General features: G+C 47.3%; 1 protein-coding gene across 1 annotated transcript; it reads left to right on the top strand.

Annotated features, from left to right (window-relative positions):
- The first annotated feature begins 472 nt into the window (after positions 1-472).
- On the top strand, positions 473-27,460 carry PATZ1 (POZ/BTB and AT hook containing zinc finger 1). The gene is made up of 5 exons (XM_074206399.1): positions 473-1,848; positions 4,027-4,090; positions 17,139-17,310; positions 24,142-24,279; positions 25,965-27,460. The coding sequence occupies exons 1-5, from the start codon at positions 473-475 to the stop codon at positions 26,381-26,383; spliced, it is 2,169 nt and encodes a 722-aa protein (XP_074062500.1). The 3' UTR covers positions 26,384-27,460.
- The last annotated feature ends 33,488 nt before the right edge of the window (positions 27,461-60,948 follow it).

Here is a 60,948-nt window from a genome sequence, read left to right as displayed (position 1 = left end):
GCGGCGGCGGCGGCGGCGGCGGCAGGAGCGGGGAGGCCGCGGGCGGCTCGGCCCGGCCCGGCCCGGGGCCCCTCGGCGGCGGCCCCAGCGCCAGCGGCGGCGGCGGCGGCGGCGCGGCCCGGGCGGCGCGCGCCCCCAGCGGGCCCGGGAAAAGCAGCGCGCGCTCTCGCGGCGGCCGCGCGCCGGCGCCCCCTGGCGGCGGGAGGGGGCGGCGCCGCGCCCAGCCCGGGCCAGCTCGGCGGCGGCGGCGGCGGCGGCACCAGCGGGTCCTCCGGGAGCCCCGGCCCCGCGCGGCGGCGGCGGCAGCAGCAGGCGGAGGCGGCGGGGCCGCGGCCCGGCATGCGGGCGGCACAGGCGGCCGGCCGGCTGTAGACGCGCCGCCGCCGCCCGCGCAGGCCCCGCAGCCCGCCCCGCGCCGCCCAGGCGCCGCCGCCGGCAGCAGCGCGCGCCCGCCGGGCCGGGCCCCGCAGCCATGGAGCGCGTCAGCGAGGCGGCGGGGGCCTGCGGCGGGGCCGGGCCCGGCGCCCCGGGGCCCGCGGCCGGCTGCTACACCTACCAGGTGAGCCGCCACAGCGCCGACATGCTGCACAGCCTCAACCAGCAGCGCAAGAACGGCGGCCGCTTCTGCGACGTGCTGCTGCGCGTGGGCGACGAGAGCTTCCCCGCGCACCGCGCCGTGCTGGCGGCCTGCAGCGAGTACTTCGAGTCGGTCTTCAGCGCCCAGCTGGCCGAGGGCGCCGGCGGCGGCGGCGGCGGCGGAGGCGCGGCCGGGGGCCCCGAGGCCGGGCCGCAGGAGGCGGCGGGCGGCGGCGCGGGCCCGGGCGCGGGGCCCAGCCGCGAGCTGGAGATGCACACCATCAGCTCCAAGGTGTTCGGGGACATCCTGGACTTCGCCTACACGTCGCGCATCGTGGTGCGCCTCGAGAGCTTCCCCGAGCTCATGACGGCCGCCAAGTTCCTGCTGATGCGCTCCGTCATCGAGATCTGCCAGGAGGTCATCAAGCAGTCCAACGTGCAGATCCTGGTGCCCCCGGCCCGCGCCGACGTCATGCTGTTCCGGCCGCCCGGCGCCGCCGACCTGGGCTTCCCCCTGGACATGACCAACGGCGGCGGCGGCGGCGGCGGCGGCGGCGGCGGAGGCGGAGGCCTGGGCCCCGGGGCCGGCGGCGGCCTGCAGCCCGAGGACGAGGCGGCCCGCGCCGCCGCCGCCGCCGGGGCCCTGGCCGGCCCGGCCGCGCTGCCCGCGCTGCCCGGCGTGGCCGAGCGCCTGCCGGCCGCCGCCGGGCCCCTGTCGCCGCAGCTGCTGGCCTCGCCCTTCCAGGCCGCGGCGGGCGGCGGAGGCGGCGCGGCGCCCCCCGGGGGCAAGCGGGGCCGCGGGCGGCCGCGGAAGGCCAACCTGCTGGACTCGATGATGTTCGGCGCCCCCGGCGGCCTGCGGGACGCGGGCATCCTGCCCTGCGGCCTGTGCGGCAAGGTCTTCACCGACGCGGGCCGCCTGCGGCAGCACGAGGCGCAGCACGGCGTCACCAGCCTGCAGCTGGGCTACCTCGACCTGCCGCCGCCGCGCGGCGCCGAGAACGGGCTGCCGCCGCCCGAGGACCCCGACGGGCCCCGCAAGCGCAGCCGCACGCGCAAGCAGGTGGCCTGCGAGATCTGCGGCAAGATCTTCCGCGACGTGTACCACCTCAACCGCCACAAGCTCTCGCACTCGGGCGAGAAGCCCTACTCCTGCCCGGTCTGCGGCCTGCGCTTCAAGCGCAAGGACCGCATGTCCTACCACGTGCGCTCGCACGACGGCTCCGTGGGCAAGCCCTACATCTGCCAGAGCTGCGGCAAGGGCTTCTCCAGGTGAGGACGGGCCCGAGAGCGTGCCCCCGCCCGAGAGGGTGCCCCCCGCCCGAGAGCGTGCCCCGGCCCGAGAGGGTGCTGCCCCTGCTCGAGTGGGTGCCCCCCCGCCCGAGAGGGTGCCCCCCCTCCCGAGAGGGTGCTCACCCCTGCCTGAGAGGGTGCTGCCCCTGCTCGAGTGGGTGCCCCCCCGCCCGAGTGGGTGCCCCCCCGCCCGAGAGCGTGCCCCCGCCCAAGAGGGTGCTGCCCCTGCTCGAGTGGGTGCCCACCCCTGCCTGAGAGGGTGCTGCCCCACCCGAGAGGGTGCCCACCCCTGCCTGAGAGGGTGCTGCCCCGCCCGAGTGGGTGCCTCCCCTGCCCGAGAGGGTGCTGCCCCCACCCGGGGCATCCCCTAAGGCCCCTGGACACCCCTGGTGTGCAGCTGGGGTTGGGGTTCTTCTGGGGCGGAGAGGCCACGGGTGGGGGATGTTGGCCTTGGGGAGTGTGTGTGTGGGGGGTAGGACAGGGCTTGGTTTGGAGGGTCCCTCATTTCCCCTCAAGTCCCTCAGGGCTTCCCCAGCCTTCATTTGCTCCAGAGCATCTCCCTGTTTCCTCCTCGTGTCTACCCCACCCACAAATGCAGATGTCATGCTATCTGCAGGTGTGTGCTCACAACACACACATACACACATGTCACAGTCTCACAGGCAGCTGCCTGCACAGCACACTTGTGCACGTGTCATATACATCCGTACTACCACGTTTACACACGCATAGTACAGAAGCTTCCTGTCATGCCCACATGAGAGATGCCTCACATACATACACCTCTACATAGACACATGTAGCATGTGGCATATGACAACACACATGATGGCCATCCCACTCTCATCGCCACACACATGCCTGACAGGTCGACACACATCACACACAGACACGCACTTCATGGTGCTGAGACACACACATGGCATACACACAAGGAGGGGTGCCACACCCACATACCTGCCTGCATCTGCCCAAATCACACGCAGACCACATATGTGTCACGATATTCACATCACAGAACACTACACACACACATGATAGACCCACACACAAACTTCCACACACAGCTCACACAGGACATATATATCACAACCTTCTCATGCACCTGTGTGGCACATGCACACACCCACGAGGTAGATGCCATGTACATACATAGACACAGAGCACATACACACATATTCCCCCTTCTGTACACACACACACACACATACACACACACACACACACACACTCCCCTCCACATCCCCCCATCCACACACTCTCCTTCCTTCTCTGCTAGGATTTGGAAGCTGAGACCCCCCCAAAGCTGAGCTTAGCCCTCACATTGAAAACCCTGGCCTGGTTTTCCAGGCTCTGCCACCCCCCACACACACTCCCTCCCGTGCACTCCCCCTCCTCTGCTAGCATTTGGAAGCTGAGACCCCACAAACCTTGGCCTGGCTTTCCAGGCTCTCCTTCCCCCCCATGGCCTCCCACTGACATAGCCTCTTGGGCCAGACACTTGGACAGAGGAGCTCTGGTGGTGGGGTTTTCTTCCTTGGTGCTGAATATTTAGCACCTATTTCAGCAGCTTTAAGGTGGGGAGGGGGCTGTGTTTGAGAGCCATGGGGGGGCTGAGGGGCCTCACCAAGGGGGAGCAGGAAACGGGGCCGCTGCTCCCTGGACCTCGGGAGAACCTGTCTTACCAGTTGTGAGGCCCCCCGTCCACCCGCCTCACCAAACATCGGGTTTAATAACTCAGCTGGGCCACCAACGCCCCCCCAGTCTGGTCAGCCATTCTTCAGGGAGTGAGTTCTGGCCCACATTTGGGGATTGGCTGGGGACTGAAGAGCAGGGGGAGGGGAGGCCTGAGTTACCAAGCAAATTTGCTTTGGGGCAACAAAGATATTTTCCTCCCACTGGGAAAAATTAAAGCAAGTTAGCTCTGCCTCCTCTCCTTCAAAGCCGTCCTCCGGCCCAGCAGCCCCTGGGTTTCTGACGGGGCGGGGGCAGCAAAGCCCATCTTCCCCTTGGCCCCTGGAGAAGATCAGCTTGTGTCTGGCCCTGGTGCCTGGCTGGGCTGTACTTTGTGGGAGGTGCTGTAGGCCATCTCTGCTCCTCTGCCCTCCTCCCCAAGGGCCCCCTTTGAAAGTCTTCGTTTTGCCCTTTCTCTTCCAGGCCGGATCATCTAAACGGACACATCAAGCAGGTGCACACGTCCGAGAGGCCTCACAAATGTCAGGTAGGGCCGCTGTTGGAGAGGCTTTACGGGCTGGGACCGAGGGTTGAGGCCGGTGTCACTCTTCTGGGGTGTCCGGCCCTGTGGAAAACTGGGGCGAAGCCTGGGCCGCGAGTCGGGAGCGAGCCGTTCTGTGCGTGTGCGCTGGGTGGGGGGAGCTGGAGGGCGCAGCCGTCCAGCTGGCAGATGCTTTGCACGCCTCTCTCCTCTCCCTCGTTGACCTCTCTCTCACTGCCGTGACCTTTAAGGCTCCGCCTCCCCCAGCCCTGCCCCAGCTGCTTAGTCCTGGGGCCCACCCCAGTTCTCTCTGCTGCTTGATCCCCCTTTCCTAGTGTCGCTGGTCTCTCTCACGGTAAACTGCTCCCCCGTGTCAGACCCCTGCCTGCTCTTGGCTCATGGGATTCCAAATGCAGCTAACTCTTCAGTCACCCATGGCATGAGGGATGGCTCAGATGGGTGGGTTCCCAAAGGCTGGCTTGAGTCGCCCCAGTTCCGTGTCACCGAGTCGGTGCGACCTCTTCCCCTTCCCCCACCTCATCCCCCAAGGGCTCTCTTGTCCCCATGTCCAGTTCCTACTGAGTGAATCTGGGCAGTAAAAGGGAGGGCCAGCAAGGTCTGAGAGAGTCTGAATGACCTACCTTTGAGAGCCTCTAGACCTGGGCTGATTGAGAGTTGACTGTATCCTGGCAGAGAGCCCTTCTCTTCCATCTCCTCCTTCGAGCCCTGGGCATCTTTGCTTGCCTTTCTCAAGAGGTGTCTCTTCAGCCATAAGTCTCTTTTCTAAAGCGCTTTCAGGTTGGTAGGACGTACATCCCCCCCACAACCTTGACAGGTAGGTTGCTGGAGTGTTGTTGTCTTCGTTTTACAGTTGAAGAGACTGAGGCCCAGAGATGGGAAGTGACTTGACTGTGGTCGCTGGTTAGTAAAGCGTCCGAGCGAGACTCGGACACCCTCAGTTACTGTGCCTCTCAGGAGTGTGGCCGGACCTGGGGACCGGCTTGAGATGTCCTAGGTCAGTCCAGATGCTTTTATTGGGAGCCTGTCTTCCTCTGGGGAACGTTGAACCCACAGGCAGTTCAACTTCTTCGTGAGAATTTCCTTCTCCCCTTTATCCTGTGGACTCATTGCCTTCCTTCCCCTGGGTGGTCACTCTCAAAGGATTGAGGAGAAAAAATAAAGACTACGTGGTAATTCCACCACGTACTTTTTATCCATCTTCTTGCATGGCTTTCTTCAGAAAGTTGGAAGTCATTCAGGCCGTCTTCTGGTCTAGCGCCCCCTAGTGGGAGCCTGGCTTGGGCAGGATGAGGACTTTGTAAACTCTCTCTTTTGGAGGGCTGAGCCACGACAGACCTGAGAGGCCCTCAAATTCACCCCCTTCACTTTAGGCCCGGAGAGTCTCCGATCTAGAGGTGGGAAAATCCTTTGGGGCCGACCTGGCCGCCAATGAGGTCATTGGCCCCAGGGTCACAGGTAGGGAGGCAGGACCTTTCTGCCAAGTGGAATGTTCTTTGACTGAAGCTTGATTCCTAACGAGGCCCCTTCAGGGGAGCAGTTTTGGTCTTCTCTGAGGGTGAGGATGAGGTGTGAAGACAGGAGATACTTGCCGCCCAAAGTGGAATCTGCAGATCCTGCGGCTTCCCTCCCCCACTCCAGCCCCCAGCTCACTAGGGCTCTGTAGCTGTGCCTCCTGAGGGGGGCTTGGGGCTCCTGGCCCAAGTAGGATTTACCCAGAGGGCAATGGGGCAATGCGCCTGGCGGCCAGGGGGTAACCTGCGCTTTCTGCCCTTTTCCAGGTGTGGGGAGGGAGCAGCAGCGGCCTGCCGCCCCTGGAAACTCTGCCTAGCGACCTGGCCTCATGGGACTTTGCCCAGCCTGCTTTGTGGAGGTCGGCCCACCCTGTTCCTGATACCGCCTTTTCCCTTTCTTTAAAAAAATCCTTCCAGGCCCTTGATAATCTGGGCCCATCACACTCCGGCAGCCACCTCTTCTGCTCCGCCCCACCTGGGTACTTGAGGCAAGGCTGGACCACCCCAGAGGCCAATCGGGCATTTACCCAGTGGCCTGTGGGGTAACCTGCCTCCTCCCAGGGGCATATTTCCTAGGGTGGGGAGAGGAAGCCCCTTGGAAAGTCAGCCTGGCTCCTGGTATCTGCCTGGCTATTCCAGGAGTGCTGACCCACCCAGCCCGAGAGCTGCCTCAGTTCTCCCTCCTTTGCCTCTTCCAGGGTGGGCCCCATCTTGGGGCTTTTGATTTGTGGGGAGGCTCCCCATTAGGACCCCGGAGGAGATTCCTCCTTTCCAATGTCAGGGAGAGGCTTCTGGGCCCAGAACATGGACTTGTGCTTTAGGCCTGCCCATTGGCACTGCCTCTCCCTCCTCCTTGGGACTTTTGGCCAGTTTTGTTGGGGACTGATGGTCCTCTTAGCCTCAGGCCCTATGTCTTCGTTCCCTGGGCAGTGCTGGCTGCTCTGGAGGTCACCACCCCCACAGGACCAACTCCAGGAGGCAGCCACCCAAGACATCCGTCTGTGTGTCCCCGAACCCGCTAGCGATCTCCTTCGTCCTTCTGCTGCCAGTCCCAGGGCTGTCCCTCCCTGACTTTCTCCCAGTCAAGTGGTCCTGGGACATCCCTCCCCTCAGGTGGTTTCCCCCTTTCATCTCTGACTTAGAGGTAGATCCTTGGGTTCTTGAGGTTTATTTGGGCAGTAAGTAGAGGACCAGGCTTCAGATGGTGGCCGACGTAAGGCAGAAGCTTAGGATTTGTACTCTGCCTCCTATTCCCAATGGGTTTCAGGAGAACGGATTCTACCCCCCGATAAAGTTTTCATTCTAACAATGACGCCTTTGTGTGTTTTGTGTCTGGTCTTGTGGGGAGTGCATCGATGGGCCTTGGTCTCCCCCCCCCCCACCTTACACCAAAGACGCCGACGCACACACGGTCTCCCCCCCAGCTCCTTGGCTGGACCGAGCTCCCCGGTGGCTTTCAAATGCCCGTTTCTTACATCTTCCCCCTCTTGGAATGGCTTAGATCTTCATTCCCGGTGTGCCGAGGGTCCGATCAGGTCTAGAGTTTGACTGAAGCCGCAGATTGATGTTTGGGGCTTAGCGTCGATGGGGGTCATTCTGTGTTGAGTTTGACGTGGCCTTGTCATAGAACTGACGTCATGGCTCCAGCATCTGCCTCCAGAGGCCCAGGATCCGAGATTGAGAGCCGGAGCCACAGGGCCCAGGCGACCAGACTGGGAGGGTGGCCTGCTCACAGCTGTGTCCTCCGGTGGAAATTCTGGAAAACCTCCCTGTTGCGGGTCTGGTGGAAAGATAGTTCTACCTGGATCAGGAAGACCTGAGTACTTGTGTGTAGACTTCCAGCTCTATTGCCTTGAGCAAGTCCCCTGATCGGGCAGCCTTGGGGGCCTCGTCTGCCCTCCTTCACCTGGCAGGGTTGTTGGGACCTAGTGTCTGTGGAGGGATGTTTGCCGAGGCAGGAACTTGGAGCCCAGAGAGTAAGCAGAGACAGGGAGGGAGCCCAGAGAGCAAGCAGAGACAGGGAGAGGGAGAGAGATGAGGGGGGAGAGGAAAAGAGACAGGGAGAGAGAAGAGTCAGAGGGATAGAGCGAGGAAGGGTGAAAGAGATGAAGAAGAGGGAAGGGAAAGCGTGGAGACAGGGAGAGAGGGAGCAGAGATAGAGGAAGGTAAAGAGATGAAGGGGCGAGAGATGAGGGGGAGAGAGAAGACTCAGAGAGACAGGCAGAGAGGAAGGGAGAGGGAAAGAAGAGACAGAGGGAAGGGAAGCACAGAGAGGAAGAGACAGGGAGAGAGGAGGTAGAGGACGAGAAGGAAGAGGGGAAGAGAGCCAAGGGAGGGACAGCAGATGCTCAGGGGCTCCTGGGGCTATTCAGTAACTGTGCCAGGCCTGATCTGACCTGCAGAGCCAGTCCCATGCCTCTGCTGCTCTCAGTGCAATTCTGTACGTTGGCGAGCCTGGCTTACACCAGGGCTTTATTTAAAAGAACTCATTGACGCAGGCATATGAAACCAAATCCAGGAGGCTAAGCTTTGGATCTGGCCCTGACCCATCTCATCTGTATGATTGCCCAACTCTCCGCACGGGCGTGAATAGAGACCTGCCAGGCCTGGGGTAGCAGGGCATAGTCCTGCCGTTGCCTCGGTCATCTTAGCACTTAAAAGGAGGAGCCTTGCCTCTGTTGGATTGAGGCTCAGGAGGATCATCTTCCCTCTCTGAGATTCTGTTTCCTCCTCTGTAAAACCAAAGGGTTCCATGGACCCTTTGGGCCAGTTGACTGGGGAGAATGCTCTCCTGCAGGTGGGCACTTCCATTTCCTTCACTCTCTCCTAGGGTAAGGGCAGGGAAAGGGGTCCTGTAGACTTAGCTGCCGTCTTGGACTCTCAGGGGCCACCCTGCCTGGAGAAGACCTGGGCCCATTCACCCAGGCTTGGAGGATGAGGGGGGGATTGGAGTGATGTGGGGGGCCTTTGGGAAAATTCAAGATTGGGACAGAGCTGTCCACTGGTGGAATGCGGGGAGCTTGCCTGGGTAGAGGCTGGACCCCCCACTTGTTAGCTGTAGGACTAGACAAGCCAAGACCCCTTTCTCAGCCTCCTTATTTCCTCATCTGTAAAATGGGTGCTATTTGTCCAGCATGTTAAAAACTTTAAAGAGCTCCAAAAGGGCAACTGGGTGGCGCAGTGTACAAAGCACCAGCCCAGGAATCAGGAGGATCCGAGTTCAAATCCAGCCTCGGATACTTGATAATGATCTAGTTGTGTGACCTCGGGCAAGTCGCTTGACCCATTCCCTTACAAAAATCAAAAACAAAAAGAGCTCTAGGAATGCTAGCAATGGTTGATGGGAGTGCTTATGGGATGGTCACTGAGGTCCCTTCCAGCTCTCGTCTACCCTGCTTCTGGATATTGGGACTAGAGAAGGTCACCTGAGGCCCCTGATCCCTCTTCTCCTAGCCTCAGTTCTCCCTGCTTCTGGTCCCACAGCTCCTCTGCCATGTTGGTGGCTTTGACCTTGAGGGGATCCAGCCCAGGCCAGGGCAGGGCTTTAGGGATACCTGGGCAGGCCATATGGAGAGGGAGTCATAGGCAGTGAAGGTGGGCTGCAGCTTGGTGCTTGCCGTCTCCCCCCGCTGCAGGTGGGTCTGTCTTGTACTCATGCCTGGCCCAGGTCAGGAATCCTAAGACCAGGACCTCCAGTTCAAGCACAACTGACATTCTTAGAGTTCTCTTTTTGCCTCTAAAGCCCATTCTCTTCCCTTCCTGAGAGCCCAGGTCAGGGCCTTTTCTCCTGACCTCCTTAGAGACCAGTTTTCCCAGGACTTCTTTGGAGTGGAACTCTGTTCCTGTGCCTCTCCTTCTCCCTTCCTCTGTCCCATCAGCTTCCTTTTCTCTTGGATCAAGAAGCCAATGACTTTGTCTTTGAGACATCACTGCTCTCCAGGCCTCTGGATACCTGGAGAGAGACCTATTTTCTTTCCCTAAATGTCATCCTCTGAGTTCCTTCCCAGGACTAGGACTCTGAACCTGTGATCTCTGAGTGCTGAAGACTCACAATCGCTTTCTCAGTGATTTGCTTCCTATCCTGTGTGACGTGGAAGGGAGACTTGAGGGTGGCAGCTGGGGTGCACAAAAGAGCCGTGTTTCTCTATTAGGTCATCCTGGCATTACCTTCAGATTGGGAGGCAGGCAGGCTATGGTTTCCAGGTGTATCTTCTATCCAGGGAAGATGCTGTCTTCTGGGGTCTGAAGGCCTGTCCAGGGAAGAAAGAAGAGATTTGAATTACGTGGCCCTAGAGATGGGAACCAGGAGCTGGGGTGGGTAAGTGGGAAAGAGGGAGATTATAGACTCATTGTCAGGGAAGTCTTCCTAACCCAAAGAGCTGAAACCATGGCAAGATGATCTCTTGGGGACATGCCCTGGTGGGATAGGAATGGGGACCCCTTGGGGAGATCCTGTGATTCTGTGATCTCCCTAGAGAACTCGTTAAGTTGATTTGATTCCAAATTCTATTTTGCTTAGGTGAATATTGAATTTAATTTATCTTCCCTGGGAATACTGAGTGATCAAGGAATAGGTAGGAGAAAAGGGCTTGGCCTGGAGGGACTCGTGAGGAACCAGGTCAGGTGGGGATTAGAATTCTGGCCTGGGTGGGTAATCCACCTTCAGTGGTCCATTTGAGAGTTGACCGTCATCTTGAAATAATCACAAACGATAGGAATAAGCCTGTGGCCTTAAGAGGCTGGTCACCAGCCCGAATGAATGAACGAAGTAGGCTGGGCCTTGGAGGCCCCCCAGTGACTTCTAGCTCTCTTGGAGTTTTCAGGAGGCTGGAGACCCGATTTGGCATTGATTTTCTTGATGTTCTTCCTCATACCCAGTGTCTATCTCTCCTGCCATTAGGTCTAGAAAACGCCAGGGGTGGCTGCCTTCCAGAGGTTTATGGGTGCTGCTCCCCAGAGGGACATGCTTTCATGTTTTCAAATACCTTTTGGAAGGTGACCCAAGAGGCTTTTAGTCCAAAAACATGCACTACCTGGACCCTAGCCAAGTCATTTTCCTGGCATTGGGTAGTAAGTAGGTGGGCCCAAATCCTGCCTCTGACACTTCCTAGTTGGGTGACCTTGGCCAGTTATCCCCCTCCACTGGGCCTGAAGGAGTTAGTCTCCGTGACCCCTAGGATCTCTTCCAACTCTGGATCTGTGATCCCGGGACCCTGGGGTTCTTCTGGAGCACTTCTTGATTGGGGGCCCACTGCCCAGATCCCTTCACCATTCTGGGCCTCCAAGGGCTGCTGCAATGGTCCCAGGTGTATCGGTACGAAAAAGAGCAATTTTTCATTTCCTGGATACTGTCTTTGCTGACTATGTAGTGAGAAGGGTTGAGGTTGGAGATGTGCCTTTCTTAGAGGCAACTCTATGGCTGTCTCTATAATTCAGGGCAAGCTGTTTCCTCTCTTGGGGCCTCTGTTTGTCCTTTTCCCAATGAAGGGATTGGGATTCCAGCTCTGAGGTTGTGTGTGCTGCCTCTGGGAGAGGGTGCTGTTGACTGATGTTTGCACATCCCCTCTGAGGGGCCCTTGGAGTGAAGGGAGGAGTCTGGAGTGCCAAGTTCTGGATTGAGCTCTGAGGAGTTGTGTGATCTTGGCTAACTATCTGAGCTTCAGTTTCCTCAGCTGTAAAATTAGGGTAGCACCTGCTCTGAGGGTTAGGAGAATCTGATAAGTGTTTGGGGACCTAACACCTATGCAAAAGGTGCTAATCTATTTGGGCATCAGTACCCCTTCTTTGTTTTGATCAAATGAGAGATTGAGGTCGGCTTCTCCTCTTATGAATATGACTGATGGGGGGGGTGGCTAGGTGGCACAGCAGATAGAGCACCGTCCCTGGAGTCAGGAGGACCTGGGTTCAAATCCGACCTCAGGCACTTAATAATGACCTAGCTGTGTGACCTTGGGCAAGTCACTTAACCCCATTTGCCTTGCAAAAACCTAAAAAATAATAATATGACTGATGACAGTGATGATGTTTATCCTAATTGATGATGTTGGTCCTTCATTCTTTTTTAAAAATTTTTATTTAAGGCAGTGGGCTTGAGTGACTTGCCCAAGGTCACACAAATAGGTAATTGAGTGTGAGGTCGGATTTGAACCCAGGTCCTCCTGACTCCAGGGCCGGTGCTCTATCTACTTATGCCACCTAGCCATTCTTGAAGACCATGACATCAGGAAGTGGATGCCACAACGAGCTCATCAATTGGATTTGAGTGAGGTGGGACTGTGCTAAGTCCCCAGTCTCATTTTCTCCTCTGGAGCCATCTGGATCCAGTGACCAGATAGGAATCAGAACATCTGGAGATGGCCCAGGGTTAACTAAGGCTACAGCTGTGAATGTAATTCCATAACTAGCTATTTGGGGGGAGGGGTTATAAACTTCTGATCCTGGCATTCAAAATTCCTTGATTTAGTGCCTTTTATTTATCTATCCTTCATTTTATGTATTCATTTCTTTTAAAGTTTTTTTTTTTTTTAGGTTTTTGCAAGGCAAATGGGGTTAAGTGGCTTGCCCAAGGCCACACAGCTAGGTAATTATTATTAAGTGTCTGAGACCTGATTTGAACCCAGATACTCCTGACTCCAAGGCCGGTGCTTTATCCACTATGCCACCTAGCCGCCCCCTTTTTTAAAAATTTGGATTACAAATTATCTTTTTCCCTTTTCCTTCCCTATTTCCTGCCTGTTGAGAAGACAGACAGTATGATAATCAGTAAACATGAAGTCATGCTACTTTAGCCAGTCCACATTAGCCATGTTGCATGAAAAATGGCAAAAAAAATTAAAGTAAGTGTGCTTTGGTCTGCAGTCAGAGTTTATTAGTTCTCTCTCTGGAGGCGAATAGTATTTCTCATATTGGGTCCTTTGGAATTATCTCATCATTGTGTTGATCAGAATAACTAAATCATTTACAGTTGATCAGCATTACAGTGGTGCTGTTGTTCTCCTGCTACCTCTCATTTCACTTTACATCCGTTCAACCAAGTCTACCCAGATTTTTCCTGAAATCATTCTGCTCATAAATTTTTTTTTAAGATTTTATTTATTTTGAGTTTTACAATTTTTCCCCTAATCTTGGTCCCCCCGCCAGAAGGCAGTTTACCAGTCTTTACATTGTTTCCATGGTATACATTGATCCAAATTGAATGTGATGAGAGAGACCGCTCATAAATTTTTACAGAACAATAGTACTCCATCACAATCATATACCAGAACTTGTTCAGCCCTTCCCCAGTTGATGAGCATCTCCTTAATTTCTACTTCTCGTCACTGTAAAAAGAGTTGCTATAAATATTTTTTGTATAAATAGGTCCTTTTCTTTGATTTTTTGGGGGCTATAGACTTAGCAGGAATATTGCTGGGTCAAAGGGTAGGCATACGTTATAGCCCTTGGGGCCTTGTTCCAAATAATTCTCCAGAATGTTTGGATCTGTTTTAGTATCCCAATTTTCCTTCATCCCCTCCCACATCTGTCATTTTTCTTTTCTCCTATGTTAGCCAATATGAGAGGTGCGTGGTGGTATTTCAGAGTTGTTTTAATTTGCATTTCTCTGATGGTGATTTAGAGCATTTTTTCAGGTGTCTATAGATAATTTTGATTTCTTCTGGAAATTGTTCATATCTTTTAACTAATTTTCAATTGGGGAATGGCTCTTATTTTTATAAATTTAACTCAGTTTCCTACATATTTGGGAAATGAGACCTTTATTAGAGAAATTTGCTGCAAATATTTTTTCCCTGGTTACTTGTTTTCCTTCCAATTTTGGGTACGTTGGTTTTGTTTGTGCAAAAGCTTTTAAATTTCATGTCATCAGGTCCATTTTATTTTCTGTAGTCCTCTTCATGACTCATTTGGTTATTCTGGATTTACCTTGCCTTTTCAGTCTGATTTCATATTGCCCTATTTTAGAGGATCATAGCTTTAGAGTTGTCCAGTCTAAGCCCTTCATGTTAGAGAAGTTCATTTACTTGACCTATGCAGGGCCACCAGGCAGCAAGGGGTCTCCAGGTGATTCAAAGCCAGACCCTCTGACTCCTTATCCAGTAGTTTTTCTGTTGTACCCTTTGGCATTTGTCCTTTCCTTCCCCAAACCATTCCCCTGCCTTTGTTCTTGCCATTCTTCCTTCTCCTCTCTACCATGTTGATGCCATCTCTTGTCTTTCAGAGTCTGGCCCAAATAGCAGAAGTCTCCCCTGATCCCCTCCTCAGATTTCTCGGGACCCTGTGCCCAGACCTCGTCCCTTTCAAGGGCAGCTGGGGACACCATGGTACACAGGGCAGGGGATCTGGAGTCGGGAAGACTGGAGTTCAGATGTGCCTTAGACACTCATTAGTATCCCTGGGCAGGTCGCTTTAATCTGTATCTGCCTCCGTTTCCTTCAATGAGGATAATAACATCACTTACTTTGCAGGGTTGTTGTAAGGAACAAATGAGATCATATTTGAGATCATGTGTGCTAGTATGGTAGTTGCGCAGAGTAGGTGCTATATGAATAATCATCCCCATTCCCATCATGTGTTTTTATTTCATTCTCCTGGTGTCACAGTGATTTGTTTTCCTGCCTTTCCTCCTGATTTGATTTTAGGAGCAGACCTATCTCTCTTTGAGTTTCAGGGATCTATCCCAATGTTTTGCATACATTAGGTGTTTAATAATTGCTTGTTGGATGAGTGAGTGAATTATTTGGTAGATGACTTTGGGGAAGGAGGTCTTCCCCAGCTTAGACTCGAATGCCCTGTAAGTATCCAAACCTGTTTCTCCCTCCCCGGTTGTTAATTCTCACGTCATCAAGCTCTCTGGTCCTTTCATGGGCTTCCCTTCTGTTTGAGCTCCATCTGCCATTTTCTTGCTCTCTTCCCCGCTTCCCAGGAGCAGGTTTCCCTTTTGGTGTCGCCCACCATCTGATTTCTGTTTCTGAGCTGAGAGGGTGGCCCTGGGAGCCCAGGTCTACACTGGGCTGATAAGCCACTTCTACTAAAATTCACCTGTATTTAACACAACTGAGCCTCTTATTATGACTGAGAGAGGCTGCTAGATGGCACCATGGGCCTAGAGTCAGGAAGATACGCACTAGCTAGGTGACCCTGGCCAAGTCATTTTACCTAGACCTGCTTCAGTTTCCCCATCCACCAAATGGCAGTAGTACTGGCTCTCCTTCCCTGGGTAATTGTGAGGACTGGATGGGAAGATAATTGGTAAGCACTGTAGGTGCTTCTTCAAGGCCAGGGGAAGTTGGACTCCAGGAGTTTCTGATTCAGATTTTGCCTCAAGATTAGGAAAAACTGACAACTGTTAGCTGGACAAGCACCGGATCTATGACTGAGGGTAGAGGAAGCTCCCCCCAACCCGTACAGACCCAAGGTCACACCACCAGGATGGGTCAGGGATGGGGCCTGGAGCCAGGTCTGCCTTGTTTCCAAGCTGGCTCCCTGCCCCCCATACCACACTCCCTCACACAAGCTGAATAACAAGTCATCATAGCTAGCCAGCTCTTACATAGCACTTTTTTCCCTTTTGTTACATTTGTTAAAAATGTAAACATCTCATTCATTCTTTTATTTATTTTTATTATTGTTGTTATTGTTATTTTTTGTTTTTAGTTTTTGCCAGGCAACGGGGTTACGTGGCTCGCCCAAGGCCACACAGCTAGGTCATTATGAAGTGACTGAGGCCGGATTTGAACCCAGGTACTCCTGACTCCAGGGCCGGTGCTTTATCCGCTGCGCCACCTAGCTGCCCCTCATTTCATTTATTTTTCTAACCATATGCAATGATAATTTTCAACAATCATTTTTTGTGAGGTTGGAGTTTTTTTGTGTTTCTCCCTTCCTCCCTCCCCCTATCAGAAAGCAATCTAATAAGGGCTCTACATGTGTGATTATGCTGAACACAGATCCATATTAATCATTTTACATGTCACTTTAAACAAAGCGCATCCCTGGGGGAATTTTGATGAATTTTTCCAACATCCTTGGGGGATAGATGGGAAAGCTGAGTCTGTGAGTGAAGACTCCAAACATGGTCTGGACTGCCTCAGCCCCCATAACCTGAGGGAGAGGAGGCTCAGGAACTTTTCTCAATGCATCTATGCCTGCCACCTCTCTCTCCTCCACTCAAACTACTGGCCTCCCTGGCTTCCTCTAAGCACCAGCCAAAATCCCACCTCCAGGAAGCTTTCCTTCCCTCCTTAATTGCATGTATTGGTTGGCATGTTGCCTCTTCCGTTAGAATGTCAGCTCCTTGAGGACAGGGACTTAGCCTCTGCTTAGTCATGCCTGTCATTCAGTTGGTGCTTAATAAATTTTGACTAATTAGTTTAGCTTAATTAATATTGCTATGTAAAGTCTTTAAAAAGCTTGCAGGGTGGGGGCGGCTAGGTGGTGCAGTGGACAGAGTACCAGCCCTGGAGTCAGGAGTACCTGAGTTCAAATCTGGCCTCAAACACTTAATAATTACCTAACTGTGTGGTCCTGGGCAAGCCACTTAACCCCATTGCCTGGCAAAAACTAAAACAAACAAACAAACAAACAAAAAAACTTGCAGGGGCAGCTGGGTGTCACAGTAGATAGAGCACCGGCCCTGGAGTCAGGAGTCCCTGGAGTTCAAATCCAGCCTCAGACACTTAATAATTCCCTAGCTGTGTGGCCTTGGGCAAGCCACTTAACCCTATTTGCCTTACAAAAACTTAACCCCCCCCCAACAAAAAAACAAACTTGCAGAGGCAGCTAGGTGGCGCAGTGGATAGAGCACCAGCCTTGGAGTCAGGAGGAGCTGAATTCAAATGTGACCTCAGACAATAATTACCCAGCTGTGTGATCTTGGGGAAATCACTTACATTGCCTTGCAAAACTTAAAAAAAAAAACAAAACTGCTTGCTTTGTGGATGTTCCTTGCCTAGGGTTACTCTGGAGAGACTTGAATACAGGCTTATTGCCAGTAGGAATTATTTCATTTTTTGAATTTGGATGCTCCATGGCTACCTCATTAGCTGGTACAGAGGTGTTTAATACATGCTTCTTTTGAATTTTTTTTTTTTGGCAAGGCAATGGGGTTAAGTGGCTTGTCCAAGGCCACACAGCTATGTAATTATTACCTAGTGTCTGAGGTCAGATTTGAACTCAGGTCCTCCTGATTTCAGGGCTGATGCTCTATCCACTGTGCCACCTAGCTGCCCCAGCGATAAATGCTTCTTGATCTAAATGAATGATGGGTTGATTCCTTGTTATGAGGATGGTTCTGCTCGCTCTCCTACACTGCCTCTTCCTAGAATAAGAAAGAAGTTGTCCTTGTAAGACAAGTGCAGTATTATTGAGTCTTACCAGAATGGTTGACTGACTTTTGGGACAGTCTGTATCATTGAGTCCCTACCAAGCTCTATGTAAGCATTCCCTAAAGTCTGGGAACCGGGAGTCTAGCTTGGGAAGATGAGCTGGGCACTGGCACTCACCCTCATTCTCTTTCCCACTCACAGACCTGTAATGCTTCCTTTGCCACCCGTGACCGCCTGCGCTCCCACCTGGCCTGCCATGAAGACAAGGTGCCCTGCCAGGTGTGTGGGAAGTATTTGCGGGCAGCATATATGGCGGATCACCTGAAGAAACACAGCGAAGGACCAAGCAACTTTTGCAGTATCTGTAATCGAGGTAATCTTTCTGTTGTCTGGCATCCTAGCCGGGGGTGGTAAGCATGGGTGTTTGAATAGGTTCATGTCGCCACCGTCCCGTCTCGTCCCTGGCTTCCCCTGATGCTGCTCTTCCTTCCCACTGAACAACATCTCCAAACCCTGGAGGCATGGCCTGGCTTTTGCTTCCTGCTAACTGCTTGCTCGCCAGGGAACTGGGGTGGGGAGGGAGCGACGTCTCTCCTCAGAGTTGGTTTGAAATGTCTTTTTATGGGGTGTTGGGAACTGAAGGATGAATTCAAAGTTGTAAAGATGCCAGTCCATTTGTATGCTCTAGGTGGCAGGATCTGTGCATTTTGGAGGTACCATTGAAACAGCAAGTTGCCCAGAGAGCAATGTATGCTCTGCAATGCCACGGTCCCCCATTGAAGGGAGACTCTGAGTTTCTTTTAGCCAACTTGCTGGCACTGAAGGACTGAACAGCCAGAGATCTAGGGAGGCTTTGGGATGGCAAAGACTTTGGGGCACAAGTAGATGGAACCCACTGAGTTCTCTGACCAGAACTCCTGCATCCCAGGCATAGTGACTTCTTTGTAGTACAAGAAACTCAATTGAGTCGATTCCATTTCCATCTCTGTAGATGGCCATTTGCCTGGTAGAATTCTGTTAGACACCTGCTCAAATGAGCAAGAACATGTTGGGGGTTGGAGATGGGAGAAGGATTGAGGACGTATGTCTCAGAGGGGCTGGGAGATTCAGTTGCCCAACTGTCTCTCTTGGTTGTTGGGTAGGCCGGGAGAAGAGGGGTCTGTACCCCAGGTATCCTGAAAGTATCCAAAGTGACCGTGTGTTGAAAGCTGCTGAAAGGGCAGTTACTTGTGGTGTCATGGTCAGGGGAGGGATCTATTTGGAGCCCCTGAAGGTTGGGCAGACATAGTTGAACTTGGGATCTTTTCATCACATGGGATGTGTCCAGAGGCTCCTACAGGATTTAACAGTGGAGGGCTTGGAAGGATTGGGTCAGGTGGGAAGAGCGCTGTACTGTGGGGTCAGAACACCTGAGTTCTCGCGTTGGCTCCGCCATGGGGGGGGTGATGATGCCTACCTCACAGGGTTGTCGTGGGGGTCCAAGAATAGGATGGATTTGAGAACTGACTTTGCATATTCAGGGTTCTACACAAAAATATTATTATTATTATTATTATTATTCGTATTATTCTTACTATGGGTGAGGGTGTGGCATCTCTTCCCCGGCCATCTCTGAGGGAAGCCATTTTAGTGAGCCTTGGCACAACTGTCTAAGAAGTTTCCAGGTGTGAAGTGGTGTTCCAATAGCAGCCTTGTGCAGAGGGCTAGGAGGGTTGGGAGCATGGCACCTGATGACTCACAGGCTGAGATCACACTAGCATTGTGAGATGTCGCAGTGGCAGGGCAGTCACAGCATGGGAAAGTGGGAATTCGCCTCTTGAACCTCTAGGGGCTCTACACATCTGCTCCTAAACAGAGAACCTGGGCAGAGCTGGTAGCTAACTCATCATTCCCAGAACATTAGGAAAGTGGGAGTGGCACTAATGGGGAAGAGTGAGCAGGCGGGCCAGCTGGGCTGTATGTGGAGGCCGGATGCAGCTTGGGAGGCAGTGGGTTGAGACGTTGAGCCGGCGGCATTTCCCCCCCCCAGTCAGATGTAACTCTCAGTCGTGCTGAGGCATCCCTGACGAGCCAGTTGTTGACCCGCGGCTCAACCGCGGGCTTCCATTGTCGGGTTCTCAGCTTTTGGTGAACTTGGTGGAACTGATGCCGGTCACCTGGAGCCTCCCAGCTATTGTCTCAGAGACAAGGGGACCCCATGGAACCTCATTAATGGACTCAACCCTGGACAAGGAAGTGAAGATCAGAGAATGGAGACCGCAGAACTGAACCAGAGACTCTAGTAGAACATGGAAAAAAACACAAATAGATGGGAAGCAGACCTGAGTTAAGAGGCAGCTAATGGAAATCATTGACATTTTACAAGATTGATATGGTTTTCTTCCCTCCAGCTGCTAAAGAGGGCGGTGTGGCTGCTGAATCACAAGGTTGAGTCATTGGAATAAATGATTCCGAAACAATGACATTGAAGGTCACATCTTCTAGAAGGGCCACAGTTGGATGCAGGTAGCAGACCCTACCTTGGGCCTCAGCCCTGGGGGCCAGTGGTCCCATTTCTTCAGTGCACCAGAAGAAAAGTCGACTTTAGGCTGATCTCTCCTGGGAAGTCAAAGGGAGAGGATATGGTCCCATTCTTAACCAAAAAAGGAGGAAAAAAAATAATCAAAGCATTTGCTTTATTGTGTAAAGATTAAGAATTGTGCTTCTAGGCTGGTTCCTTGTATAGAAGTAGATACAGAAGCAAGCAGATGAAATTTGGCAGAGAGAGGAAGACGAGGCTCTTTCTGGACATCAGAGACATACAGGGAGACATAGGAGCTTACAATATATTGTTATTTCCTACCTTGCTGGAGAAAATTGGTGTAGGGCCTCACTTAAGAACATCCCCTGACCCTCGCCATTCTAGACAGTCTATAAATGTATTGATTAAGTGTTACGTGTTACATGCTGGGGAGACAAATGACGGCAGAAGACAGCTTTGGTGGTCTTCCAGGGTTCTGCCTTGCTTTGTGAGTGGTATGTCATAGAGACGATTTCCTCAGTATTTGTTCTGGAGATTGTGCACATAGGATCATGTCCATCGGCTCTGTTCATCAGCCAGGGTGAGATACGGAAGATGGCAGTCATCCCCGAGGCCAGACTTCCACCTCCCTGGCTTTGGAGGAGATGCTGCTCACGTTGGGGGTGGGTGGGAGGGGAGAGCTTGGACCAGATGACATCTAGGCCCTTTCGAATGAATTCTGGGAAAACCCCAATATCCCTTTAAGCCTGTGTAGTGAAGCACAAGAGGGGATTGGGGGTGGAAGCGGGTGGGCTGACCCAGTTTGTGCCGGCCAATGCTTCCATATCTTGGATATCAGCAAATGCTACGAATCAGAACTTGATTTATTGTTTTATTGATGGTCTGAACTTTGAAAATAATGATGGAGAACGTGTGAATGGTGTAGATTAAGCTAAGAAGAAGTTTGGTATTGGTTTTTTTTAATCGAGCGCTACTTGTTAAGCATTTCCCAGCAGCAAACCCGCTAGTAAGGTAGAAATCTGATGGACAAAAAAGACCCTGTTGTAGTTGAACACAAGTTTTTGAGAATGACGTGAAGGGGTAGCAATGCCATGATGGAGTGCCCTGTTTGTAAGGATGAGAAGTTCCCTACGAAGAAAGATGGAAGCTGAGTGAATGAAAGGGCCAAGGCTAACCCACTGTCTGTTTTAAAGAGAGGGGTAGGTGTGTGTGTGTGTGTGTGTGTGTGTGTGTGTGTGTGTGTGTGTGTGTGTCACGGCATTGGTGGGCTCTTGGTGAAGGGTGGGTGTCATCACCCAGCATGGCGATCAGGTTCTTTGTTCTGAGCATGTGAATATTGGCATCTCCATTTCACATTCCCCTCATTTTCCCGATTCCTTGGTGGTGAATCTGCATTTACTGGACTGAGGGTGCCAGGATTCTGATGTAAGGCACTTGACTCCCAGGTTGCATTCTGGCCAAAGCTCCAGTTGGGGTCCTCTGCCTTAATTCATCTCTCCACGTCCTTTGTAGCTGTAGGAGAGACCCCTCTAGTACCACATTCTCTTGGAAATTGTATTCACTTGTGTGAGGGTGTTCTTGATATTCATAACTCATGGATTGGAAAAAGAAAGAAAACCAATCTCCTCTGACATGGTTTCACTGGGAGTCCTGTGATTGTTTTTTGTGGAGGGAGGATACTGGGGTTTTCCAATATCTCCCAGCAGCCTCATTGTCACCTAGTTGGGTGTGCTTCCCCTCCTCAGGGGCCAGTCACAAAAATAAGGGACAGAAGAAACCTAGTGGACACAGCTTTGTTCAGGGAAGGAATGAGGTGATCTGTGTGGTCCAATTCATGGGCTTATCCATCACCTTCCCGCCTGCCCCTCGCCTTGCTTACTTGGATCTCAGCACCACTGCCCAAGGGTCCAGTGTCCACAGAGCTGTACCACAGACTCAACTTCCAGTGCCATAACAGGCCATTTATCTAGTGCTTTCCCTACCATGTGCTGGAGATAAGTGGTACAAAGACAAAAAAATCCCATCCTGCCCTTGGAGAGCTTGCCTTCCAGGCATTGCTTCCAGGCTGGTTAATGACCCAAGTCTCCAAAGCATTGAGCACATTTCATTGCAACCTGATTCAGTTTCCCTATTGAGAGTTAAATATTTTCTCAAACAAGGAGCAGAACCAGTGTTAAGCCTCAGTCCAGGCCTTGAAGTGATGGAGCCCTACCTGCCATTCATTCATCTATCCATTTATCCATCCGTCCAACCATCTGTCCATCCATCCATCCATCCATCCATCCTCCATCCATCCGTCCATCCATACGTCCGTCTGTCCATCCATCCATCCATCAATCCATCCATCCATCCATCGACAGATATTTATCAGGCATTGTGTTCCCCAGTGGGGAGATAAGTATGAAGAATGAGACTATTTCCTCAGCAAACAGCAACGGCAAAGACTTTCACCTGCCTCGCCGCTTCCCTTCCTCTTCCATTATCCTCTCCCTCATCCTCTGGGAGTGCCTTTCTGTGGAGGAGATACCGTAGACAAAAGGACCTTCGCTATCATCTCTTTTCTTCCTCCCTTTCATTTCCATTTCTGCACTTTGACTGAGCATCTTACTCTCTTTTCACTCCTGGGTTAGTTGTTATACTCAGAGATGCCTTGCCCTCCAAGAGCTTCCAAGCTAATCCATCAGCACAGCACAGATAAACAGATTATATACGATCTGTAGAGAGATGCTATTAGGGTTCAGAGACCAGGCAGCAGAATAAATAGAATTTTCCTTCAAACCGATCTTTAATGCTTCAGAGTGAGGAAGGCTGCAGTACTGTCCCCTCCTCCCATTCTCATAGGGCCTCCAGGTTGACAAAGAACTGTTCTCACCTAAACCCTGACCTGTGCCCATTTCTCAGTGGAGAAGTCTGAGGCCCAGAGAGGGAAGTTACTTACCTGGTGACACAGCCCAACCTAGCTGTTCCAGTGGGGTTCATCAGGACATGACCATCAAAATTAAAAGCAGATAATTGGCTTTTCCAAGTCTGTATTGGGCCATCCCTCAGAACCCTTTGGTCCCATCCAAGTGAGCTCGATCATTTTTTTTTTTAAATCATGAAAGTACTGAGTGAATACAAACTGAATCATTATTACTGGGTTAAAAGGACACAGTCACTCTACCTGTCTCCATACCCTGTGGCTAAAAATTTTCTTTTAAATCTTCTAAAATGAACAGACATTCATACCATTCTGATTTGGAAAAATACAAAATAAAGCTAAGGACATTCTCCTTAGCTACTGCTCCCTGGCTGCTCCAACTGGTATCATTGGATACTTCTCATCCCATGCCTTAGACACACTGGAGAGAGGAGCTTTCACTTGAGAAATCACAGAAATCCCACTCTGGAATTTACTGCTTTGGTTTCAGCAAATGCATGAAGATGAATAGCAGGGGGAGCATCTTCACACTTTCCAGATCAGGGATGGGGAAGCCTTTTTTTTTTTTTTTTTTGCCAAGAGCTATTTTGATATTTATAACACCATTCACAGACCAAACAAAATGATCAGCTTAAAAATTAATCTGCTATATTTGGTCAGACAGTTAATGAATTCACCCCTAAAAACCTCCTCGAGTTGTTGAGGTTTGAGCTCTACCTGTGGTTACCTTAGCCTATGGGCTAGATCAAATGGCTCCTGGGCCAGTCATTCCTGGGCCAGTCATTCCCCACCCCGTTTCTAGAGATCAGAGTGAATCTCTGAAGCCTTTTGGCTCCGAAAATACTCTATCTCTGGTGTGGACACCTTCAAAGAGATAACCGTGTCCCTTTAATGCAGTTTCCCAATTTTAAATTAAAATTTAATGCAGTTTTCCAATTTTAAAAGTTCTTTGGTAATTCAAAAGCTCTCAGCAGTTAGTCCATAGCTATTTCGTGAGGTTGCAATTTTAAAAAAAGCATCTCACCTCAAATAAACAAAATGAAAATCTCCAGACTATCACAGGGAGGGAGCCCAGGGGAACTTTGCCCTTAAGGTTGAAATCTCCTTTGGTTTCCCTAGATATCAGAGAGGAGCTTTGCTTTGTTTCATTTTCTTTAAAAACTCCCAAACTCCTATTTTGTTGGTTCTTAGAGACACTAAGACAGCAATTAGGCAAAGATCACCCCTCTCAGCCCTGCCTCATTTGGTTCTGATCTAACCTTTGTGGAGGTTCAACCCTCCCCATCTCCCAGGGAGGTTTTATGAGGCTAACTCCAACTGGGCAGAATCTGATGCTTTTCCCCCTTGTTCCCCAGACGGAATCCTGGTTTAGCAGCTGGGCTTGTTCTGATTGTTGATGGTCTCAGCCAGCCTTCAGGTCATGGAGGATGTTATTTCTTTGAGGGACAGAGTGAGCATGGAGACGTTTTGGCATCTGGTCTCTTCTTACACGGAGCATTTATGAAACCCTTGGCTCTGCCCTCCAGGAGTTTACCCATCTTGCCTAGGGCTAAGGCGTAGTCCATAGTCTTGCAGTTGCTTCTAGGGCTCTCCTCGTCCCCGGGATGCCTCTGGTCAGACACCACTGCCCCAGCCTTGCCCACCCAGACGGAGTAGCCGGGGCCCCTGCTAGTGAGAGCCCTGGCAGGTGGCCGGGAGCAGTCGGGGAAACAGAGGTCTCTCGGTGCTGGTGGTAGGATCTCATCTCCTTTTGTCTCGTTTAGGTTTCTCCTCTGCCTCCTACTTAAAGGTCCATGTTAAAACCCACCACGGTGTTCCCCTTCCCCAGGTCTCCAGGCACCAGGAGCCCATCCCGAATGGGGGAGCAGCGTTCCACTGCGTCAGGACCTATGGCATCAAAGGCAAGCGACTCCCTGCTCTGCACGCTGCTTGTCTGCGCAGACCGTGCGGTGGGCGCGGGGCTGGGCCCGGGGAGGAGGGGCGGAGCGGCCCCCGCCATGAGGCCACTGAGGGCGGGCACCGGGCAGCCTCCGGCTGGGCCTGGTGCTCGTCCCTCTGGGGGTTGTGAGTGAGGCTACTTGGGTCCCCCAGCCAGGCCCCACACACCTCCCGGCCCTTGCCTGCACTCTGCTGCCGCCAGCCCTCCCCTGACCCATGGCCCTGCGTCCCTCCTTGCATGATCAATCAGAGGATGTGTCCAGGGTGACTGCTGCAGGGGGTCTGGAAGCATAGAGGCCAAGCGCTTCCTGCCCTCCTGTGGCCGTGAGGTAGGCTCCTGTGAGGTCAGAAAAGGGGGCTGCAGAAGCCTTCTCCTTCCCTAGGGCTTCCTGGATAGCCTTGGGGCACCCAGGGAGAAGGAGAACTGCCCCGTTACTCAGTTCCCAGGCTTGCCCTGGAGAGATGTAGTCTGTTGTGGCTCAGAGGTGAGCCCAGGGGCTCAGGCGGCCAGTCTCTCTCCCCTGCCCCGATCGATGGCATGCTCCGTGCTCCCATCAGGGGGTCGAGAGGTCCACGGCAAGAGCCCTTGGCCTAGGGACTGTAGTCTGCCTTCCACAGCCCCCCTTCTGACTTGGGGCTAGTCAGGAGGGGCCTGGGCCCGGCTGGCCCCAGAGCTGAAGTCTTTAGAAAGAGGCTGAAAGGGCCCGGGGGATGAACCGGGGACTCATGGGCAGTGCTGGTGAGAGGAGTAGTTGGTCTGGCCTTGTCTCTCTCCCAGGCTTCCCTGGGGGGGCCGCAGGCGGGTAGGATCTATCCAGGTCGTGTAGGCAGGCAGGCGTCTCTTATTTGGAACAAGAAGAGCTGGAGTCAGAAGAGGCTGTGTGCCTACTGTAGTGTGGAGAGCCCAGGATTTGGAGCCAGTGGGCCTGGGGGTGGATCTCGTTCTGCTCCTCCCCCGGAAAGTGAGTGAGGAGCTCGGACGAGGTGATCGCCAAGGGCCACTTGGAGCTCTTGATCCTAGGATCCTGGGATGGACCCCAGAGTTCTGGGCTCCCCTTGATCGGGGTAACCAGTGCTTCCTCTTCCTGGGTCCTTGGGGCCATTGGAGACCAAGGTGTGGGCAGGCTGAGCTTGGCAGGTCCCGCAGGATGTTCTTGTCCCGCTAGGAAGTCGTGCTGGTCCAGGGGGACTTAGAACCTCTGGGGGACTCGGTGAATGGTGTTTGTGGATCGATGGCCTTCCTCTGTGTCTTTGAGCTGCGAGGCGGGCAGGTCGGGGCTTGAGGCCTGGCTGACCCAGGCTTGGCTGTTGGCAGGTGGTCAGGGATTGTAGATTTGTCTCCTCCGCTCTCCATCCTCAGGCTGAGGTGGGACTGAGGCAGAGGGCTGTGGGCAGAGAAGGCCCTAGCGAGGAAGGCGGCATCTCTCCGGGGGTCTCTTGATCCCTTCCCTCACAGGTGCCTGGCCCACGGACTGAGCGGTTAGGCCTTCTTCCGGGCCCTTCTGGGGCCAACTGCTGGCCAGCCCCCCTCCCTGAGTCCCCAGATCCCAGCCCATGCTTGCTAGTCTGAGCCTTCCCTCTCCCCCTCCAGGAAGGGGCCTTTCCAAAGCCTGGCCTCATCTGTGTGTTTTGTCTTGTTTGTTTATAGAAGGCCAGAAATGCTCACATCAGGACCCGATTGAGAGCTCTGACTCCTACGGCGACCTCTCGGATGCCAGCGACCTCAAGACCCCCGAGAAACAGAGCGCCAACGGTTCCTTCTCTTGTGACATGGCCGTCCCCAAAAACAAGATGGAGCCTGACGGGGAGAAGAAGTACCCTTGCCCCGAGTGCGGGAGCTTCTTCCGATCCAAGTCCTACTTGAACAAACACATACAGAAGGTGCATGTCCGGGCCCTCGGGGGGCCCCTGGGGGACCTGGGCCCTGCCCTGGGCTCCCCCTTCTCTCCCCAACAGAACATGTCCCTCCTGGAGTCCTTCGGGTTTCAGATCGTGCAGTCTGCGTTCGCTTCGTCACTCGTAGATCCAGAGGTCGACCAGCAGCCCATGGGGCCGGAGGGAAAGTGAGGCAGGCTTGTCCCCACTAAAGCAGCAGCAGTCTGTCGATCCTGGAGAGATGCTGTGGATGAGGAAGGAGATGATGTCATTGGGTTCTGTAGCGGAGAGAGTTTTTTCATTTTTAACTCCCCAGACTCCCCCCTTCCCCTCCCCATCCCCCACCCCCCCATTCCTAAATGGTCTTTAGAGATAGCTTCGCAGACCGAAGCCGTGCAGGGAAGTCTCGGCGGCCGAGGACGAGGGTTAGGACATGGGGCAGCAGAGCCAAACACTACGGACGTCTCCGAGGCCACATGGGGAGTGGCTTCTCCCTCGGCGGAGACTCCCTGAGGGACCCTGCCCCCACGGCGTCCTGGGGCCCTTTCCCCTGTCCTTCCCTCCATCTTTCCCTCCCCCTACCACCCCCTCCTCCTCTCACCTGAGAAACCGCAGTAAGTTTTCACCCACCTGCAAACACTGATCAATTCCCAGCTGTTCGGAAAGAATCCGGAAGCCTGTAGCATCTAGCAGACCATGGTGCCGTGATCCTCCTCAGAGACTCTCAGAGAAGCTGGGGCGGGGGGCTCCGAGATTCCCGAGCCCTCCCGGCCCCTCCTCAGAGGCAGGGAGGCTCCAGCTGCCGAGGACGCCCCACATCCCAAGCCAGTTCTTTTGGTACTTTGACCATTCAACTTGCTGTCGGATTTTAATTCCCTAATTATTATTATTATTGTTATTATTTTTAGGGCCTGTGTAGTGAGTTGCTACTGAAAGCCAGTCCAGGCGGCCTCCGGGGCTCTTTGTAAGCGGCAGTCACATTAGGGTTAGTCATCAGAAGTTTTTAGGCGTATCATAAATAATAACTTGGCTAGTTGATGGTTTTAAGTCTATGGAAGAAATAGTTTTATGCAAAATTTAAAAAAAAATGCCAGTCTGGTTGGTCGGGGTGGTAGAGGTTTGGTTTTTTTAGCTGGGTCCCCCAAAGACGAGAGAAGCCAGGAGTGGGGGGATACCGTGAACCACTCGTATTTGCGTTGAAATAAACCCAGTTTTTCTGAGTGATGTGATTTGATCTGATCAGACTGTATTAAAAAAGTTAGTATGTTACTTACCCGTTTTGTCTGGTTATTGAACCGGGTGTAGTCTGTAACTCGGGCTGAGGCGATGGAGGGCTGCGGTCGGTGAGGAGTGCCGAGTACCTTGGCTCGGAAACCTGCATCTGCTGACTCACGTGGCGTCCGAGGCCGTTCTGGTATCTGCTAGGTGATTCGTGACCCCAGGATCTGGCGATCCTGCCAGCCCTGGAGGGGTGGGGACGTGGGTTCTGGGCAGGGGCTCTTATGAAGAAATCTGTGGGTACATCTCCGAACTTGGTTGGAAAACAGGACGTCTTTCTATCGTCACTGACCTTTGTTTTTCTTTGCAATTCTATGTATTTAAAGCCGTTTTTCTGAGGCCTCATCAGACTGCTGCCCAAAGGGTCTCTGGCCCCCCAAAGTGGAGGGGGAGCCCAGTAGGTAGACAGATTCCCCAGTTCTGAGGAGAGGGATTCAATCTTGACATACTTTGTTCAACAACACTTCCCCTGGGCTTTGAATCCAGCGCCTGCTCCTAAAGACCAAAGGGAGCCCCAATAGTGGGGATACACCCGAAACCCATGACAAGTCCAGGGGAGATGAGAGGTTATTCTCTAGGAGAGACCAGACTTTCCCTTTAGGGGATCCTCCAGCAGGATTCTCTACAGAGCTCTGCCCCCCAAACTCTGTGGCTCTCCAATACCTCTGGTAGGGCATGTCGAGCCCTTGACAACCCCTTGTGCTCCCTCTATAATCCAGCCCCTCTGATCCTTGGGGAGTCTCTTTCTCTGGATGATAACTTTTCCCTGGCTGTCCCCCCCCACCCCAGCCCCTGTTGCTGGAGTGCTTTACTTTTCTCAGATCTCATCCTGTGCAGGACCCTTCCCAGGCCTCCCAGGAGCTAATACTCTCTCCTCTGGTGTGGCCTTCTCTCCACTCTATCTTGTAGCTTCTTTCTTATTCTTTCTTATTCATTCATTCATTCATTCATTTATTTATTGATTGATTTTTTTTTTTTAAGGCAAATGGGGTGAAGTGGCTTGCCCAAGGCCACCCAGCTAGGTCATTATTAAGTGTCTGAGACCAGATTTGAACCCAGGTCCTCCTGACTCCAGGGACTGACTCCACTGCGCCACCTTAGCCGCCCCATCTTGTAGCTTCTTAATTATTTCCATGTCATCTCCCCCATTAGGACGTGCACTCCTGCCAACCCCTCCTCCTCTACTTCCTTGTAGCTCAGGCTGAGGGCAGGTCCCAACAGATGGCACCTGGCCGCGTTGCCAGAGCCTTCTGCCAAGAACACGCTGGAGCTTGGCAGCTGAGAACCCTTCCTGTCCAACAGGCCCCCGGACAAAGGGGCAGCCCTGACATGGCTCTGCCTCTGGCCATCCCAAGTCTTGGTTGAGGCTTGACCTTGTGAGAGGGAGAAGGTGGACCAGGGATGTCCCTCGTGTGGGGAGCTCCCGGGGAGGAAACAGCCTTCACCAAGGCACATCAGCCACTCTCTGCCACCATTGCACTGTCCAGAATCACGGAGCCAGTGTAGGTCAGAGGTGGAACTTGAACTCAGATCCTCTTAATGGAAGTACTTTTTTGAAACCATCCCACACTAATCAAGTCCTACTGAGTCCAGAGCTTCAGGCCAGGTTAGGGCATTGATGCAAAGCTTGGGGAAGGCTCATTGTTATCTGTTGTTGAAGGCAATGGGGTTAAGTGGCTCGCCCAAGGCCACACAGCTAGGTCATTATTAAGTGTCTGAGGTCGGATTTGAACTCAGGTCCTCCTGACTCCAGGGCTGTGCTCTATACGCTGCGCCATCTAGCTGTCCCTGGAAGACTGTATTGGAAATAGTGCTTGCATAGTAGGGAATAAATAATTCCTCCCTCCTATTCTCCACATCCCTTCTCTCCCTCCTTCCCTTTCCTTCCCTCCTTCCCTCTTTCGCTTCCTTCTCTTTCTTTCTTCCCTCCTTCCTTCCCTCCCTCTTCCCTTCTCCCCTTCTTCCTTTCCTCTTTTTCTCTTCTCTCCTTCCTTTCCTTCCCTCTTTTCCTCTCTCCTCCCTTCTCTCCCTCCTCCCCTCTTTCTTTCCTTCCCCCCTCCTTTTTTCCTTCCTTTCTTCCCTCCCTTCCCTCCCCTCCCCTTGCCTCCTTCCCTCCTCAACAGCAGCTTTGCCGGGACAAGGATTTCTTTCTAGCTTTAGCTTGTAGCTAATCCTTGGAGCATGGTGGCCACTCGGCAGATGCCTGGTTGACCCCGGGGACCCTCCATTTCTTATACAAGTTGAAACCAAGACTCCCCAATGGGGGAGGACCAGCAGGGGCATGATCAGGGAAATGTGATGAGATGCCCGGGGGGAATCAGGACGTTGAGGGCTCTGACTGGGTTGGGGGAGCACCTGCCTGTGCCTCTGTTGAGCTCCTGGAGTATCACACTCTGGTCCTCAAATTCTCAAAATGAAACTTTAAATTTATTTTTTAAGTGTAATTGTGTCCCATGAAAATTGGAGAAGAGGGGATATGGCCTGGACCAAAAAATGATTGGATCTGGAAACTTGACCTAAAAGCTGGGAATGGGGCAGCCTCGGGGTGCCTCTGCCTTGCTGGGCAACCTTTCTCTCTGGCCTCAAAATTTCTTCTGCTCTTTGACCTTGAGGCCAGGGGGCTTGTCTCCCAGCCCTGGGAGTCTGTGTTCTGTGTTGTCTTGTTGTCCTGACATTTCTTATTCCAAGATCCCCACCAGCTCAGACCTCTCCTGTTCTAAGGCCCCTCCCAGACATCCCCCCGTCCTGCCCTCCCGCTCAGGGCTGTGTTTCTGTATAACAGAATCCATCCTTAGGCATTGGCAGCAGGTAATGGAGGGTGAGGAATCTGCCGCTTGAATCACGCCAACGTGAACAGCTGCCTCCCTGTCTGTTGGTCCTGCCGCAGTCACTGCTGCAGAGCCTTGCGGAGAAGGGGGCCCAGCCTGGGCTTGTACCCGCTCTGCCTCTTCCTACCATGGTGACCTTTAGCAAGTCCTTTAACCTTAGAACTCAGTTTCCTCTTATGTAAAATAGGGATAGCGTTGGACTTGAGGCCCCACACCTCCCACAGTCCTAAATGGCGACCTCAGAGCAGATCCCCCAGCCAGGCAGAAGCCCAAGGGAAGAGCCTGGGCTCACGGCTTAGATTGTCTTTTCAAAGCTATAATTACTCAGGCCTGGCCCTGATGACAGCCCTAGGGAGCCCAGGTGCCGGGGAGGCGTGTGTGAAAAGGGCCCCTGTCCAATGCAGAGTGGCATTTCTGCCCGTACCCACCCAGGGGAGTTACCCTGATACCATCTCTGCCAGGGACCCCTTGAGGGAGGGAGACAAAAGCCAGGAAGCTGGGGGTGGAAGGCCCAAGCCCAGGATTCGCCCCCACAGGCCTTCTCTGCCCCTCCCTAGCAATGTTAGCCAGGAGGCATCAGGGGTCTCCCATGCCCCAGGCTTGTTGTGAGGACCCAATGAGATAATGACTGCACAGCCCTGTACAAACCTTAAACCTCTATTTAAATGTTGGCAGTTGTTCAATCGTGTCTCATGACCCCTCGAGGTTTTCTTGGCAGAGATACTGGAGAGGTTCCTCATTTCCTTCTCCGGCTCATTTTACAGGATGAGGAAACTGAGGCAAACAGGGTGAAGTGACTTGCCCAGGGTCACACTGCTAGGATGTGTCTGAGGCTGGATTTGAACTCAGGACTTCCTGACTCAGAACAGGCACTCTCTCTCCCCTGTAGTGCCACTTAGTGGCCCTTAAAGTTGATTTTATGTGAATTGAATTGACAGCCGGGTTAGTGATTTCTTTGGCTGCTGATTAATTCCATTGATCTCTGCTAAGCTAAATTAATCGATTTAATTTAGTTTTTTTTACAAGGCAATGGGGTTCAGTGGCTTACCCAAGGCCACACAGCTAGGTCATTATGAAGTGTCTGAGACCAGATTTGAACTCAGGTCCTTCTGACTCCAGAGCCAGTGCTCTATCCACTGTGCCACCTAGCCACCCTGAATTAATTGGTTTAGGAAAAAACCCCCAAAACTGTAGGCTTTCTGCCAAAACAATCATAACCCGAGCAAGGAAGGCACCTTCCAACTTGAAAACCAGGGCAGCATTTTCACCCCACACATCCATGTGTGTGCACACGTCACATGCATGTGCAGGTATGGGTGCATTCTGGCTCACTCAACCACCCCTCCACTTTCATACATGGGCTGTTTGCTTTCTTTCCTGTCTGTTTTGGAAAGGGAGAGGAAGTGAGAAAGGGTAGAAAGAAGAGGCAAGAAAGAAGGAGGGAAGGGAGACTGGAAGCCAATGCCTGCCTCCATTTTCAGATTAAATATTGCGTAAACAGAGTGTCCCCAGAGTCCTAGTGCAGCTCCTAGTTCATTCTTTCGGTATAATAAATATTTAATTTTTAAGATTACAATGTCATTACAACGACATTTCTGAAGAAGTTGGCGGGGCAGGGGAAGACCGAATTCGGATGCCCCTTTGGACACTTATCAGCCGTGTGGTTCTGGACCTCTTGCTTCAGTGAACTCCGCGGACCAAGCCTCGTCAGCTAAATTATAACCAGATTGCCAGGACGGGGGTCCTCCAGGAAGAAGTAGGATGGATAAGACTTCTTTTCCTGCTTTCTCACTTTTTCCTGGTTCTCAGAGGTTGCAAGCCTGGGTGGGGGGAGGGGAGGCTGACGGGACAACAGGGTGGAGCAGCAGTTGGTTCCTTTGGCGACACCTGGCCACTGGGGGCCACTGGAAGCCTCGGGAGGCGGATGAGGATCCCCAGCACGAGTCCTCGCTTTGTTGACTTGCAATTTGCCAGTCTTCTAAAGCCTTATGATCCCTCCTGAGAGGGATTGCCAAAGATTGGCTTGTGAGTCACCAACGGAATGGTTGGCCCCAGAATGCAGTGCTCCTATTCTGCCAGCCTGGGTGCCCACCGCCCTTTGCCACCCCTCTTTAGAAGGGATGAGCTTCCGTGATTGTGGATATATAACGTATGTTAGATGTATATGTGTAACGTTGACTTGGGGAAGGGAGGAGGAAGGAAGGGAGGTAGAAAAATGTGGAACTCAAAGGCTTACAAAAAAGATGACTCTGGAAAGCCATCTTTCCATGTCACTGGAAAAAAAATAGAATAACTTTCAGAAGGGATGGGCTCTGGTGATGTGAGGATGAAGAAAATGGCTCTTGGGATGTGAGCGGGAAGGAAGGTGCCCACGGCTGTCTGGACCAACCGCAGCCTTCATGAGCCCAGTGAAAGGAAATGGCAAACAATTCAGCAAGAGAGCAACTCTCTCAACCAAAGTCTTTCCCTTGGGGCCCTGGGGAAACAGCAGGAGCTGTGTTTCCATCAACATTTCTTTATTCCAATCTGGACATGCCTCACAGGGATACCTTTGCCTTTGTCCTCCTTCCCACTGAGGATTTTGTCCTCTCCCTCCTCTCCATCCTCTGTTGCATTCATAGAAGGGAATCCAGAGAGAAGGGAGCGTACAACACAAAATAATATACAGAAAGGGGTGTAAGGAAAGAAGACTGGATTTGGTTTCAGAGTAAACCTGGATTCAGAGCCTAGTTTTTTTGGAGGGGGGGGGCAAGGCAATGGAGTTAAGTGACTTGACCAAGGTCACACAGCTAGGTAAGTGCCTGAGGCTGGATTTGAACTCAGGACCTCCTGCTTCCGGGGCTGCCGCCCCTAGCTACCCCCATAGCTCAGTTTTGTTGAGTATTTTACTTTGGGCCTCATTTTTCCCATTTGTAAAATGGGGGAGATCATCCCTACCCAACCTCCTTCATAGGGTGATAGAAAGTGCTCAGTTAAAACTTCAGAATGCTATAGATACTGTGTGACCTTGGGCTGGTCACTTCATTTCTTGGAGCCTCAGTTTCTTTATTTGTAAAACTTGAGGGTGGCACCACTGATCTTTTCATCATGAAGCCAAACCCTTTCAACAGCATCCGTTCCCGGATCTTCTGGGTCCCTTCTTCCATGATTCTGTCCATCTTAGTCAAGGCCAGTCCCCCGAGAGCAGGAACTCAGTCAGCTTGCTTCATTTTAATGGCTCACTGCTTTCACACATCCTTGCTTTTTAAGGAGTGATGCCAACCTGACTCCATGGGGAGAAACCTGGAGAAGGGAAGGACACTGACAGGTGCCCTCCTGCTCCTGCCCACCTTCCTGGCACTCAGCATCAAGGCCTCCTGCTTCCACCAGGCATCAGTCCCAATGGGAGCTGATGGGAGCCAGGATTCTCCAGAATCTCTCCTGAAAAGGAGCCAGCCAGGTCCAGGCCAAGGAACGCTGACAAAGCAGCTGCTTTTTATAGGCCTCAGTGGCAGCCAGATGCCAGAGCTGCCGATATTCAGGGGTCTAATTGTTGTTAACTTCTGTCCTGTCCAAGGAAATGGGCGATCTGTCATCATGCCAGATGGGGCTTAGGAGAAAAGCAACCAGGCCTCGGGCCTGGTCTGAGAGCTGGGGTCCAAGAGGCCTTCTCTCCTCTAGCCTGGGAGGATCCTGGACAGAGAGAATGAGACAGGAAAGGAGGGACAGAGCCAGGGGAGGGATCAAGGAAGCCCCCAGGAGAGGAGGGCTGACTCAGAGGAAGAGGGGGAAGGAAGTGGAACTGGCCAGCCAGAGCTGTATTCCTGAGCCTTAGGGGATCAGGTTTAGGGTTTGCCTCCCCCATTTTTGCAGATGAGGAAACTGAGGCCCAGGAAAATGAAATAATTTGTCCAAGGTTGCTCAAGAAGACTTATGTCTTTCCTGGTAAGGACAGATAGATGGGTGGATGAATGGATGGATAGGTAGATAAAGAAAAAGAGAGAGAGAGAGAGAAGGGAAGGAAGGTGGGAAGGAAGGAAGCAAGGGAGGGAGGAAGGAAGGAGGGAAAGAAGAAAGGAAGAAGGAAATATATATATATATATATATAGGATAGACAAAAATAGCTAGAGATAGAATTAGAGATAGTGATAGAAATAGTGATAGAGTAAGAGAGATAAGAAAAAGTTAGCAACAGAGAGATAGATAGGGATAGAGAGAAAGAGAACAAGACAGATAGGGTTAGATCAAAAGTTAGAAATAGATGGCTAGGGATAGAGATAGCAAGATACAGACAGACAGCCTTAGATAGTTATATAGATAGATAAGAGATAGGGATAGGTGGATAGGTAAACACATAAATATGTGTGCAAGGCCATACACACACACATATATGGGGAAATCTTATTCTGCCTGGTCCTCACTTTTTTTTAAAAATTTATTTTTATTAAAGATATTATCTGAGTTTTACAATTTTCCCCTGGTCCTCACTTCTAAGCCCTCTCTGTACCCCGATTGGATCCTTGGGCTTAGGAGGCAGGGCCATGAGCTTCAGAGTCCCCTTTAAAGAGGGGGTTCAACACAGATTTCTACCCAATTAGCTGTACTGTCCCTTCTTTGGACCTTTCTATCATATCCACAGCAAGGTACCTTCACCCTCCCACCTTCTTCCTGGTGTGTAGTCTTCCTTATTAGATTGGAAGCTTCTTGAGTAGGAACTGTTTTTTTTTTTTAATTTTGTTTGCGTTTGTATCTCCCAGTATGGTGCCTGGCAAGTAGAAGGTGCTTAATAAATATTCATTCACTTGCTGACTGATAATATGGATGTAGACACACACACACACACACACACACACATACACATAAATAAAAGGTTTGCAAAATACAAAAATTATCTCATTTTAACTTTACAACTACCCTGGGAGGGGGATGCTATTATTATTATTTCTATTTTACATATTAGGAAACTGAGGCAGGCAGAAGTTGAAATAATCTGTCAGGATTGCACAACTAGCAGATATGTGAGGCTAGATTTGAACTCAGGAATTCCTGATTCCAGGTCAAAGTACCCCAGATCACCTGCTGGGAAATTCTCCAGATGCAGCCTAAGATCAGATGAGTCCTCTTGGACTATCAGAGAAAATTACTGACTCATGAGCTTGTTCTTGTGCACTGTTATAAATGGCTCAAGAATACTTAGGTCCAGAGTGATGAAAATGGTTTTGATTAAGAATCTTTTTTTCTTTTTTTTATTTAATATTTATTCTCATTTTGTACAAATAATGTTTTTTATACATTAATAAAATATTCTTGTTTAAGAGTAAATGAAATACCCCCTCCCCCCCATAAATATAGACTCACTTGAGCAATAAAGTAAAGGGGAGAGAAAAAAATTAAAATAAAAAAATAGTAATAATTGTAGGTATGGCCAGGTGGTGCAGCGGATGGAGCACCAGCCCTGGAGCCAGGAGTACCCAAGCCCACATCCGGCCCCGTACACCCAACAATCACCCAACCATGTGACATGCAAGCCACCCCAACCCCATTGCCCTGCAGTTGATTAAGAATCTTAACAAAATGGCGCACCTCTCTCATGGTGGGCGAGAAGGGTGGGGAAATCCAAAAATACAAGCTCTTTTATGTTCCTGCCCCTTCATGCCAGTCATAGGCTGGGGGCACACATCTAATCGATACATTAGTTCCTATCCACCCCCCACCATTATACTAATGAGTATGAACAGCTAGATCTCCTTGAGCATGTGCAAAGATGGTCAAGACCCACCTAATCTTAAATTGTTGATCAGAGTGAGGCTACCTGCCCATAAGGCAGCAATAGACAGAGCCAGTCTTTGTAATGTAAACTAACAATCCTCCCTTCACATTTTTGTGGAACCCAACCACCCAGATATTCCTCACATTCACTGAGACCTGAACATTACAGATTTTGACTCATTTTGCTCACATCTTATATTCCTTCCCATAATCTTATTTTCAGAAGACCCAACTCTGGCTCTGCTTCCATCTTTTTGGGGGGATGCCCTATTAGGATGGATACATCAACCATCCTGGTCTCCTGTTCCCTGCTCTAACAGCAGAGAAGGTCCTTGTTGGGGCTTAATCCCCTAGCAGGGGAGAGATGCTGGCCAGAAGGAGTAGGTGAAGTAACTGCTGGTGTTCTCCAATGGGTCAGGTCTTGGTACACCCCAAGCTGTCCTGATGGCAACTCTGCCAATCCCAGGTGGCCTCAGGCTCTCTTGACCCAGATGCTCACTAGGGACATCTTACACCTGTCTCTCCATCATCCTTTTTCCATCTTTCAAAATTGTATGTTTTTACAATAGCAGCTCAAATTGTTCTGGTTCTGCTCACTTCATTTTGATTCAGTTCAAAGTGACCTTCAGGTGATGCTCCATATCCTGTCCCTTTTAGTAGACCTCTACTTGTGCCTCACTGATCATGTGAAATAATTCCCCCTTTATTCTTCCTCTTCTCTTCCCTAGTGTATCTTTTTCTTCCTTCCTTTCTTTTCTGGCATGGTTCCAAATTACTTTCCAGAATGGTCCAGTTCATAACTCCACCAATAGTATTGCATTGAAATATCTATGTTCTCACAGTCCACCATATTTGTCATTTTCCTTTTTTGGTCATCTTAGCTAATCTAATGGGTGTGAAATGATACATCAGAGTTGTTTTAATTTGTATTCTTTTAATTATTAATGATTTAGTATTCTTTAATATAGCTATTGGTAATTTAGATTTCTTCCTCTGAAAACCATTTCTATCCTTTAATCATTTATCAATTGAGGAATGGTTCTTAATCCTGTAAATTCGACACAGTTCCTATATATCTAAGAAATGAGAACATTTTTAAAAGAGAAACTTGCTATCAATATTTTCTCCAGTTTTCTGTTTCTCTTCTAATTATTGCTGCATTGATTTTGTTTGTGTACAAACTTTCTAATTTTATGTAGTCAAAATTATTTTAACTCTTGTGAACCTCTTTATCTCTTATTTGGTCATGAACTTTTCCCATATTCAAAAATCTGATAGGATATTTCTTCCGTATATAATGGTATTTGGTTGTGATGTCACTCTTTATATCTATGTAATGCACCAATTTTGAGCTTATCTTTGATATATGGTTGAATTTAACTTAATTTCTACCAGACTTTCTAGTTTTCCCCAACAGTTTGTATTGAATGATGATTCCTTATCCCAATAGCTGATATCTTTGACTCCCCTCCTCCTCCTCCTCCTCCTCCTCTTCCTCTTTTTTAAGTATCAAGTGTCTGAGGCTGGATTTGAACTCAGGTTCTCCTGATTCCAGGGCTGGTGCTCTATTCCCCTGTGCCACCCAACTGTCCCAAACATTTACTTCTGTATATTGTGTACTCACCCTGTTCCACTGATCAACCTCTCAATTTCTTACCTAGTAACAAATTATTCTGATGATTACAGTTTGATATAAGTAGTGTGGTTTGAGATCTGATATTACTCAGCTGCCTTCCTTTCCAGTTTTTTTAATTGATTAACCTTGATATTCTTGGCCTTTTGTACCTCCAGATGAATTTGATTATTATTTTTTCTAATTTTATAAAGTAATTATTTGATAATTGGATTGTATAGCACTGAATAAGTAAATTAATTTAGATATATTGTCATTTTTTATTACATTGGCTCAGTATATCCTTGCACAATTAATATTTCTCCAATTATTTAGATCTACCTTTATCTGTGTAAAGTGTTTTGAAATTGTGTCCATATAGGTCCTGTGTGTTTCTTGTTAGTAGAAAGGTATTTTGTGTTGTCTCGAGTTATTTTATTTTTTACTTTTTTAGATTTTTTTGTTGTCTCTAGTTATTTTATTTTATTTTATTTTTTATTTTTTTATATTTTTGCAAGGCAATGGGATTAAATGACTTGCCCAAGGCCACACAACTAGGTAATTATTAAGTGTCTGAGGCTGGATTTGAGTTCAGGTACTCCTGACTCCAGGGCCGGTTCTCTATCCACTGAGCTCCCTAGCTCCCCAGATATCATATTTAAATAATTAAAAAAAAAAAACCAAACTACTCAGATATCTTAGAGCCAAAGGACAAAGTAGAAATTAGGAGAATTGATAGAATGTCAAATTTACTACCTCAGTCTAGTCTTTCCATTAGGAATTATTTCTTTAAAGGTTCATCTTATTTAGCTTTACTGGATAAATCATTCTCACTTGCATTTTTTTCTGGTTACTTGCAATATTTTCCCCTAAATATGGAATCTCTGGATCTTGGCTATATTATTTCAGAGGATTTTCATTTTGAGATTTCTTTTAGGGGTTAACCTATCAATTCTTCTAATTTCTACTTTGCCCTCTGACTCTAAGATATCTGAGTAGTTTGTTTTTTAAAATTATTGAAATATAATATCTATGTTTTTTTTTGTGGTTGTCATGTCTTTCAGGTATTCCAATGATTCTCAAAATTACTCTCTTTGATCTATTTTCCAGTTACTTTTTTTCCCCCCTAAGAAATATTTTGCCTTTTCTTCCATTTTTTCAGTCTTTTGACTTTGTTTTATAATTTCTTGATATCTCAGGTCTTCCTGACTCCAGGACTCTAGCCACTGTGCCACCTAGACTCTTCTATTTCTTGATATCTCATGAAATTGTTAACTTCTATCTAATCAATTCTAATTTTTAAGGAGCTATTTTTCTTCAGTATCTCTTTTTTAAAACTGTTAATTCTCTTTTCATATTTTTCTTCCTTAACTCTCATGTCTCCCCTTTTTTAGTTCTGCTGTTCTCATTTGATTTTAAAAATCACTTTTTAGCTCTACCTCTAACTCTTCTAGGAATTCTTATTGGACTTGTGTTCAAGTTGTATTTTTATTTGAGACTTTGTAGATGTTTTCAAGTCTCTTGACTTGACTCTCTTTCTGTTTGTGCTTTGAGCTTCCCCATCACCATAGTATCTCCTTATGTTTGAGGCCTTTTTTGTTTGCTCATTTTTCTAGACTCAAGACTTGTTTTTTTTTTTAATTTTAGAGCTAAGATTAGATTATGTTAATGTAATGTCAATGTTAGTGTTGAACTCTGAACATTTCTGGAGGGGTGTCTGATCTGAACTTCTACCTTCTTAATGTCCTTTTGCTACTTTCATTGCTCCAACTGGGGGCCTGCACCCCCAAAGTGGTATGATATGTTCACTGACCTCCTGGTTTGTGTTCTGCAAGTTCCTGTCCTAGGTTTGGTTTATTTAAGGTAGGTAGTTGATGTGTGTAGGAAAGACTTGAATTCAAATCTGAATTTAGACCCTTTCTAGTTGTGTGGTCCTGCTCTAGTCACCTCACCTCAGTCTCCTCATCTGTAAAATGAGATAACAGCGCCTCCCTCTCAGAGTTATTGTGAGGATCAGATGAGATAATAATAGATAATTGATAAAAGACATTCCAGTTCCTGACCCACACTAAGTTCTATATATAAATGTTATCTATTTATTATTATGTTTATTATATATATTATTAGTAGTAGTAGTATTTCTGTTTGGGAATTTCAGTAGAATGTTGCTTGACTCTGTCACTAGGAGTCTCTCCAGATTCAGAAGAGTCGACCTGCCAGTTCCCCTTTGGTCTGGGTCACTGTTCTTTGCTCTGGGATTGGAGCCACACAGTCCCCATTTCCTTTTGCTCAGGACACACCAAGGGACATTGCTCACAACCACTCCTTTCCTCCCTGGCACTAGCCAATGGATGACTGAACTGCCTTTCCTGCATCCGTGACTTGCTTAGGGACTCCCCAGGATCTCTTTCTCATGTTCCTGCTCAGCCCCTGGTCATTGGGAACTCCCCACCTCAGCCACCATCTGGCCCCACCACCCTGCCTTCATTCCCAGGGTCCACAGACCTCACTTTGACTTCTTGACTTTAGGTCTTGAGTCTTCGCTAGATCTTTGTGGAGGAGATATGAGAGGACTGTTAGACTCTATCGCTTCTCCTTACTCTGCCATCTTGACTTAGCCCCCATTGAATTTTATTATATTAGATTTATCATATTAAATGTCAAAATCCTTTGGCATCCCAATTCTGCCCTGGCTAATAATATTTGTACATTCTTACTTGGTACACATTAGGTTCTTTTTTTTTTTTTTTTTTTTTTTAGGTTTTTGCAAGGCAAACGGGGTTAAGTGGCTTGCCCAAGGCCACATAGCTAGGTAATTATTAAGTGTCTGAGACCAGATTTGAACCCAGGTACTCCTGACTCCAGGGCCGGTGCTTTATCCACTGTGCCACCTAGCCACCCCCACATTAGGTTCTTAATAAATGTTTATTGTATTATAGTGTGTGTGTGTGTGTGTGTGTGTGTGTGTGTACACACAATCATTTGTTTAGTCAGTCCCCAATGGATAGGTATCACCTCACTTTCTAGTTATTATAAATATTTTGTGATATAGTCCCTTTTCCTCTTTCATGGAATTCTTTGGAATTAGGTTATATGACTGAAATGTTAACATTCGTGTTGGACTCGGCACACTTCTGGAAGGATGTCTAGGCTGAATTTCTGCCTTCTCAACATATTTTTGCTACTTTCATTGCTCCAATTGGGGGCCTGCAGAAACTTCCAGCACCCCCAAAGTTGTATGATATGTTCATTGACCTCCTGGTCTGAGACCTAGTAGTGGTCATATTAAATCAAAGGATAATGCACAATTTAGTGATTTCTTTTTTTTCAAATTTGCTTTTCAGAATGACTAGACCAATCCATAGCTCCAACAACAGCCCCTGAAATGTACCTGTTTTCCTGAAACCCCTCCAAGATTGGTCATATTCCTTTTTTTGGGGGTCATCTTTGCCCATTTGATGGATGTAAAGCATAACCTCAGAGTTGCTTGAATTTATTCTTCTCTGAATATTAGTGGTTTGGAACATTCTTTTAATATGCTTGGTGAGAGCTTGGATTTCTTCATATAATGGTAATAATAGTATTAGTAATAATAATAATAATAATAATAATAATAATAATAATAATAATAATAATGATAATGATAATAATAAAGTAGCATTTATATATTACCGATTAGGTGGCAAACACTGTGCTAAGTCCTTCACAATTTATTATCCCATTTGATCATCACAACAACAGCAAAACAAAAGGTTTTTATATTACAGATGAAGAACCTAAGACAAACAGAAGCTAAGTGACTTGACCAGGGTCACACAGTTAAGTGTCTGAGGCTAAATCTGAACTCAGGAAGATGAGACTTCTTGATTCCAGGCTGAGTGTTCTATCCATTGTATCACCTACCTTGATTTGAGAACTGCCTATTCCTAAATGGTCCATATCCTTGGACCATTTATATATATATATTGGAGAAGGCTCTTGTTCTTATAAATCTGAATCAGTTCTTTAAGTTTCTTAGATATAAGACTAATTTTTCTATTTAATATTTTGTTTTTTCCCAATTAGAAATAAGTTGTTACAGAGAACTTGCTACAAAGATTTTTCCCTCAATTTCCATTTTACTAATTTTAATTTCCTTGTTTTTATTTATACAGACATAATTTTATGCACTAAAATTATCCATTTTGTCATCTGTAAGCCTTTCTAGCCCTCATTTAATTAAAAACAAAAATAAAAATAAACTCATTTCTTATCCATAGCTAAAAATAGTATACTCTTCTTGTTCCTCTATTTGTTTAGGATGTGGTCTTTTATATCTAAGTCATTTATCTATTTGGAGCTTATTTTGGTTTGAGGTACAAAATGTTTATTCAGACTTAGTTTTGAACAAATTGCTTTCTGGGTTTCCCACCAATTTTTGTAAAATAGGGGACTGTTATCCCATTAGCTAAGTTATTTGCATTTACTAAACATTATGCTGCTGTGCTTATTCCCTTCACTTCTGTTGTATGCATAATCTGTTTCACTGAGCGACTTCTTTGTTTTTTAACTTGTGTCAAATTGTTTTTGATGATTCTGGTCCTCTAGTCTAGTTTGAGATCTAAGATTGGTAGGTTCCATTTCTTCTCATCTTTTTTATTACTTCATATGTGATACTTCGATTTTTCTTTCACCATATGAATTTCATTATTACTTTCTCTAGGTCAATACATTAATCCTTTGGTAATGTTAATAAGTAAAGTAATTTTTATAGCTCTTTTTTATATTGGCAGGGCCTTTCTATGTACAATCAATATCTCTCCAATTATTTTATTTTATTATTATTTTTTTTTTTTTGCAAGGCAATGGGGTTAAGTGGCTTGCCCAAGGCCACACAGATAGGTAATTATGAAGTGTCTGAGGCCAGATTTGAACCCAGGGACTCCTGACTCCAGGGCTGGTGCTCTATCCACTGGCCCCCCCCTCTCCAAATTATTTTAAATTAGACCTTTGTTCTTTGAGGAGTCCTGAGTTATAGTCACATAGTTCCTATGTTTGTCTTGGTAGATATACTCTCAAATATTTTATTCATTCTGTAGTTATTTTAAATAGCATTTCTCTTTCTATCTCTTTGTTGCTGGGTTTTGTTGGTAATATTCAGAAATAGCAATGATTTATATGAATTTATTTTATAGCATGCAACTTTGCTGAAGTGATTCAGTTTTTTCATTTCATTGTAGTTGCGTCTCTTAGGTTTTGTAGATAGATCATCATATTATAGGTTTATTATATGTTTCCTCTTTGCTAGACTTATTACTCTCATTTCTTTCATTTTCTTATTGCTATAACTAGCAATTCTAGCAATGTGTTAAATAATAGTGGTGATAATAGACATCTTTGCTTTATCTTACTGAATTTACTGGTAAGATCTTTAGCTTTTCTCCATTGTATATAATGTGGATTCTTGACTTTAGTTTTTTTAGTTTTTGCAAGGCAAAGGGGTTAAGTGGCTTGCCCAAGGTCACACAGCTAGGTCATTATTAAGTGTCTGAGGTCAGATTTGAACTCAGGTACTCCTGACTCCACTGGCAATGGGGTTAAGTGACTTGCCCAAGACTACACAGCTAGGTCATCATTAAGTGACTGAGGCTGGATTTTTGAACTCAGGGATTCCTGACTCTAGGGCCAGTGCTCTATCCACTGCACCACCTAGCCGCCCCCTTCCTAGAGTTTTTAACAAAAAATGATATTGGTTAGGTCAAAAGCTTTCCCAATGTCTGTTGCTATATTTATGTGGTTTTTATTATTGTTATTATTGCTGTGATCTACCTTGTTTCAATCAACCTTGCATTCCTGATAGAAATCAAATATTTAACCATAGTAATATATTTATTTGTAATAAATATATTCATCATTAATATATTTATGTCATAAATATAAGTAAATATTTTAGATAAATTGCTATAGCCTCTTTGCTAATAATTTATTTAATATTTTTGCATAAGTGTTCCTTAGTGATTTCTTTCTCTGCTTTGGTTTATGTATCAAAGTCTTATTTATGTCATGAAAAGAGTTTTAAAGGATAAAATTATCATTAAGACAAGATTAGAAGTTAATAGCTATTCTGCTTTTGACCAAGAGAGATCCAATAGATGTCTGGTTAATTGAAGTAATTTTTCAGTACTATATCATATTTCTGAAGTATCCCAACTTCCATTCACACGGCTGAACTGTATGTCCTCAGGGCTCTAGAGTTAGATCCGAAGGGTTAGAGATTGTCTTTCTAATGGTATAATTCATGAGCCCCCATTAGTGTGCTTCCTGCCATAATTATTCTTTGATTTAGATCAGTCAACCTTAATTAGTTTTTAGAAAACTTTTACTAACATATTAGAATAAGAAAACTTCATATAAACATTACCCCCCCAAAAAAGTTAAAAAAAAAACCAAAGTGTAAGGAAAAGTGGGTTTAAAATTGGAAAACATATATGGCAAAAGAGCAACTATTTTTTGTAAATCTGCTGGAGTCTTCAGGACTCCTCAAGTATCCTTAGGGAACTATTCCTTTAGTGTGGTGTTCCTCTTCAGTGGTATTCTTTTTAGAATCTAGAATCTGATTGCAATTTCTCCTTGATTCTTTTTTTTTTTTAGGTTTTTGCAGGGCAAATGGGGTTAAGTGGCTTGCCCAAGGTCACACAGCTAGGCAATTATTAAGTGTCTGAGTCCGGATTTGAACTCTGGTCTTCCTGACTCCAGGGCTGGTGCTCTATCCACTGCGCCACCTAGCTGCCCCTCTCCTTGATTCTTGAGGCAAACATTACCAGCAGTGAACAGAGGATGCTGCTAGAAGACCAGAGGGAAGATGGGAAATCCTCTAGACTGCCATATTTCACTGCCATATTTCAGTCAAGGGTTGGTGGCAAAGGAGACCAGGACCTATTCCTCTCTTTTCCTCCATGTCCAAAGATTCTTTCTTAAGAATTTTACCTGGAATCACTATTCCAACAGATGCTCCATAACAGGAGATTCAAGGTGCATGGCCAAGTCCCTTACCCCAATCCAAATAGACTTCCTATCTAGTGAAATTTCACTTCATCCAATGACTCAAAGACATCTTAAGTTGATCAAAGATTTTTAACAGTTAATGTAAAGTCTTTCATTTCTTGGTCAATTGATTAAGACCTGAAGAACTTTGGAATTGATTATGCAGCATGGGAGACACTGGAGCAGGACCACCCAGTATAGCGTTTCACCCTACTCTGTGATACCTTATAGTAGTCAGTTTTGCCTCTTTGGGTCCATCAGTAGAGAGATGGAGGTGATAAGGACCTGAACTAGGGTAAAGCTATATGACTATGTCCGTTATGTTGTAAAGACTGTAACTTGGAAACTGATTGCATGGAGGAACCATAAGGGAAAGGGAGGAAACAAGGATGCTTTTTTAGGTTTCACCCTCACAAAATTGATTGAGAAAATTGTGGTACTCATAACAAAAACAGGACAGTTTGGAGGAAAGGGGATGAGACAGTGAACTCTGTTTTTGATATTCGGAGTTTCTGATGCCTATGGGACTCCAGGTGAAATTGTCCAACATGTGATTAGGGTTATGGGAATGGAGCTCAGGGGAGAGATTAGAGCAATGTCTTGGTGCCATCTGCATAGAAATGATAATTGTGCCCTTGGGAATGAATGACATCACCAAGAGATTAGGGTAGAGAGAGAAGGCATAGAACATATAACCTTGGGGATGCCCCCCATCAGGGGGAAGGCACAAATGATGATCTAGCCAAGGAGACTGGAAACAATTAGTCAGGGACAAAAAGAACCAGGAATAGGTAAGTGGGAGAGAGTCTATCAGAAGGAGAGAGAGGTCAACGTGCCAAATGCTACAGAGAGGTCAAGTAAAATGAGGAATGAGACCAGAGATCATTGAGAATTAATTCCAGGAAACACTTGAAGGGGTGAAGTGAATAGGGAGAAAGGAAGTAGCAGCAATGTGTGTTTTTTTGGTTTGAAGTTTATTTTATTTTATTGCTTAGGATTTTGGTAATCAAAGGGAGGAAAACTGGGTTAAAAACTAGGTGGAGAAGGTAGAGTCAAATGGAGGGTTTGTCTTTGTAGGCAGCAATAGCATGGGAAGAACCAGTATTAAAGGAGAGACTAAAGATTGAGGGTGAAGATGATAGAAGGAAAATATGCAAGGATGGAATTAGGAGCATGATAAGAGAGGTAAAGCTTAGTACGACTATTTTATATATAAAAAATGGGGGTCAGGCAGCTAGGTGATGCAGTGGATAGAGCACTGGCCCTGGAGCCAGGAGGACCTGAGTTCAAATACGGCCTCAGACAATAATCACCTAGCTGTGTAGCCTTGGGCAAGCCACTTAACCCCATTTGACTTGCAAAAATCTAAAAAAAAAAATGAAGGCTCACATCCTTTGGTTGTCTGATATTGGCTGTTGGAAAGCTTAGCAGCCATAGTAGGTGCTTAATAAATGTTTGCTGACTTGCCTAATGTATTGGCATCCACATGGGAAATTCATTTTATTTTTTGCAAGGCAATGGGGTAATTATTAAGCTATGCAATTATTAAGTGTCTGAGGCTGGATTTGAACTCAGGTCCTCCTGACTCCAGGGCCGGTGCTCTATCCACTTTACCACTTAGCCGCCCCCAGAAATCTTCTTTAGTTTCCTCTTCTACCTCCCATTAGATGTGCTCCCCAAAACAGAAATGGGACAGCTATTTTCCAGGAGCAATCTGAACTGAATCCCACATGCTTGCAGCTTCCCTCATCGTTTGTAGCCCCCCCACCCTTGCTCTCTACTTAACCATCAGCTGGGAGGGAGAGGATTTAGCCAGGATTTGCCTCCTTCTAAGTCCTCCTCGCTCCACTCTGCCTCGCTCCTGCCGTCCAACCTTTGTTGTGCCCACCAAAGCAATCTTCCTCCTGCAGAAAGGGGCTCTCTGCTTAGATAGCTGTACTGGTTCTCTGTCTTGCCCTATTTGAGTATTTGGCACATGGGCTTATTCTTCTCATCATCTCCCCCTTCACACACACTATGCTACTGTCCGACCAGACTAATCTCTGATTACTGAATATCCCCCCTTTCTGCCCCTCTACTTAGACTGGAAATGACCTTCTCCTTTGACTGTTACATCCTTACATTTTCATTTATTTATTCATCCATATAGTGAGTATTTCTCTATGTGTCAGATCCCCTGCTAGGCACTGGAGATATAAAAGCAAAAGATCCTTCTCTATCATGATCCCCTCTTCTCTAATCCCCTATTGATAAAGATTTTCACCTCTAGACATGATCTTAGGGCCAGCTAGAAGGTGCAGAGGATAGACTGTTGAGTCTATTTATTTTCTCTATGACCCTGGCAAGTCACTTACCCTATGTTTGCCTCAGTTTCCTCATCTGCAAAATCGGAATAATATCAGCACCTACCTCCCACAGTTGTTGTGAGTCTCAAATGTGATAATTTTTGTAAATTGTATAGCACAGTATCTGATACATAGAGTTAATGCCATATAAATATGAGTTATCAGTATTAGCTTGTGCTTTTGGCATTTGCCATCTATTGCAGTTATCTGAGTTGGGGTCTCATCTCTCTGCTGCACTATATGAGATTAGGGAGTTTTAACTAAACTGCAAACAGTAGGGGCTTAATAAATGTATTGGTTTTATTGCACCCCCTGTTCTGGGCAGATTTGTTATGGATAGGACATTTGTAAATGATCGAAAAGAAGTGATCCTCGGCAAAGACTGTGGTCGTTCATCCAAGAAATTATTCATTATGACCAAGCTGGACTTTTTCTACCAGGGATATGAGTCTTCTTTAACAGGGGGAAAATAGTCAACACCAAAGAATCCAGTTAAGACCAGAAATATCCCAAACCACATGATTCTCCCAGCAGAACAGTGTGACCCCGGTCTGGTCCAGTCCAGAGCCTGGGAGGCTTCTGGACTTTGGTTTCACTTGGCCCGCTGAGGGTGGAGACAGGAGATCCTGCCTGGTTCTCCACCCAGAGGGCCTTGGACTTGCTCATTGTTCTTTGGGGTTTTGAAGGGAAGGGAGGACAAAAACCCTGCCTTCACCCAATCAAGGATTTGTTTATTATAAGGAAGCTTCTCTCCATCACCATTCTGCCAGGAATCTTCCTGTCTTTAGAGCTGTGTGACCTTTTATTTACCACTCTGAGCCTCAGTTTCCTCACATGTCAAATGAGGTAGGGGACTAGTTCCTTCTAGTTCCTTCCAGTTCCTTCTAGTTGAAATAAATATGTCAGGAGGACTCCTCTTCTTGAGTTCAAATCTGGCCTCAGACAATTACTAGCAGTGTGTCCCCTGTTTGCCTCAGTTTCCTCATCTGTAAAATGAGTTGGAGAGGGAGATGGCAAAACGCTTCAGCATCTCTGCCAAGAAACCCCAAAAGGGATCACAGAGAGTCACACACGACTGAGCAACAATAATTAGCCATAGATCCCACAGTTCCTGACTGGGGAACTAATCTCCCTTTCTTCCTTGGGGAGAGGACTGGGAACGAAAGAGAAGGGGTCAACATCGCCAGTGTCTATTTAAAGTCTGATGATATGGGATAGTCATGACCCAGTGTAGCAGAAGACCCCCATGGGGCCGACCAGATGTCTAACAGATTTGGGCTGTAGGACTCTGTGGTTCTCCTTGGAATGTTTTCCTTGAGCAGGGCTCTCCCCAGTCTGGGTAAACCTGCTCAGACCTTCAGGAGCATTGAAAAACAATGCATTTTCTGGTGTTGGTTTTAATTCCTACCAGCCTTCTGAGCGTAGGGAGACTAGGGTCAACACAGGCTTAGAGGGAAGCCACAACATGCTTCAGCTACTGGTCAGTTCTCAGAAAGGGCCTATGGGATGATGCTAAGGTAGCAGGGCTCTCACCAAAAAGGGCTGGGGTCTTCAGAAGATTATTCATATTTACAATCTGTAACTCAGAAGGCTATGGGCCTAGATCTGAGAAGGACTTTGGTATATAGGATCACAAATCTAGACCCAGAAGGACTCAAGAAGTCATTATTTTCCATAAAAGGGAACTGAGGCACAATCTACTTAGGGTCTTACAGTCGATAAGTATCCGTGGCTAGATTTGAATTCAAGTTTTCGTATCTCCATGTTCATTACGCTATTCATTATAGAATACTTCAGTTAATTTTTTTTAGTTAACAGCATTTATTTTTTTTCTACCAATCTCCCTGTTGCCCTGAAAATAAAACAAAAACAAAAACAAAAACAAAAACCAAACCCTTGTCACAAATATACACAACCAAGCAAAACAGATTGCTGTGTCCATATTCACCACCATATGTCTCTTTCTGCATCCCAAGCCCATTCCCTTTCTGTCTGGAGCTGGGTAGCAGGCTTCATTATCAGTCTTTTAGTCAAGCTGATTTTTCTCAGCTAGGTATGGCTCTCATAGCTCTGGTATATCCAAAGGTCCCCCGGGATTCCTTTATGAATGCAAATTGAAGGAATTGACTGGGATCTTGATGACTGTCCATTCCAACCTGAGTCTGCCCTCAGAGGCAGCCCCTCCTTGAAGCCCTCCAAGAATGGAGACCTCCCTACCTCCCTTGGCTGTGACAGCTCTCAGTGGTAGAAAAGTCCTTCTATGAAAGAAGGTACGAAAATATACATAACGGGGTGACTAGGTGGTGCAGTGGACAGAGCACCAGCCCTGGAGTCAGGAGGACCTGAGTTCAAATGTGACACTTAATAATTACCTAGCTGTGTGGCCTTGGGCAAGCCACTTAACCCCATTTGCCTTGCAAAATCCTAAAAAAAATATACATAACAGCTTTTTTTTGGTGACAAAAGATTGGAAATTGAAGGGATGCCCGTCAATTGGGAAATGGTTGAACAAATTGTACTATTTGAAAGTTATTGTGCTATAAGAAATGATGAGCAGGAAGATTTCCAAAAAACCTGGAAAGACTCTCACGAACTGATGCTGAGTGAAGTGAGCAGAACCAAAAGAACATCGTATACAGTATCAGGAACATTGTGTGATTATCAGTAGGAAAGACTTGACTCTTTTCAGCAATCCAAAGCAACTCTGAATGACTTATGAAGAAAAATGCTCTCCATTCCCAGAGAAGGAACTGATGGTGTCTGAGTACAGACTGAAGTATGCTTTTTTAACTTTCTTTTTCTTTCTGTTTTCTTTTAAAACATGGCTAAGGGGAATATAGTTTGCCTAACTATACATATAACCTATATCAAATTGCTTCCTTTCTCAGTGAGGGGGAAGGGAGGGAGAGAATTTGGAATTCAGAATTTTAAAGCAAAAGTTGAAAATTGTTTTTACACATAATTGGGGGAAGATAAAATTCTAAATAAATTAGTTTTAAAAACAAATTTAAAAAGAAATTATAATTTTCTAACTCTGAGCCTAAATCTGCCTCTCTGTGACATCCCTCCTTGGCCTCTGTTTCTGTCCCCTGGTTCCATTTAGAACCCCTGCTCTTAGTTAGGCAGAGTAGGTGGGGAACTGAACTGGGACTCAGGAAAGACCAGATTTCAGAGCCTGCCTTACTTTGGAGCTGAGTGACCCTGGACAAGTTGCTCTCCCCTTTCCACGTTGGCTTCCTCGTCATGGAATGGGGATTAAAAACGTCTTCCTCACGAGCTTGTTGAGAAAATCAAGTGGGCCAATATATGTCAAGCACCATATCATGCCAGCTCTTATTAGTATAGAACCTGATTTCCTGGGGGATTTCCTCCGTGGAAGGAAGATATTCCGCTAATCATTCTAACAATTAACTTTAATTAAGGAGGCCTAAGAGAGTCCTGGATCCTGGATTAGACAGTTTTGCTTAAACAAGCATCACTCTGCTCCCCAAGATCCTTCATCTAATGAGAACTAGAGCCAAAAATGATATCCTGCTAATCATTCTGTCCATTAACATTAAGGAGACCTAAAAGAAGGCAGGACCTGGACTTACTATTCTTCTCTCCCTGCTAAGATCCTGGGTCTATTGAAAATTGGAGCCAAGTGAAGAATCACAGCATCAACTCAATTTTTCTGGAAGTGTAGAAACCTACATCAGCTTTCCTAGAGGGAATCTCTTCTCCTTCCTTCTGCATGAGCCAACTGAGCAGAGAAGCTTCAGGAGATGGGGGTCTCTCTGTCCATCCCATCCATCAGCTCCCTGGGTGACTTTGAGATATTTTCCAATCCCTTGGAGAGCCTCCTTTCTAGCGCAGGGTTGATACCAGTTGGCAGAGCACGAGTGTATCCCATGTACATTCCCCAACTGGAGGACCAAGCTCCACTGGCAGTCATAAGTCCCAGACCTTGGTGCTCCTTCCTGTCCTGGAAGGACAACTCTGGGCCGAGATGTAGACCCCTGGCTTGGAGCCTTGAGTCCTGTCACTCTCTTGTTTGGAGGTTCTCTCTCCCTAAGGTCTTAATTTCTTTTTTCTTTTTTTTTTTTAAGATTTTGCAAGGCAATGGGGTTAAGTGGCTTGCCCAAGGCCACACAGCTAGGTCATTATTAAGTGTCTGAGGCCAGATTTGAACTCAGGTACTCCTGACTCCAGGGTTGGTACTCTATCCACTGTGCAACCTAGTCACCCCAGGTCTTAATTTCTTCATTCGTACCATGAGAGAACTGGACTAAATGGTCTTTAAAATCCATTCCAATTCTATGAGGCCACCTCCTTGTTTTAATTTTGTTTTTTGAAATATTTGGGCTTGTTGATGGCAATCAAGTATACAATAAAAAACAAGAACTCTTTTTTTTATTTATTTAAAGCAATGTTAGGTGACTTGCCCAAGGTCACACAGCTAGGCAATCATTAAGTATCTGAGGCTGAATTTGAACTCAGGTCCTCCTGACTCCAGGGCCAGTGTCATCTTGCAACCCCACTCATCTTTTTTTTTTTTTTTTTTTAACAAGGCAATGGGGTTAAGTGTCTTGCCCAAGGTTCTCCAGCTAGGTAATTATCAAGTATCTGAGGCTGGATTTGGACTCAGGTCCTCCTGACTCCAAGACTGGTGCTCTATCCACTTTACCACCTAGCTGCCCCTCCACTCATCCTTTTTAAAATGTATTCAGGGCTTGTGGAGCCCCTGCCCAGAACTGGCAGGAGGAACATTTCACAGGAAATGAAAAGGCAATGACCCCTAGTCCTAGTGATCAGGGAGTAGGGAGTGCAGAAAGAGACAGAAGGCAAGTACCATTCTACAGTAGGGAAGTCCAACAGAGGAAGGACATGGGCCTGGATGAGGAGATAGCAGGCCAACTCAGCCAAGGTTCTGAGCAGCCCTCCTCCATACTGTTCACAGGTTGTGAGGGTGTGGTAGAAATAGTCTTGGGTCCAGTCCCATGATCTGGAGCAAGTCATCTAAACTTTCTGAGACTCAATTTCCTTATTTGTAAAATGAGGGAAATGATATTCACAATAGCAATCTCTAAAATAACATATGAAAAGTGCTCTGCAAGCCTTAAAGGCCCATCTCAGTGTTAGTCATTATTATATTTATTAAATGGCAGGTTTTTTTGACGTGTTTGCTGTAGAGAGAGGCCGGACCGAGAGGTTTGCCAGATCAGTAATGGGATCTCTACAGAGTTAGGGAAGCCTAGGGAGTGGGTGGAAGAACACAGAAAGGACAAGAAGAAATGGCTTTCCTTCCTAATCGATTCACTCTCTCACTCCTCGCCCGCTGTTCCAAGCTGTCTCTTCTCTCCTCAAGCCTCCCCTGGGATCTCCCAACCTCTTAGTCAGGCCCTCGCCTCACTCTTATTCTGCAGAAAAAAATGGCACCCATCACCAAGATGTGCTGATGCATCTCCCTCCCGTGTCTTCACCACAGATTCCTCCCTCATTCCAGTCTCAGCTCTCTCCGCTGGCTTGCTCACCTGCCTTAACTTGGTGGTTTTTCTGGTGGTTGACACAGGATGTAGCAAGTCTGTCCTTGACAGTGTTCTAGCTGGTAGGACTCCAATAGCATAGCCTTCAAGGAATCCAAGTTCTAAGCTAGTCCAAAGCACTGGCTGGCATAGCCTCTGAAGTAGAGGATATGTCTGAAACAAGAATTATAAACATAATCATCTTCTTTGGCCCCCAAAATACAATTTTGGAAGTCTACCCCAAGGAAATATCAGCAAATACCAGTTATCTGTTCAAAAATAAGGCAATATGAATTGTTATTTCAAAAAGTCTAGAAACCACCTAGCTCACACTACTCCTACCCAGATATAATGAAACTCTAAAGTGACATAAAAAACAAAAGATATCTAGGAAAATATATTTTTAAAAGCCTATTACAGCACCATCATCAATATTAGCAAGAATAATGTACAAATAGACACAGTCAGAAGACAAGTATATATAATGGATTATAATATAGGTAGAGAACAGGAGATGCAAAGAGATAGGCATGAACAGAGGGGGAGACATGGCTAAGGAGTAACTGATTATAGGCATCTGGAGATCAAAGGATTTTTGTCTTTTAAAAAAAGTTTTTTCTTAATTACATGTAAAAATTGAATATCTTTTTTGCTTTTTAAAAAGAATCTTTTTTTCTCAATTGCATGTAAAACCAGTTTTTGAGTTCCAAATTTCCTCCTTCCCTCCTCTCCCCCCTCATTGAGAAAGCAAACAATCTCATATAGGTTATGTATGTGCAATCATACAAAACACATTTCCATATTAGTCATGTTGTGAAAGAAAACAAACAAAAAAAACCCAAGAAAAATAAAGTGAAATAACAAAAAGCATTATTCTGCGTTCAGATTTCATCCATTCTCTCTCCAGAGGTAGATCGCATTTTTCATCACGAGTCACTTGGAATTATCTTGGATCATTGTATTGCTGAGAATAGCAAAGTTATCCACTTGGTTGATCATTCACAGTTAATCATTCAATAGCATTGCTGTTACTGTGTACACTGCTACATCCGTTCATGTAAATCTTCTCAGCTTTTTCTAAAACTATCCTGCTTTTCATTTCTTTTTTTTTTCATTTTTTTTTTTTTAGGTTTTTGCAAGGCAAATGGGGTTAAGTGGCTTTCCCAAGGCCACACAGCTAGGTAATTATTAAGTGTCTGAGACCAGATTTGAACCCAGGTACTCCTGACTCCAAGGCCGGTGCTTTATCCACTACACCACCTAGCTGCCCCCTGCTTTTCATTTCTTAGAGCAAAATAGTAACAATATACCACAACAAGTTTAACTATTCCCCAACTGATGGGCATCCTCAATTTCCAATTCTTTAATACTACAAAAAGACTATTATAAATATTTTTGTACAAATAGGTCCTTTCTCCTTTTCTTTAATATCTTTGAGATACAGACTTAGTAGTAGTAGTATTGTTGGGTTGCATGGAATATACCTAGTTTTATAGACTTTTGGGCATAGTTCCAAATTTCTCTCCAGAAAGTTTGGATCAGTTCACAACTCCACCAACAATGCATTCGTGTCCCAGTTTTCCTGCATCCCCTCCAACAATCAACATTTTCTTTTTCAGTCATATTCGTCAATCTGATAGGTGTGATTTGAAGGTTTTTTTCTCAAGATCGCAAGTGTAAATACAATTGATTTTGTTATTGTTTATCAGATATATCAGACCTTTCTGGGTCCCTTGAATTCTTATCACCCTCTTGAAAATGGTGCAGTAGAAAGACCTCTGAACTTGGGTCCATAGGTCCTGAAGTCAAATGCCAGCTCTACCACATGATCCCTGTATAATCTTGGGCATGTCAATTCTTTTCTGGGCCTCAGTTTCCTCATCTATAAAATGAGGGTCTCTAAGGTGGCCTCTGAATTTTCTGAGTCTCAGATCCTGTATGTTTTTGGGTAAATTATTTAACGTCTTTGGAACTTAGTTTGTCTATCCATAAAATGAGGGGGGGGCGTTGGATACAGTGGTCTCTGAGGTCCTCTAATGGTCCGAATTTATGATCTTATGTTCCTAAATTGTGTATATATAATATATATATATATATATATATATATATATATATATATATATATGCGTTTGTCTTTTCCTGTATATACTTTGCATGTTTGCTGTGTCTATGTTATGGAACATAAGTCTCTTGAGGCCAGGTATTGTTCCTTACTTTTGTCTTTATAGCTCAAGGGCCAAGCACATTGGCTCATACTTAGTTGGCATTTCATACATGTTTATGGAATTGAATTGGTTTGTAATAACTTACTTATTAAAATAAGATGGGAGGGAGCCAAAATCTACCAATCAAAACCAGAATACTTCAGATCCTTTGCCTTCCTGTAGACTCTTTATTTTGAAGACTGTGTGTCTTAGATGTCCTTGGTATCCCTCATTAGCACATAATAGCTGTTTTCATAAAAGTTTGTTCACTGAATAACTGATTGTCGCAGAATAGCAGAATAGCCCCTAAACCAAATCTGGTTATCCTCACTTGCTCATAAGCTCTGGACCAGCCAAGGAAGCAACAGAAAATGCCCAGCAGGATGCGGGGATGATGGCCGATACCTGGGCTTGGGGTCTCAATCTCCCAGCAAAAGAGACAAGGATGGAGCCAAAGGTACCGGGTCAGCGGAAGTCAAAATCCTTTCAGGAATAGGAAGATGCTCCTAAATATTGGATGAATCATACAAATGACAAGACTGGTCACACAGAACCCTGGAGAGTAAGAAGGAAGACCTGCCCCCATTTCAACCCCTGGGTGACTGTCTGGTGACACTGGAGTCGAATGTCTTTGCTGACTTCAGAATCATCAGTCTATGCTTCTGGAAGCTTGTGAACACTCATCTCTGATGGCTGATTTCCCACAGAGCCATTAATGATGACAAATATGAGAGAAAGCTGCATGTAGAAATGGCCCCAGGATCCCTGAGTGAATACTGAGGGTCAGAGAACAGTCATTAAATTTCCCTTCCACAACCTGGGGTCTTGCCAAGCAGATGCCCATTTGAGTCAGCTCTTGGTTCTTGCTCCCCAGCATGGGCTGTAGCTCATTTCCTGTGACAGCTTCTGCAGGAGGTGGCAGGTGTCTGTGTGTGTGTGTGTGTGTGTGTGTGTCTATGTCTGTGTGTGTGTATGTCGGGGTGCAACTAGGTCGCCACATTCCTTTGTAGAGACCTCTTCCAGCCCCTATGATTCTTTGAATTCAGATTTCTTTGAAGAATTGAGTTTAAAAAAATATATTTTTCTGCATTGGCTGGTAATAAACATGTCTCTATCTCTGAATTCCTCTAAAGCCGCCTCCTATGAATGTCTGGGTAGAGAAAACTGGTTGGAGACAAGGAAATTGTACATGGGGGTACAGAAGAGGAGAGGCCCTTTAGAGGGAAGAATATGTTGAAAAGGGGTGTGGGGGGTGGCGGCAAGGGGACATTTGGAAATTTTCACAGCTGTATCCTGATATTCTTGATTCTTTGTCTCTAGGAAACCTCTGATTAAAAAATAATTAAAGTAGAATTAAATTGGGGCGGCTAGATGGCGCAGTGGATAAAGCACCGGCCCTGGAGTCAGGAGTACCTGGGTTCAAATCCGGTCTCAGACACTTAATAATGACCTAGCTGTGTGGCCTTGGGCAAGCCACTTAACCCCATTTGCCTTGCAAAAAAAAAAAATTGAATTGAATCACTCTCATTTAGATTTGGCCATCCAAGGAGCAATGGAAAGGCAAATGGTGGACATGAATAGGCAATGATGTGTTGTGAATTTAAGGAAAGTTAGACAGCTGAGTGATGCTGTAGGTAAAAACCCTGGGCTTGAAGTCAGGAAGACAGGTCCAAACCCAGGCTTAGATCCTAGCTTTGTGATCTTGGGATGGACACTTAACTGTTTTTTGCCTCAGTTTCCTCACCTGTACAGTGGAGATAATAGCACCTCCTTCCTAGGGTTGTTGTGAGGATCAAGTGAGATAAAAATTGCAAAGTGCTAAGCTCAGAAACTGATATATATGAATGTATGTGTGTATGTATATTATTTTCTCCTTTGTAAAATGAGGAAGTAGAAGAGTTGGACTCATTAACTCTCAGGTTTCTTCCAACTCTGTATTTATAATCCTTTGAAGTGGCACAAAGAATTCCATCAGAGAGACTTATGTCTGTACAAGATGACGGACTGGTTATGCAAGATGGTGTGCTGGTCATGTGGCAAGAGTGGATGATAATAATGCTAATAATAAAAGCCAGTGCGTTAAGATTTATAAGGTGATTTACATATGTTAGATCCTCCCAACAATATAGCAAATAGGTGCCCATTCTACAGAGGAAAATACTGAGCTAAAAACCAGTTAAGTAAGGGGCAGCACGATGGCACAGTGAATAGAGCATCAACCCTGGAGTCAGGAGGAACTGAGTTCAAATTTGACCTCAGACACTTAACAATTACCTAGCTAGGTAAGTCACTTAAACCCATGCCTTGCCAAAAAACAAACCAAAAAAAAGCAGTTATGTGATGCTCAAAGAGATCTGTTCTTTGTCATTAGTATAATGAGCAGGGTGGGGAAACGTATAAGAACCAATGGATCAATTAGATTTGTGACCCCAGCCTGTGGTTGGCATGAAGGGGCAGGAACAGTCTTTCAAAGTTCATAGAAGAGCTGGTTTGTTGGGATTTCCCCATCCCTCTCTCCCACCATGAGAGGTGTGCCATTTTGTTAAGATTTCTTAGTAAAAAACATTTTCATCACTCTGAAAAAAAAAAAGCAGTTATGTGACTTGGCTAGGATCACACAGCTTGAAGGTACCTGAAGGAAAGATTGCACATGGACAGTTCAGGCATTCCATTGGTATCCATGAAATGTCAGAGGACCTAGAACAAGGACCCTGGCCTGTTGGATGGATTCCCCGAAGAGCACTGATGAGAGGACATGGCCAAGAACTGTGAAAGATGAGAGGGTACGAGTGATTGTAATCTGCCTCTTTGAAGGGAACACCCAAACCATGAAATTGGAGAGCTATGGAAGCCTCACACCATTCTGTCCATATTAAAAATGCTAATTGTATGGCTAAACTTACTTTATTACTTTAAGGATTCTCAGTTCATCAGGGTGGGCATTCTCTTTCCTAACCCAAATCCCATCCACCTATGTCTTAGTAAATGTTCTTTGGGAGTTGCTGCAACCATAATAATTTCCTATCTTGTGGTCAACTTTTTGCTAATGAACCTCCATGGATTTAGCTAGGTTGGTCCTCAAATGGAAGCCCATCAAGTAACTCTAATTAGGTACATAATGGAAATTAAAATTATTTAAAATCACATGTGATTTCATTGGAAGAAGAAATTCCAATAGGGAACTCCTTTGGCTAGCCCGGATCAACACCTACAACTTTTGGTCTTAAAGGATCATCTGGAACACAGAAGAGTGAAGTGATTTTTCCAGGGTCACACAATAAGGTTGGGTGTCAGAGGCTGAATTTTCACCTGGGCCTTTCTACCTCTGGAGATGGTGCTCTATCCATGATGCCATAATCCTTTGTTTTTGTCACTTAAAATTAATGAAATAATACAATTGTAGCCCAACATAATATTCAGGCTTGATGCATTTGAAGTCAGAGCAGCTAAGGGTATAAGGCTAACAAAGAGATTTTCATAGTTATAAAACAACCATCCAGAGACCAGTAATGAGGCAGAGTAGAGCCCAGCTCTCACCAATAGATACTCAAAGATGTCGGAAGAGATGAGAAATGGAACAAGAAATCTCACTGGGATCATTTTAGCAGCCTAAGTCAACCTAGAGAGGCAGGTAGATGCCTGCATGCCTTGGGGAAGGGGTGGGCCAAGAAGGCCGCTCCATACGCCTGCCTTGTGGGAGTATGAAGAGGGATTGTGGCTTTGTACCACAGAGCAGAGTGGATTGAGTTTCTGGCACAGAGAACAGAAGAGACTTAAAAGCTTTAACTCCAGGATCAGAGTTGAGGATCTGGCTTGGACTGGTTTGCCCCTGACTTGGGTCTCAGGGTAAGGAGTAGTTCTCCGATCCAGAAATGGGGCCTAAGGTTGGCAAAGGGCCAAGTATAGGAGCAAATGGGTAGCTGGGTCATTCTGATCCCAGACCTGGGCTTTTGATTAGTGAGAAGGGACAGAGACTGAGACTATGGCTGTATACCAGAATAAGGAGAAGAGCCTTTATCCGGGAAGTTGGAGGCCTTGCACCGAGTTCTGTACAAGAAGCAAAGAACAGAAGGCAGCCTGCTCCAAACTCAACATGTCCAAAAAGAGTAGCGGACTCCCACCTGGGGAGGCAGGCTCCATTCCTCACTATTTCTAATTCCCAAGGTCTCTCCATTTCCCCTCTTCAGAATCTCTTCTCCATTTCACCTTTGCAACATCTCTCCAATAGCCCCCTCCTCTGACATTGTCCCCACTCTGGTCCAGTCCCTCATCACGGAGACTATTGCAGGAGCTACTTGGGAGTCTGCTTGCCTTAAGTCTCCTCTACCCCAGTTTGTTCTCCACTCAATTGCCACAATGATTTTCCTAAAGCACAGTTCTGACCATGTCACCCCTACTCAATGAACCCCCATGGCTCCCTGTTGCCTCCAGGATCAAATATAAACTCCTGTTTGGTATTCAAGGCCATTCACAATCTAGCTTTCCTCTCCCTGCTCCCCCTCTGGTCTTCTCTGAGATCCAGTGACACGACACGGGCCGTTCATCAAACAGTACACCCTATCTCTGAGCTCCAGGTATTTTTATTGATCATCCCCTATGGTGTGAATTTTCTCCCTCCTCAAATCTATCGCCTGGCTTTCCTGACTTCTTTCAAGTCCCTGCTTCCCCAAGTACCCTTCTAAAATCCATCTGTTTTCTTCTGCAGATTTTTTACATACTTCATTTATATTTTCCTTTTCCTTTTTTAAAAATGCATCATCGTTACTACTGTCCCCTCTTCCTTAACCGAGCCCCTTAGCTGTCCCTCAGCTCTAACGGACCAGTGCCAATCCCCTAATACTCCCAAGCCAGATGGGCCTGGCAGGCCTAGGCCATCTGACTCCTCTGTGCCCCAGTTCTGGAGTCATAGTGTTTATGCCCAACTGGCGGAATAACCAATTTGGTCATTGCTTCCTTCTTCCGCCCGGACTGAATCCTGTGCATGGAGTGCAGTCTAGTAAACTATGCTTCCCGACTTGCATAGCCCTTTGGGACTGGACGGTGTTCAGACGCCATTGGTATTGTTCATAATTCCAAATACTCAGTGGTATGCTGGTAAATATTTAACAACCAGATTGTGTGTGGGGGGGTAGATCTGACACACTTTTAAGCTTAAACTGCAGAATTAACATTTTCTCCCTCACTTTCTTAAGTCTAAATCAACCAGCCTTGATTTGTAGCATTTTCAGATTTCTGAGGTATAAATACTCAGCAATGAAAACTTAACAATTAGCTCTCACAAGGCCAATCTGACCTAGCTACAGCACACCCATGACTGGGCTCCTTCTCAATCTAGAACTCAACCTCCATGGAGTCTTCAGGCCTACTCAGCCTGTCTCCCCTACTCCCACAGATACGTTGCTGTTGTTCAGTCTTTATGTTGGAGTTGTTTGCCATTTCCTTCTCCAGTCATTTGACAAACAAGAAATTGAGACAAAGGGGGTGGCTAAGCACAGTGGTGGGATCCTCTTCTAATCATCTCTCTAACTGCTCCCTTGGCATTATTCCACCTGCATCCCATTTCCTTTTCCCCAAAGTTGACATGTCTGAAGCTAAATTTGTAGGATTCTGGAGCCAGAAGGGACCTCACAGATCCTCCAGTGTCATCTCTTCATTTTATAGGGGAAGACACTGAGGCACAGAGATGAGACTGACCTCACAGACCCTCTGGCAAAACTGAGGCTCAAAGAGGGGAAGGGGCTTCAGATTGTACTGAAGGACCTTGCCTCCTCATTTTACAGCTAAAAGCCAGGGAAACCCAATGAATTCACTTTTCTCCCTGCCCCCCCCCCCCAATACACACCAGCTGGCTGCTTGGCCCTTCTTCCCTGTCTCTGCCATCACACCATACTAGGAATCTCTTTTGCGTTTCACCTCTGCAACACTGAATCACTTGCCTCTTTTATTTACCAAATCCCCTCAGCATCTCCTGCCATGATGCATTCTAGGGCACCTCTTCTCTCTTTTCATCGTCACCTGATACCCAGCACCCTTCTCCCAATAGCAGCCATCAATCACAATGGTAGGAAACATTTTTACCTTCACTTTACAGATGGTGCTAAGCTCAAAGGACGCTAAGGTGATTCCCCCATGACCACACAGAAGGTATCTGGATCCCAGAGATGTGGGATTTGGCCTAGAATGGAGGGACGTATCATGAAGGGTTAGTGTTGGGG

The sequence above is a fragment of the Macrotis lagotis genome, chromosome X (genome assembly GCF_037893015.1).
Source record: "Macrotis lagotis isolate mMagLag1 chromosome X, bilby.v1.9.chrom.fasta, whole genome shotgun sequence".
Classification (NCBI taxonomy): Eukaryota; Metazoa; Chordata; class Mammalia; order Peramelemorphia; family Peramelidae; genus Macrotis; species Macrotis lagotis.
This window is presented reverse-complemented; position numbering and strand designations above follow the sequence as displayed.

Coding starts and splice junctions, on each gene's coding strand:
- PATZ1 (XM_074206399.1), top strand. CDS start 473: ATGGAGCGCGTCAGCGAGGCGGCGGGGGCCTGCGGCGGGGCCGGGCCC. Junction 4,091..17,138: donor AGAGGCCTCACAAATGTCAG/GTAGGGCCGCTG, acceptor TCCCACTCACAG/ACCTGTAATGCTTCCTTTGC. Junction 17,311..24,141: donor TTGCAGTATCTGTAATCGAG/GTAATCTTTCTG, acceptor TGTCTCGTTTAG/GTTTCTCCTCTGCCTCCTAC.